Source organism: Bombina bombina, chromosome 6 (genome assembly GCF_027579735.1).
Source record: "Bombina bombina isolate aBomBom1 chromosome 6, aBomBom1.pri, whole genome shotgun sequence".
Taxonomy (NCBI): domain Eukaryota; kingdom Metazoa; phylum Chordata; class Amphibia; order Anura; family Bombinatoridae; genus Bombina; species Bombina bombina.
The window spans coordinates 183,457,816-183,529,904 of record NC_069504.1 but is presented as its reverse complement, the minus strand read 5'-3'; positions in this window follow the sequence as shown (position 1 = coordinate 183,529,904).

Genomic DNA, 72,089 nt, shown 5'->3' with positions numbered 1-72,089 from the left:
TCTCTCTTCCCCTCTCTATTGCTGTCTCCTCCCTCTTTTGCTCTCTCTCCCCCTCTCTTCTTTTGCTCTCTCTCTCTCCCCCTCTCTTCTTTTGCTCTCTCTCTCTCCCCCTCTCTTCTTTTGCTCTCTCTCTCCCCCCCTCTCTTCTTTTGCGCTCTCTCTCCCCCTCTCTCTCCCCCTCTCTTTTGCGCTCTCTCTCCCCCCTCTCTTTTGCTCTCTCTTCCCTCTATTTTCCTTTTCCCCCTCATTTTTGCTCTTTCCTCTCTATTTTGTCTCTTTCCCCTCTCTTTAGCTCTTTCCTATCTCTTTTTGTCTCCCCCCCTCTCTTTCTATTTCTCTCCCCTCTCTCTCACACCAACCGCGCCTGACCATGCCCCCGCCACACCCGACAACGCCCACTTTCACCCCACCGCCGCAAACAGCATGTCAGGTAAGGCCAGGTGTGTTTGTCCTCATGCTGTCTCTACTGCACATGGCATGTTTCGGACAAACACACTTGGCCTTATATATTATAGGATGAATATTGCACAAATATGCTTTTACATGTTTTCATCTACTTAACGGCAATGCACTTATGTATATGTCTATATATCTGTACATATTTATTTATTTGTTTATATGTGTATATCTGTCTATTGCTTTCTCCCCCTCTCTCTATTGCTCTCTCCCCCCTCTCTTTTGCTCTCTCTCCCCCCTCTCTTTTGCTCTCTCTCCCCCCTCTCTTTTGCGCTCTCTCCCCCTCTCTTTTGCGCTCTCTCCCCCCTCTCTCTTGCGCTCTCTCCCCCCCTCTCTCTTGCGCTCTCTCTCTCCCCCCTGTCTTTTGCTCTATCTCTCCCCTTTTATTTGCTCTCTCTCTCTATCCCTCTCTTTTGCTCTCTCTCTATCCCTCTCTTTTGCCCTCTTTCCCCCTCTCTATTGCGCCCTCTCTCCCCCTCTCTATTGCGCTCTCTCTCCCCTCTCTCTATTGCTCTCTCTCCCCTCTCTCTATTGCTCTCTCTCCCCTCTCTCTATTGCTCTCTCTCCCCTCTCTCTATTGCTCTCTCCCTCCCCCTCTCTATTGCTCTCTCTTCCCCCTCTCTCTATTGCTCTCTTCCCCCTCTCTCTATTGCTCTCTTCCCCCTCTCTCTATTGCTCTCTTCCCCCTCTCTCTATTGCTCTCTTCCCCCTCTCTCTATTGCTCTCTTCCCCCTCTCTCTATTGCTCTCTCCCCCTCTCTATTGCTCTCTCCCCCTCTCTATTGCTCTCTCCCCCTCTCTATTGCTCTCTCCCCCTCTCTATTGCTCTCTCCCCCCCTCTCTATTGCTCTCTCTCCCCCCTCTCTATTGCTCTCTTCCTCCCCCTCTCTATTGCTCTCTTCCTCCCCCTCTCTATTGCTCTCTTCCTACCCCCTCTCTATTGCTCTATCCCTCCCCCATCTCTATTGCTCTATCCCTCCCCCATCTCTATTGCTCTATCCCCCCTCTCTATTGCTCTTTCCCCCCTCTTTTTCTCTCTCTTCCCCTCTCTCTATTGCTCTCTCCCCCTCTCTATTGCTCTCTCCCCCTCTCTATTGCTCTCTCCCCTCTCTATTGCTCTCTCCCCTCTCTATTGCTCTCTTCCCCCTCTCTCTATTGCTCTCTTCCCCCTCTCTCTATTGCTCTCTTCCCCCTCTCTCTATTGCTCTCTCTCTCTCTCTCTATTGCTCTCTCCCCCTCTCTCTATTGCTCTCCCCCTCTCTCTATTGCTCTATCCCCCTCTCTATTACTCTATCCCCCTCTCTATTGCTCTCTCCCCTTCTCTATTACTCTATCCCCCTCTCTATTGCTCTCTCCCCTCTCTATTGCTCTCTCCCCCTTTATATTGCTCTCTCCCCTCTCTATTGCTCTCTCCCTCCCCCTCTCTTTTGCTCCCCCTCTCTATTGCTCTCCCTCCCCCTCTCTTTTTCCCTCTCTCCCCCTCTCTTTTTCTCTGTCTTCCCCCTCTCTATTGCTCTCTTCCCCCTCTCTCTATTGCTCTCTTCCCCCTCTCTCTATTGCTCTCTCCCCCCTCTCTATTGCTCTCTCCCCCTCTCTATTGCTCTCTCCCCCTCTCTATTGCTCTCTCCCCCTCTCTATTGCTCTCTCCCCCCCTCTCTATTGCTCTCTCTCCCACCTCTCTATTGCTCTCTCTCCCCCCTCTCTATTGCTCTATTCCTCCCCCTCTCTATTGCTCTCTTCCTCCCCCTCTCTATTGCTCTCTTCCTCCCCCCTCTCTATTGCTCTATCCCTCCCCCATCTCTATTGCTCTATCCCTCCCCCATCTCTATTGCTCTATCCCCCCTCTCTATTGCTCTTTCCCCCCTCTTTTTCTCTCTCTTCCCCCTCTCTATTGCTCTCTTCCCCCTCTCTCTATTGCTCTCTCCCCCTCTCTATTGCTCTCTCCCCTCTCTATTGCTCTCTCCCCTCTCTATTGCTCTCTTCCCCCTCTCTCTATTGCTCTCTTCCCCCTCTCTCTATTGCTCTCTTCCCCCTCTCTCTATTGCTCTCTCTCTCTCTCTATTGCTCTCTCCCCCTCTCTCTATTGCTCTCCCCCTCTCTCTATTGCTCTATCCCCCTCTCTATTGCTCTCTCCCCCTCTCTATTGCTCTATCCCCCTCTCTATTGCTCTATCCCCTCTCTATTGCTCTATCCCCCTTTATATTGCTCTCTCTCCCCTCTCTATTGCTCTCTCTCCCCTCTCTATTGCTCTCTCTCCCCTCTCTATTGCTCTCTCTCCCCTCTCTTTTGCTCTTTTCCCTCTCTTTTGCTCTCTCTCCCCCCTCTCTTTTGCGCTCTCTCCCCCTCTCTTTTGCACTCTCTCCTTCTCTCTTTTGCGCTCTCTCCCCCTCTCTTTTGTGCTCTCTCCCCCCTCTCTCTTGCGCTCTCTCCCCCTCTCTCCTGCGCTCTCTCTCTCCCCCCTCTCTTTTGCTCTCTCTCTCCATCCCTCTCTTTTGCCCTCTTTCCCCCTCTGTATTGCGCCCTCTCTCCCCCTCTCTATTTCTCTCTCTCCCCTCTCTCTATTGCTCTCTCTCCCCTCTCTATTGCTCTCTCTCCCCTCTCTATTGCTCTCTCTCCCCTCTCTATTTTGCTCTCTCTCCCCCCTTTCTTTTTCTCTCTCTCCCCCCTCTATTTTGCTCTCTCTCTCTCTTCCCTCTCTTTTTCTCTCTCTTCCATCTCTTTTACTCTCTCTTCCCTCTCTTTTGCTCTTTCCCCTCTCTTTTGCTCTTTCCCCTCTCTTTTGCTCTTTCCCCTCTCTTTTGCTCTTTCCCCTCTCTTTTGCTCTCTCCCCTCTCTTTTGCTCTCTACACCTCTCTTTTGCTCTTTTCCCTCTCTTTTGCTCTTTTCCCTCTCTTTTGCTCTCTCTCTTCCCCTCTCTATTGCTCTCTCTCCCCCTCTCTTCTTTTGCTCTCTCTCCCCCCTCTCTTCTTTTGCTCTCTTTCCCTCTCTTTTGCTTTTGCCCCTCTTTTTTGCTCTTTCCCCTCTATTTTGCTCTCTTTCCCCTCTCTTCAGCTCTTTCCTATCTTTTTGTCTCTCCCCCTCTCTTTCTATTTCTCTCCCCTCTCTCTCGCACCGACTGTGCCCGACCATGCCCCCCGCCACACCTGTCCATGCCCACTTTCACCCCACCGCCGCAAACAGCATGTCAGGTAAGGCCAGGTGTGTTTGTCCTCATGCTGTCTCTACTGCACATGACATGTTTTGGACAAACACACTTGGCCTTTTATATTATAGGATGAATATTGCACAAATATGCTTTTACATGTTTTCATCTACTTAACGGCAATGCACTTATGTAAATGTCTATATATCTGTACATATTTATTTATTTGTTTATATCTGTCTATTGCTTTCTCCCCCCTCTCTTTTGCTCTCCCCCCCCCTCTCTTTTGCGCTCTCTCCCCCTCTCTTTTTCTCTCTCTTCCCTCTCTTTTTCTCTCTCTTCCCTCTCTTTTTCTCTCTCTTCCATCTCTTTTGCTCTCTCCCCTCTCTTTTGCTCTCTCCCCTCTCTTTTGCTCTTTTCCCTCTCTTTTGCTCTCTCTCCCCCCTCTCTTTTGCGCTCTCTCCCCCTCTCTTTTGCACTCTCTCCTTCTCTCTTTTGCGCTCTCTCCCCCTCTCTTTTGTGCTCTCTCCCCCCTCTCTCTTGCGCTCTCTCCCCCTCTCTCCTGCGCTCTCTCTCCCCCCTCTCTTTTGCTCTCTCTCTCCATCCCTCTCTTTTGCCCTCTTTCCCCCTCTGTATTGCGCCCTCTCTCCCCCTCTCTATTTCTCTCTCTCCCCTCTCTCTATTGCTCTCTCTCCCCTCTCTCTATTGCTCTCTCCCTCCCCCTCTCTTTTGCTCTCCCTCCCCCTCTCTTTTGCTCTCCCTCCCCCTCTTTTGCTCTCCCTCCCCCTCTCTTTTGCTCTCCCTCCCCCTCTCTTTTGCTCTCTCTCCCCCTCTCTTTTTCTCTCTCTCCCCCTCACTTTTTCTCTCTCTCCCCCTCTCTATTGCTCTCTTCCCCCTCTCTCTATTGCTCTCTCTCCCCTCTCTATTGCTCTCTCCCCTCTCTATTGCTCTCTCTCCCCCTCTCTATTGCTCTCTCCCCCTTTCTATTGCTCTCTCCCCCCCCCCCTCTCTTTTGCTCTCTTCCTCCCCCCTCTCTATTGCTCTCTTCCTCCCCCCTCTCTATTGCTCTCTTCCTCCCCCCTCTCTATTGCTCTATCCCTCCCCCATCTCTATAGCTCTCTCCCCTCTCTCTATTGCTCTTTCCCCCCTCTCTTTTTCTCTCTCTTCCCCCTCTCTCTATTGCTCTCTCCCCTCTCTATTGCTCTCTCCCCTCTCTATTGCTCTCTTCCCCCTCTCTCTATTGCTCTCTCCCCCTCTCTATTGCTCTCTCCCCCTCTCTATTGCTCTCTCCCCCTCTCTATTGCTCTCTCCCCCTTTATATTGCTCTCTCCCCTCTCTATTGCTCTCTCTCCCCTCTCTATTTTGCTCTCTACCCTCTCTCTATTTTGCTCTCTCTCCCCCCTTTCTTTTTCACTATCTCCCCCCTCTATTTTGCTCTCTCTCTCTCCCCCTCTCTTTTTCTCTCTCTTCCCTCTCTTTTTCTCTCTCTTCCCTCTCTTTTTCTCTCTCTTCCCTCTCTTTTTCTCTCTCTTCCCTCTCTTTTTCTCTCTCTTCCCTCTCTTTTTCTCTCTCTTCCCTCTCTTTTGCTCTCTTCCCTCTCTTTTGCTCTCTCCCTTCCCCTCTCTATTGCTCTCTCTCCCCCTCTCTTCTTTTGCTCTCTCTCCCCCCTCTCTTCTTTTGCTCTCTTTCCCTCTTTTTTGCTCTTTCCCCTCTATTTTGCTCTCTTTCCCCTCTCTTCAGCTCTTTCCTATCTTTTTGTCTCTCCCCCTCTCTTTCTATTTCTCTCCCCTCTCTCTCGCACCGACCGTGCCCGACCATGCCCCCCGCCACACCTGTCCATGCTCACTTTTACCCCACCGCCGCAAACAGCATGTCAGGTAAGGCCAGGTGTGTTTGTCCTCGTGCTGCCTCTACTGTGCATGACAGCTTCGGACAAACACACTTGGCCTTTTATATTATGGGATAAATATTGCACAAATATGCTTTCATGTTTTCATCTACTTAACGGCAATGCACTTATGTATATGTCTATATATGTGTACATATTTATTTATTTATTTGTTTATATGTGTATATCTGTCTATTGCTCTCTCCCCCCCCCTCTTTTGCTCCCCCAGTTGTGCTTTCTCAGATCCAATGGATAAAAAGTTAGAGGGTTACCTTAAGAAAATGTTTATTCAACAAGGTTTTATTCTACAGCCCCTTGCATGCATTGCCCCAGTCACTGCTGCTTTCTGGTTTGAGTCTCTGGAAGAGGCTTTACAGGTAGAGACCCCATTGGATGACATACTTGAGAAAGCTTAGAGCACTTAAGCGAGCCAATTCTTTTGTTTCTGATGCAATTGTTCATTTGACTAAACTAACGGCTAAGAATTCTGGTTTTGCTATTCAGGCACGCAGGGCGCTATGGCTTAAATCATGGTCAGCTGACGTTACTTCAAAGTCTAAGCTGCTTAACATTCCCTTCAAGGGGCAAACCCTATTCGGGCCTGGTTTGAAGGAGATCATTTCTGATATCACTGGAGGAAAAGGTCATGCCCTTCCTCAGGATAGGTCCAAATCAAGGGCCAAACAGACTAATTTTCATGCCTTTCGAAACTTTAAGGCGAGTGCAGCATCAACGTCCTCTAATGCAAAACAAGAGGGAACTTTTGCCCAGTCCAAGTCAGTCTGGAGACCTAACCAGACCTGGAACAAAGGTAAGCAGGCCAAAAAGCCTGCTGCTGCCTCTAAGACAGCATGAAGGATCGGCCCCCTATCCGGTAACGGATCTAGTAGGGGGCAGACTTTCGCTCTTCACCCAGGCTTGGGCAAGAGATGTCCAGGATCCCTGGGCGTTGGAAATTGTATCCCAGGGATATCTTCTGGACTTCAGAGCTTCTCCTCCAAAAGGGAGATTTCACCTTTCACAATTATCTGCAAACCAGATAAAGAGAGAGGCATTCTTACACTGTGTTCAAGACCTCCTAGTTATGGGAGTGATCCATCCAGTTCCAAAGGAGGAACAGGGACAGGGATTTTACTCAAATCTGTTTGTGGTTCCCAAAAAAGAGGGAACCTTCAGACCAATTTTAGATCTCAAGATCCTAAACAAATTCCTCAGAGTCCCATCATTCAAGATGGAGACTATTCGTACCATCCTACCTATGATCCAGGAGGGTCAATACATGACTACTGTGGATTTAAAGGATGCTTATCTTCACATTCCGATACACAAAGATCATCATTGGTTTCTCAGGTTTGCCTTCCTAGACAGGCATTACCAGTTTGTAGCTCTTCCCTTTGGGTTAGCTACAGCCCCAAGAATCTTTACGAAGGTTCTGGGGTCACTTCTGGCGGTCCTAAGACCGCGGGGCATAGCAGTGGCCCCTTATTTAGATGACATCCTGATACAGGCGTCAAATTTCCAAATTGCCAAGTCTCATACGGACATAGTTCTGGCATTTCTGAGGTCGCATGGGTGGAAGGTGAACGAAGAAAAGAGTTCTCTATCCCCTCTCACAAGAGTCTCCTTTCTGGGAACTCTAATAGATTCTGTAGAAATGAGGATTTACCTGACAGAGTCCAGGTTATCAAAACTTCTAAATTCCTGCCGTGTTCTTTACTTCCATACACTGAGCCACCGAAGGGCGAGAAGTGGAATAATCGGCTTAATGGTAGCGGCAATGGACATAGTGCCGTTTGCACGTCTACATCTCAGACCGCTGCAACTCTGCATGCTCAGTCAGTGGAATGGGGATTACACAGATTTGTCCCCTCTACTAAATCTGGATCAAGAGACCAGGGATTCTCTTCTCTGGTGGCTATCTCGGGTCCATCTGTCCAAAGGTATGACCTTTCGCAGGCCAGATTGGACAATTGTAACGACAGATGCCAGCCTTCTGGGTTGGGGTGCAGTCTGGAACTCCCTGAAGGCTCAGGGATCGTGGACTCAGGAGGAGACACTCCTTCCAATAAACATTCTGGAACTAAGAGCGATATTCAATGCTCTTCAGGCTTGGCCTCAGCTAGCGACAATGAGGTTCATCAGATTTCAGTTGGACAACATCACGACTGTGGCTTACATCAACCATCAAGGGGGAACAAGGAGTTCCCTAGCGATGTTAGAAGTCTCAAAGATAATTCGCTGGGCAGAGATTCACTCTTGCCACCTATCCGCTATCCATATCACAGGTGTAGAGAACTGGGAGGCGGATTTTCTAAGTCGTCAGACTTTTCATCCGGGGGAGTGGGAACTCCATCCGGAGGTGTTTGCACAATTGATTCATTGTTGGGGCAAACCAGAACTGGATCTCATGGCGTCTCGCCAGAACGCTAAACTTCCTTGTTACGGATCTAGGTCCAGGGATCCCAAGGCAACGCTGATAGATGTTCTAGCAGCACCTTGGTCTTTCAACCTGGCTTTTGTGTTTCCACCGTTTCCTCTGCTCCTCCGTCTGATTGCCAAAATCAAGCAGGAGAGAGCATCAGTGATCTTGATAGCGCCTGTGTGGCCACGCAGGACTTGGTATGCAGATCTGGTGGACATGTCATCCTTTCCACCATGGACTCTGCCGCTGAGACAGGACCTTCTTCTTCAGGGTCCTTTCAACCATCCAAATTTAATTTCTCTGAGACTGACTGCCTGGAGATTTAACGCTTGATTTTATCAAATCGTGGCTTCTCTGAGTCAGTCATTGATACCTTAATTCAGGCACGAAAGGCTGTCACCAGGAAAATCTATCATAAGATATGGCGTAGATATCTTTATTGGTGTGAATCCAAGGGTTACTCATGGAGTAAAGTCAGGATTCCCAGGATATTATCTTTTCTCCAAGAAGGATTGGAAAAAGGATTGTCAGCTAGTTCCTTAAAGGGACAGATTTCTGCTCTGTCTATTCTTTTGCACAAGCGTCTGGCGGATGTTCCAGACGTCCAGGCATTTTGTCAGGCTTTAGTTAGAATCAAGCCTGTGTTTAAACCTGTTGCTCCGCCATGGAGTTTAAATTTGGTTCTTAAAGTTCTTCAAGGGGTTCCGTTTGAACCTCTTCATTCCATAGATATCAAACTTTTATCTTGGAATGTTCTATTTTTGGTAGCTATTTCCTCGGCTCGTAGAGTTTCCGAGTTATCTGCCTTACAATGTGATTCCCCTTATCTGATCTTCCATGCAGATAAGGTAGTTTTGCGTACCAAACCTGGGTTTTTACCTAAGGTGGTATCTAATAAGAATATTAATCAGGAGATTGTTGTTTGTTGTCTACTCTGGACAGAGGAAAGGCCAAAAGGCTTCGGCAACTTCTCTTTCGCTTTGGCTAAGAAGTATAATACGCTTAGCTTATGAGACTGCTGGCCAGCAGCCTCCTGAAAGGATTACAGCTCATTCTACTAGAGCTGTGGCTTCCACATGGGCCTTTCAAAATGAGGCTTCTGATTTGCAAAGCGGCGACTTGGTCTTCGCTTCATACTTTTTCAAAATTCTATAAATTTGATACTTTTGCTTCTTCGGAGGCTATTTTTGGGAGAAAGGTTTTACAGGCAGTGGTACCTTCCGTTTAAGTGCCTGCCTTGTCCCTCTCTTCATCAGTGTACTTTAGCTTTGGTATTGGTATCCCACAAATAATGGATGATCCGTGGACTGGATACACCTTACAAGAGAAAACATAATTTATGCTTACCTGATAAATTTATTTCTCTTGTGGTGTATCCAGTCCACGGCCCGCCCTGTCATTTTAAGGCAGGTATTTTTTAACTGTAAACTACAGTCACCACTGCACCCTATGGTTTCTCCTTCCTCTTGCTTGTCTTCGGTCGAATGACTGGATATGGCAGTTAGGGGAGGAACTATATAGCAGCTCTGCTGTGGGTGATCCTCTTGCAACTTCCTGTTGGGAAGGAGAATATCCCACAAGTAATGGATGATCTGTGGACTGGATACACCACAAGAGAAATAAATTTATCAGGTAAGCATAAATTATGTTTTTGCGCTCACTTCCCTCTCTTTTGCTCTCTTCCCTCTCTTTTGCTCTTTCCCCTTGTTTGCTCCCTCCCCCCTCTCTTTTGCTCTTTTCCCTCTCTATTGCTCTCTCTTCCCCTCTCTATTGCTCTCTCCCCCCTCTTTTGCTCTCTCTCCCCACTCTTTTGCTCTCTCTCCCCCCTCTCTTCTTTTGCGCTCTCTCCCCCCTCTCTCTCTCTCTCCCCTCTCGTCTTTTGCGCTCTCTCTCCCCTCTCTTCTTTTGCGCTCTCTCTCCCCCCTCTCTTTTGCTCTCTTTTCCTCTCTTTTGCTCTCTCCCCACTCTCTCTTTTGCTCTCTCTCTTCCCTCTATTTTCCCTTTTTCCCCTAATTTTTGCTCTTTCCCCTCTATTTTGTCTCTTTCCCCTCTCTTTAGCTGTTTCTTATCTCTTTTTGTTACTCCCCCTCTCTTTCTATTTCTCTCCCCTCTCTCTCTCGCACCAACCGCGCCCGACCATGCCCCGCCACACCCGACAACGCCCACTTTCACTCCACCGCTGCAAACAGCATGTCAGGTAAGGCCAGGTGTGTTTGTCCTCGTGCTGTCTCTACTGCACATGACAGCTTCGGACAAACACACTTGGCCTTTTATATTATAGGATGAATATTGCACAAATATGCTTTTACATGTTTTCATCTATTAACGGCAATGCACTTATGTATATGTCTATATATCTGTACATATTTATTTATTTGTTTATATGTGTATATCTGTCTATTGCTCTCTCCCCCCTCTCTTTTGCTCTCTCTACCCCCTCTCTTTTGTGCTCTCTCTCTTCCCTCTCTTTTGCTCTCTCTTCCCTCTCTTTTGCTCTTTCCCCTCTTTTGCTCTCTTCCCCCTCTCTATTGCTCTCTCTCCCTCATCTCTTTTGCTCTCTCTCCCCCCACTCCCCCCTCTTCTTTTGCTCTCTCTCTCCTCTCTCTTCTTTTGCTCTCTCCTCTCTCTTATTTTGCCCTCTCTCTCCCCTCTCTTCTTTTGAGCTCTCTCTCCTCCCCTCTCTTCTTTTGCGCTCTCCTCCCCTCTCTTCTTTTGCTTTCTCTCTCCCCCCCTCTTCTTTTGCGCTCTCTCTCCCCCCCCCTCTTCATTTGCGCTCTCTCTCCCCCCCCTCTTCTTTTGCGCTCTCTCTCCCCCCCTCTTCTTTTGCGCTCTCTCTCCCCCCCTCTTCTTTTGCGCTCTCTCTCCCCCCTCTTCTTTTGCGGTCTCTCTCCCACCTCTCTTCTTTTGCGCTCTCTCTCCCCCTCTCTTCTTTTGCGCTCTCTCTCCCCCCTCTCTTCTTTTGCGCTCTCCCTCCCCCTCTCTTCTTTTGCGCTTTCTCTCCCCCCTCTCTTCTTTTGCGCTTTCTCTCCCCCCTCTCTTCTTTTGCGCTTTCTCTCCCCCCTCTCTTCTTTTGCGCTTTCTCTCCCCCTCTCTTCTTTTGCGCTTTCTCTCCCCCTCTCTTCTTTTGCGCTCTCTCTCCCCCTCTCTTCTTTTGCGCGCTCTCTCCCCCCTCTCTTCTTTTGCGCTCTCTCTCTCCCCCCTCTCTTCTTTTGCGCTCTCTCTCTCCCCCCTCTCTTCTTTTGCGCTCTCTCTCCCCCCTCTCTTCTTTTGCGCTCTCTCTCTCCCCCCTCTCTTCTTTTGCGCTCTCTCTCTCCCCCTCTCTTCTTTTGCGCTCTCTCTCTCCCCCCTCTCTTCTTTTGCGCTCTCTCTCTCCCCCTCTCTTCTTTTGCGCTCTCTCTCTCCCCCCTCTCTTCTTTTGTGCTCTCTCTCTCCCCCCTCTCTTCTTTTGCGCTCTCTCTCTCTCCCCCCTCTCTTCTTTTGCGCTCTCTCTCTCCCCCCTCTCTCTTCTTTTGCGCTCTCTCTCTCCCCCCTCTCTTCTTTTGCGCTCTCTCTCTCCCCCCTCTCTTCTTTTGCGCTCTCTCTCTCCCCCCTCTCTTCTTTTGCGCTCTCTCTCTCCCCCCTCTCTCTTCTTTTGCGCTCTCTCTCTCCCCCCTCTCTTCTTTTGCGCTCTCTCTCTCCCCCCTCTCTTCTTTTGCGCTCTCTCTCTCCCCCCTCTCTTCTTTTGCGCTCTCTCTCTCCCCCCTCTCTTCTTTTGCGCTCTCTCTCTCCCCCCTCTCTTCTTTTGCGCTCTCTCTCTCCCCCCTCTCTTCTTTTGCGCTCTCTCTCTCCCCCCTCTCTTCTTTGACAGCTTTGTACAAACACACTTGGCATTTTATATTATAGGATGAATATTGCATAAATATGCTTTTACATGTTTTCATCTACTTAACGGCAATACACTTATGTATATGTCTATATATGTGTATATATATATATATATATATATATATATATACATACACATATACATCTTTAGACATGTATGTATTATTATTATTAATAACAGGTATTTGTAGAGCGCCAACAGATTCTGCAACACTATAAACATAACACATTATTGTATAGAGAAAAGAAAAAAAGAAGGTGCTTCAATGGCGTAATATCTTAGTGATAAGATCCCACAGGTATTCCCCTCAAGTAAGATACTCACAGATTAGTAGCACTTATCACAAATTGAACAATATCACAGTCTGGGGTATTTCAAGCTCCACAGTCAGCTCCAATCCAGTTGCTAATATTAATCCCTGATATCCCTCAGTGAACACCAGTCACCATCCAGGATCACAGGACAATAATAAAGTTTAAAATTCTTCACAAGCACACAAAGCTTGGAAGAGATTGATTGCACATATAAAATATGTATAAAAACAAGCTGTTATGCTTGCTTCCTCGACAGCCTATAAAGATAAAGAGCTGGACATATACATATATATATATATATATATACACACACACATATATAAATCATAATTTCCATAATTAAAATAAATACTCACATGTGATACAATCAAGAATGGATTGCCATACCTCCCATTCAATGTTTAACATTCTCCTCATAATAACATTCATTATACTCAAAGTACACTGATGTGTACAAGGCGCCAAACAAGCGTAATTTAAATGATCCTATCAGCTAAAGTGCAACTTGCAAAGTTACTATGGCAACTAGATCACATGGTAACAACATCGCCGCCGAAGGACGTGATCACGCCCAACTCCTTCGGGACTACATATCACGCAGGAACTAATGTGTATTTTATACAATCTAAGGTATAGTTGCTAATAGCGATCGGGTCACATGATCAAGCCAACCAAAGCCCGACCAGATCACAAGATATGCAAAATATTCATAGAGGAGAATGTTAACATGGACCAATTGTACAGTATAGATATTGCCATCCACAGTTAACATTAATCTGTATGAGAAGTACTAGAATACAAAAATGACATAACATCATTTTAAAACGAATATATTACCAACTATTGATAAAATACAACTCCTGGATCTAAATATATCCAAAAGATACAATGTAATTAGATTCTATGAGGAAGTAAGTAAAAATATAGATAAAGGGGAGTCAGTTGATGTGATATACCTAAATTTTGCAAAGGCGTTTGATACAGTGCCACATGAGAGATAAATGCATAAACTTAAGGGACTGTGAATAGCTGAAAATGTTAGTTTGTGGATAAATAACTGGATAAAAGATAGGGAGCAACGAGTAGTAGTAAATAGATCATACTCAGATTAGACAAAGGTAATCAGTGGAGTACCCCAGGGATCAGTGCTGGGCCCTATTCTTTTTAATATTTTTATAAATGACTTGGAGCTAGGATTAAATAGCGACATCTCTACTTTTGCAGATGATACTAAGTTAAGTAAGGTCATTAGGTCAGAGCAGGATGAACTTTCGTTACAAAGGGACCTGCAAAAATTAGAAGTATGGGCAGGTAAATGGAAAATGAGATTTAATACAGGAAAATGCAAGGTTCTACATTTTGGAAGTAAAAATAAGCAGGCAACATATTATTTAAATGGGACAAGACTTAGCCAAACACAGGAGGAAAGGGATTTGGGAGTAGTAATAGATAACAAGCTAAAGATGGGTGCACAATGCAGGGCAGCAGCTTCAAAGGCTAATAAGATACTAGCATGTATTAAAAGAGGCATTGACTCAAGGGAGGAAAGCATAATTCTGTCACTATATAAAGCCCTGGTAAGACCTAACCTTGAGTATGGAGGGCAGTTCTGAGGACCGATCGCAAAAAGAGATTTTGCAGAACTAGAAAAAGTTCAGAGAAGGGCCACAAAGCTAATAAGGGGATTGGAAAATGTAACCTATGAGGAGAGGCTAGCCAAACCTATGAGGAGAGGCTAGCCAAACTGGATCTGTTTTCTTTAGAAAAAAGGCGCTTAAGAGGTGACCTGATTACTTTATATAAATATATTCAAGGCCCATATACAGAGATGGCAGAAGCGCTGTTTATTCCAAGAAAATTGTTTGTGACCAGAGGTCACAATTTAAGGTTGGAGGAAAGGAGATTTAATCTCCTGCAACGGAAACGTTTTTTCACTAAGAGCAATACAATTTTGGAAATCATTACCAAAGGAGGTAGTGAATGCCAATACCCTAGATACATTTATAAAAAAGAAAATGTATCCAAATATTTTTTAAAACAAAATTCATGGATATGATTGCTAGTATTAAATGGGTCACCTTTTAGTGGGATTATTTAAGTTAAACTGGAGCTTTTTGTATATATTTTAGATTTGTATAGGTTGAACTCGATGGACTTCGGTCTTTTTTTCAACCTATGTTACTATGTATGTAAACACAAGATACAGAGTGTGTATAAATAATTCACTATGTAAAAAACGAATAAATACAATTGACAAGAATTTTTTTTAAAGATATATATATATATATATATAGATATATATAATATAAAAAATAGAAATCCCTATACTAAAATAACATAAAAGGAACCAACTGATGAAACAAATAAAAGCTGCCAAATCTATAATTTCATTTAAACATTCTGGATTTAGAGACCTCAATCTCTCTCCAAATTCAGAAGTTTTCCCTCTGCCTTAATCTAATAAAACAATTATATTGGATCAAAGGAGGAACTAATTCTATAGGTCTAATTTTCTAAATGCCCTTTTCTTTCCTAAGAAATGGTGAGTCCATGACGTCATCAATTACTAGTGGGAATATCACTCCTGGCCAGCAGGAGGAGGCAAAGAGCACCACAGAAAAGCTGTTAAGTATCACTACCCTACCCATAATCCCTAGTCATTCTCTTTGCCTCTGTCAATGGAAGAGATGAAGTTTGGTATCTGAAGAAATTAATTTCCTTTTTTGGATATTTTTCCCTGCAAGCAAGGATTTGGGGTTTAGCTGTGTCCATGTCAATCTCTGCAGTAGTAGTAGTGGTGGCTTTTAAGCAGTTAGAAAGTTGTAAGTTTGTGCTTTCTTTGTTTCCTAACATATTGCTGCCCTAGGTATAGAAAGCCAGAGTTGGTTACTCTGTTCTTTCTCTTTTCTACAGGCCTCTGTAAGGAGTATGTGTCCTTTCACGCCTTGTAAGCTGTCCTCCCGCCAGACGGCCAGACTGCAGGTATGTCCCTTTTAGTCTTCTGGGTGGGAGACTGGCACTGTAAGGGTTAATGGAAACTCTCTCTTTGCATTTATATAAAAATAATGGGACTAGAATCCTGGGTACAGGATTAATTGCAGGCAGTGAGCAGGCACATTTTGTATGTGAGCCAAGAGACTGGGGTTAATCTCCTTTATGGAGGAGTTAATTCTATTTTTGGGCTCATGATTTTATTCAAGTTCTCTGAGGATGTTAAACCATGAGACGGTTCTGTGAAGAGATACTAAATCTAGGTGTTTTAAGCACTGTTTAGGGTGTTGGGTCAAACATTTGCTATATCGTTAGACATGTTATTTTGGCTCTAATTATCTCTGTGGTCTTAAATAGTGCGTCGCTATTTTTTCTTTATTTCCGCTTTGGGCATAATTATTGAGAGACACAATTTTATCATGTAGTGCTTGTGACTGTATTTGTAATACGCTGGAAAAAGTTTTTTATTATTTTTTTGTCGGCAGGAGAGTTTGGGCACTCTTTTAGTTTGCTCTGCGCCATTTCTTTGGAAGGTCATGTGACCCTTCCCTCCGCTTGCTGTGTCTAAAGCAGAGCAGCGTCTTGTTATTGCTGTTTTCGCCTGAGATACAGGAGAGTTCTATGTCATTCTGCGGTGCAGAGTTCACTGAACTGGTTCTTTCTTGCAGACGCTCGCTGGGTTAAGGGAGCTGTGGAAGCAAACATGAACTGTATATACATTAAAAATTTACATTCCAAATAAAATTGTAAAATGCAAATGTATTTTCGCTATGAATTGTTTTTTCTTAAAGGGACAGTAGCGAATTTTAATAACATTTTAAAGTTTCAAAATTTTAATTTGGTTGCATCACATGGCTTAGGAAGTAAGCTATTGCCTTGTATATCTGGCCTTTAAGGTCAGAAGTTCAATCCCTGGCTGATAGTCCAATTTCTTTAAAGTGAAAATGTGGATGGGTATTTGGACAAGAATCAGTGTCTTGTCATATATGTTTCATATGCTTTGTAGCACAAATTGTTTTCAATGCAATTCTGTGCTTCATGTTTAACTGGGATTTTTGAATGCAGATTGATGTTGCCTCTGAGCCCAAAGTCTCTTAGGATGATGCTGTTCAGGCTGTGCCACAGTTTTCTCCTTAAATGTCCTAAGCCTCTATGGCATCACATACAGTGCACTGCAGTTCCTCTTGGCCTCCTGGAAGAGGTTTTTGCCTGTAGAACTTGCTGCTCAGGTATCTTCTTCAGCAGTATCTGTGGCATTATCTGCTAAAGGCATGAGGAATATTAGAGATTCAGATAGTAAGGTTTCTGTTCCACTTGCGGCTACACAGGTTGCTTTTCCTCAAAGGTCTGATGAGGAGGATATGTCTGTGGCTTTCAGATTCAGGCAGTATAATTCCTTCATCTGGTGCTGAAGTAGTATCCTTCAGATTTTAGCTTGAACACCTCCGTGTATTGTTGAGGGAGGTTTTGGCTACCTTGGACGACTCCGATATGCCTGTCGTTGTCAACCCTAAGAAATCTAGTAAACTTAATAGTTGCTTGATGTTCCTTTCTCTGTGGAAATGTTTCCTGTTCCAGACCATGCTAGCAGATTTTTAACAGTAATGAGAGCAGTCAGGGTTTTCCTTGTCTCCATCTCCTGTCTTTAAAAACGTTTCCTGTCGCTGTCTCCATTAAATATCATGGCGCACAGTGCCTAACGTAGAAGGGGCCATTTCTACTCTGACTAGAGAACTATGATCCCTATAGAGGATAGCTTTTTGAAGGATCAATGGCCTAAGCTAAAGGCTTATATGGAAATTTGTATTGCCACTGTGTCAAGTGCGGAATCTTGTCTGATTCCATTTTGGTAGAGTGGAGAAGATCCAGAACAGAATTAAGCCTCTTAAGCTAGCCAATTCTTTTATTTCTGAAGCTACCATGCAAGTCATTTAGCTGAGAGCCAAGATATCTGGCTTCGGTGGGCTAGCCCATGGGGCATTGTGACTATATTCTTGGTCAGAGTTTTTTTCCTCTGAGTCCAAGCTCCTAGCTCTTCCTTACAAGCGTTAGACCTTGTTTGGTCCTGATCTGACAGGAATATTTCTCATCTTGCGGGTGGAAAGGGTCTTTTCTACCACTAGAAAAGAAGAATAAATCTAAAGGACATCTGAGTAGAGACATCAGCATGAAGGGTTTACCCCAATCTGGGATCAGACCAAGTGGGGGGTTGGATGTCTCAGTTTTTTATTCAATCTTGGATACGAGATGTCCCAGTTAGGCTGCGAACATAGTATCTCAGGGTCCTATTCTAGTACTGAAGTGTCTCAACAAGTTTCCTCTGTGTTCCATCCTTCAAAATGGAAACCATTGGTTCTCTTCTTCCTTTGGTCCACGAGGGTTAGTTTATGATGACCATAGACCTGGAGTTCCTGAGATTTGCCTTTTCGGTCAAACACTTTAAGCTCTTCCCTTTGTCCTGGCCACAGCTCCCAGAATTTATTCTAAGGTTCTGGGGGCTATCTTGGCAGTGATCAGGTTTTGGAGAATTGATGTGGCGCCCTTCCTGGATGATGTAATGGTTCAGGCACCATCTTTTTTACAAGCAAACTCTCATACAGAGATTTTGTTGTCTTGTCTTCATTCCAGCAGATGGAAAGTGTATCCGAAAATGAGTTCCCTTGTTCCAGCTACAGGGGTAGTTTTCTTAGGGACCATAATAGTTTCCCTATCTCTGAAAATCTTTCTGTCAGAGGTCAAAAAATCAAAGCTTCTTACCTCTTGTCTTTTTCTGCAGTCTACTGTTCGATCTTCAGTGGCTCAATGTTTGAAGGTAATTGGTCTGATGGTCGCTTCATTGGACATCATCCCTTTGTTCGATTCCATTTGAGAGTTCTGCTGTTATGCATGCTCAGATAGTGGAACAGGGATCATGTGGATCTGTCTCGGTGGATTGATCTAGATCTGTCGACATGGGATTCTCTCCCCTGGTGGTTTTCTCAAGAGTATCTGTCTCAGGGTACATACTTCCAGAGACCTTCCTGGGTAATAGTGACCATGGACGCCAGCCGGTCGGGCTTGAGACTATGTCTCGGGAGGAGTCTGCTCTCCCCCATATCCACTTAGGAGTTGAGGGCGATATTCAATGCTCTGATGGTTTGGCCTCAGTTGTCTTTAGTCCGGTTGATCTCATTCTAGTTGGAAAATTTCACCTTAGTGGTTTACTTCAACCACCTTGAAGGAAGCTGGAGTTCCTTAGCTATAATGGAGGTGTCGTGTATTGTTCAGTGGGCATACACTCACAATTGCTGTCTATCTACTATCTATATTCCAGGAGTGGATACTGGGAGCGGACTTCTTGAGCAGTCGGACATTTCATCCGGTAAGCAGGCACTCCTTCCGGAGGTGTTCTCCAGGTTAACTCTCAAATGGGGGGTGCTGGATTTGGATCAGATGGCAGTGTGCCAAGATTCCAAGGTACGTTTAAGGGTCTAGACTGATTAGCAGCCTGCCCTGATAGATAGTCTCGCAGGATCTGGTATTCTAACCTAGTGGAAATGTCATTTCTTCCACCTTGGAGGTTGTTTCTGAGGAAGGACCTAATTCAGGGTCCATTCCTTCATTCCAATTTAATTTTCTCTGAAGCTCTCTGCTTGGAGATTGAACGTTTTGTTCTGTCTAAGCGTGGTTTTTCTGAATTGGTTATTGAGACCGTGATTCAGGCTCGCAAACTTTTTCCATATGATATGGCATTAATATCTTTATTGGTGTGAATCTTGAAAGTAGGGTCAGGGTTCCTAGGATTTTGTCCTTTCTCCAGGTAGGTCTAGAGAAGGGTTTGTCAGTCAGTTTTCTGAGGTGTCAGATTTCTGCATTATATTTTTTGTTACACTAGTGTCTGACGGATGTGCCAGATGTGTAATCTTTTTGTCAGGCCCTGGTCAGAATCAGGCCTGTGTTTCAGTCTGTTGCTCCTCTTTGGAGTCTTATCCTTGTGCTTTAAGTTTTACAACAGGCTCCATTTGAGCCATTGCTTCCATTGATATTAAGTTATTATCCTGGAAGGTTTTTGTTTCTTCTGCTTGGAGAGTTTTCGGAACTCTCGGTCTTGCAGTGTGATTTGCCTTACTTATCTTTCATGCTAATAAGGCGGTTCTTCAGTAGTAGGTTAGGTTTTCTTCCCAAAGTAGTTTCAGATAGAAATATTAATCAGGAAATTGTTGTTCCTTCCCTATGTCCTAATCCTTATTCTCATAAGGAACGTTTGTTGCACAACCTGGATGTTATGCATGCTCTAAAATTCTATCTACAGGCGACTAAGGACTTTCGCCAGTCTTCTGCCCTGTTTGTTTGTTTGTTTTCTCTGGATAGAGTAAGGGTCAGAAAGCGACTACTACTTCTCTTTCTCTCTGGTTGAGAAGTATAATTTGTTTTGCTTATGAGACTGTTGGTCAGCAGCCTTTTAAGAGAGTTGCAGCTCATTCCACGAGGGCTGTCTCCTCTTCTTGGGCTTTTAAAATGCAGCTTCTGTGGAACAGATTTGCAAGGCTGCAACTTGGTCCTCTCTGCACATTTTTTCCAAATTTTATAAATTTGATACTTTTGCCTCAGCTGAGGCCTCTTTTGGGAGAAAGGTTCTTCAAGCGATGGTGCCTTCTGTTTAGGTCTGTCTGTCTTGTTCTCCCTCCCTAGTCATCTGTGTCCTCTAGCTTGAATATTGGTTCCCACTAGTAATTGATGATGTTGTGGACTCACCATATCTTAGGGGAAAAAAAAATATGCTTACCTGATAAATTTATTTATTTCTGGATATGGTGAGTAAATGACCCCACACTTTTTTTGTAAGACATTTATTTTTGACTAAACCTCAGACACATCTACACCTTTGTGTTATTCCATTTTCCATTTCCCTTTGGTTAAATGACTGGGGATTATGGGCAGGGGAGTGATACTTAACAGCTTTGCTGTGGTGCTCTTTGCCGCCTCCTGCTGGCCAGGAGTGATATTCCCACTAGTAATTGATGATGTTGTGGACTCACCATATCCGGAAAGAAAGAAATTTATCAGGTAAGCATACATTTTGTTTTTGCCTTGATGCTTACAAATACTATGGCAGGACACAGTATGTTTCAGAAAATTAAGTTTAATGTTTCTGAGGTGTTCTCCCCACTGAGTTCTCAGAGATCTACTAGTACAACCACAATATTGGAGGCCACAAATGCAGTCCACTAGATAGATCACATAACAGCTATCACAACTCATGCGTGATTTGATTGGAAACGTCTCTTTAGTAATGTTGGATTTAAATACAGTACATTTATTGTCTAAGAACTTACAAGTCCCAAACCTAGACTTGCCGCATTTATAGACAACATTCAAGGCTCCTACAAAATTATTACCATTATTATTTCTGCACTTATTAACTTGACTTGTGCATGGCCGAAAAATTAGTTTTGGTTCGGTTCGGATCGATTCGGATGTTTTCAAATTTCGGTTCGAATCGATTCGCATTCAGAAAAATTCTAATGCATTTGTTTCGGATTTGAATAAATTCGGCTGCATTCGGTTCGATTCGGAATTTCGGTATGTGTTAGGTGGGATGTGCTGTGTATTAGACTAGTATTATGTACTGTATATTAGGTGTAACCCATAGCAGAGTGATATAACCTAATATACTGTACAATACTAGTGTAATCCATGGCCATCCGAATGTAACGAATAAATCCGAACTAATTCGGATTTATTCGGTAGATTCGGTACTACCGTAATTCGGAAATTCGAATCGATCCGAATCTCCGAATTTAACAAATTTGTCCAAATTTTGATTCGGAACGAATCGAAACGCACATGTCTTTTCTTAACCTTGGAGGACACCATCTTACTAGGTGCTAGTGCATTTTTAAGTGTGGGAGCCCTTTTAAATACACAAATAGGTCTCTCTCCAATCAAATCTTTTAATATCGGATCCAGAGATAAAATAGACCAATGCTTATTCAAAATCTCTATAATAATCTTATAATTGCTTTTGAATTTGCTAATAAATTTTGATTTGTTATAACGGCTATTTCAATTTTTGATTTTCTCTCAAAAAATGACTCCCTATTTCAATGCTAGGGCTGTCTTTTTACTATCATTGATAGAAATAGGGTTACATTTTTTATCCCAAATTTTTTTTCCCAGTATCATAGATTCATCTAAAAAAACTGCTACACTGGAGCAGTTGCGTCTAATCCTCTGGAATTGCTTATAGTGGGGACTGAATACATGACCATTATATATATATGTATCTCAATGTTAAAGCCCTTTACCTGCCTTTCTTCTTTTTTTTTTAACCTGAGACCTCCTATCTTTATAACGTTTGTGTGCAATATTATTATTGAATATTTTTTTTATTAGATGGTGTTATTATGAGTGTAACTATACTTTGTAATGTATTTTTTATGTGTTTTGTGCAACTTTTATTTTTCGTGAATTTACTAGAGCTCTGAAGTCGCACTAACTAACGCTTCTAGCACAAATTCCGATTGTGCTCACTTGATCACGTTTACTTTTAACTCGTAATATTAGCGGTAAGCCCAATGAGTGCAAACCTTCACGATATACCCCTTATTGCTCGAGTGCATGTTAGTGTTTGGTATTTTTTGTAACTTAGAGGGTGTTCACTTAGAGGTGGGGGTTAGGTAGAAGTAGTGTAGGAGTATTTTGTTTATGGGGCTTGTGGCAGATTAGGGGTTAATAGGTTAGGGGGCTTATTGCTTTGGAGAGGTTGTGGTGGTGTAGGGGCTAATAGGTTGTGGGGGGGGGGGTTAGATCTTTAGGCTATGGCAGATTAGTGATTTATAGTATAGGTTGCTCTGGGGGTGAGGGCATCTAAGGGGTTAATAGTTTATTTTGGTATTGAATTTGTATCTAATGTTAAAATGATATGCATTATCATGTATAATGTATATTAAGTGTTGTATCTAATATAAAATGTAGTTATTTTTTATTATTATTTCTATTATTTTAAAGGAATACTAAACCCAAATTTTTTGTTTCATAATTCAGATAGAGCAGCAATTTTATGCAACTTTTTAATTTACTCCTATTATAATTATTGATTTGTTCTCTTGCTATCTTTATTCGAAAATGTAGGAATGTAAGTTAAGGAGTCGGCCCGTTTTTGGTTCAACAACAGAGTAGAGCTTGCTGATTGGTTTGCTACATTTAACCACCAATCAGGAAGCGCTACCCAGGTGATGAACCAAAAATGGGCCGGCTCTTAAGGTTACATTCCTGCTAATTCAAATAAAGATAGCATGAAAACTAAGAAAAATTGATAATAGGAATAAATTAGAAAGCTCCTTAAAATTGCTCCTCTATCTAAATCATGAAAGAAAACATTTGGTTTTAGTATCCCTTTAAGAATAAATAGATCATTTAAGTGATACATTTATGTTTAAAATAATAAAATTAACAATAAAAAATAACTACATTTTAAATTATATACAATACTTAAAATAATATGCAGTTTACATGACAATGCATATCATTTTAACATTGTATATAAATGTAGCGACATAGCTCCTATAGTAGGGAGTTGTTTTTTTTACATATGTTATAAGTCAGGTAGATTACAGACTTTACGCAGGTGTAAGCGTTCTGTGGGAGTTAGCAGGACATTCCAGGGGGAGTATAGGGAAGACATGACATAGATGTAGGCGGGATTAGGAAGTTAGCTGGGCATTCCAGGGGAGTGTAGCTAAAGTAGGATGTAGGTGTAGGCATTCTGTGGGAGTTAGTCGGTTATTCCAGGGGGAGTAACCTGCACTTTGTTTGGGATACATCGCCAGCAGTGTGATATATTCCAATCTCTGCAGTACAGGTTATGAGTAGATTGTCACCAATGTTTGTCTCGCCACCTCAGACTTTCCAGTGTGAGGCAGTTCGAGTAGGTTTAGGGAAAGTAAGGTCACACAGGCATTATTTGAAGTGTTCCTACACAGAAACCGTGTTTCATTGAGCACACAGTCTGTGCTGTGTGGAAACACTTTAAATATGGCCCTCCCCCATCCGCAAAAAGTGCTGATGTCGTTGATGTTTTGCTGACGTAGAGCTCCCCATTATATTCCATGGGAGACACATCACCGGCACTTTGCGGGTTTGTCCCTTTTAGTCGAATACATCGACAGACCGACGGACTGCAAAGCTAACAAGGCCTGAAAGGCAGTTTCTCGCTAGTCTTCACTGTCCTCTCCTCTTTCTGTCTTTGTACACTATCTTTTCATTCTCTCCTTTTTTCACTCTCTCTACTCTCTCTATTATCTGTATATCCTCTCTTTTTAAAGGGACAGTCTACACCAGAATGTTTATTGTTTTAAAAGATAGATAATCCCTTTATTACCCGTTTTGCATAACCAACACAGTTATAATAATATACTTTTAACCTCTGTGATTATCTTGTATCTAAGCCTCTGCAAACTGACCCTTTTTTCAGTTCTTTTGACAGACTTGAAGTCTAGCCAATCAGTGCCTGCTCCCAGATTACTTCACGTGCACGAGCACAGTGTTATCTATATGAAATATGTGAACTAACACCCTCTAGTGGTGAAAAACTGTTAAAATGCAATCTGAAAGAGGTGGGCTTCAAGGTCTAAGAAATTAGCATATGAACATCCTAGGTAAAGCTTTCAACTAAGAATACCAAAAGAACAAAGCAAAATTGGTGATAAAAGTAAATTGGAAAATTGTTTAAAATTACATGCTCTATCTGAATCATGAAAGTTTTCCTTTAATTCCCCTTTCATTTACTCTCCACTCTCCCATTTTCACTTTCATATTTCCTTTACCTCTTCTCTCTTTCTCTTTACACTCTTCTTTCTCTCTCTCCTCTATTAACTTTTGCCTCTATTTTCTTTCTCTTCTTTCTATCTATTCTTTCTCTCCCTTCTTTTATCTCTATATCACTATTCTATTTCCTCATTTTTTATTCTCCTTTCTCCAATCTACCTCACCACTTGCTTCCTCTTTACTTTACCCTCTCTATTCTCTCTTTCTATCTTTTCGCTCTACTCTCTTAGCGAAATCCAGAGTAAATCAGCTTTATTTGGTTCATTTTTGCATTTTTTGTCAAGGGTCCTCATTTTTTAGCCTTGCCTAAGGCTTTTGTAAAAACATATTCAAGCATGTAACTTCAATTAGATCTATGCCAGGGGCAGCATTATATATTACATATAAAAAAACAAATTTAACAATAAATTAAAATCAAAAACAAATGGCTGATCTAACTTTAAACAAATTTGTTTAAATTCTTTTTTTTAGGTGACTAAGTCACTTTACTTGGCACAAAAAACACCAGACTCCTAACACTGCAACTAACTACTGTGTCTTTCCCTCTCTAGCCAATCACAATTATGGACTGCAGGCGGTAAATGTAACTTCCATCGATGTTAGGGTTACTATAGTATCAATCTTATTTTTGTGCAATTATCAAGAAATTTGATATCGGATGGAAGCGTTAACACAACATACACATACGTGTAAAGACTGACTGTACGCACTGCGCAAAACATTTTAATGTAAACCAGGTACTAAAATGGAGCTGTACTTTTATCTATCGGCAACTTGGGTAGCTTACAGCTCTATTTATAATGCACAGTTGATTGGGATCCGAACATAGCCACTGAGCAAATCATATAATATGTGTGTAGCCTCCAGCCGTGCTCAGCTCTGGATTTAAATTGTTTTGCCAGACCTGAGTTTAAATGGACATGAAACCTTATTTTTTTCTGTCATTATTCATATAGAACATACAATTTTTTAAAAAAAGTTTAACTTTAACTTCTGTTATCAGATTTTCTTTATTCTTAAGGTATTCATATAATACGTAGGTAGGAAGCGTGCACACGACTGGAGCACCACACAGCAGCAGTTTGTGCAAACACTGCCTGCCTCTCTCTTTCTTAGCAAAGTATATAGAGAGAATGAAGTAATTTTTGAGATTAGAATTAAATTCGATTTTTTTTTAAAATGTACACACTGACTCATGAAAGAACAATTTTGGGTTTAATGTTCTTTAACTGTGGACCCCATTTATTACGTTCCAGGCAGACAATGTTCCCAATCAGGGATCCTGTCCTCCCCAAGCTTGATGTTATCATATGAGAGAAGGGGCTGTCAATCACCATGGACTGATCGGTTCAGGGTGATTTTGATCTGTACCTCTGAGGTCTGAGGACAAGTTAGGGACGAGCTGCAGTATGACCATTGCTTCTTAAAGGGATAGGAAAGTCAAAATTAATCTTGCATGATTCAGATAGTGCATGTAATTTTAAGACACTTTTAAATTCACTTATATTTTTAAATATTCTTTGTTCTTTTGGTATCTCTTTTTGAAAAAGAATATGCACATATACTATTCTAGTGGGTGCTAGTTGCTGATTGGTGCTGCACACATTTGTCTCTTGTGATTGGCTAACTAGATGTGTTCAGCTAGCTACCAGTAGTGCGATGCTGTTCCTTCAGGAAAGGATAACAAGACAATTATGCATATTTGGTAAATAGAAGTATATTGGAAAGTTATTTAACATTGTATGTTCTGTCCAAATCATGAAAGACAATTTGGGGGTTTCCTATCCCTTTAACTTATAAGCAAGCCTGCACTGTATTGGCTCTGAAGTGGCCTTGGCAGCTTCATAAATGAACTCCAATATATTTAACCCCCTTTACAGATACTGTTCAAACAATAGTGTAATAATACAATCATATAGCACATTAGATCATTATATCATTGTCCCTTTATAACCCTTCAATGTATGCACTAAAAATGGCAAATAAAAAAATGCCATTACTTTAGAACCAGAATATAGTGGGATATACACAGCAGTCTCTCCAACGCCTATAATTCTATGTAAACTTTCACAAAAGATCTCTTCTTTCTTAATTGAAGGGGATCTATATAATACAATCAGAACTTTATTATGCAGGTAAGAATGGAGAGGCTGCAGAAGCTTGGAGTGAATTTACCCCGTAACTGAATAGAATCATTTGATAAAATTACTTGCTTGTAAACAGATTGGGTTTTTACATTTATTGAATACTCATTAAGAATTGTTTTTCTTTCATGTAATTAGCAAGAGTCCATGAGCTAGTGACGTATGGGATATACATTCCTACCAGGAGGGGCAAAGTTTCCCAAACCTTAAAATGCCTATAAATACACCCCTCCCCACACCCACAAATCAGTTTTACAAACTTTGCCTCCTATGGAGGTGGTGAAGTAAGTTTGTGCTAGATTCTACGTTGATATGCGCTCCGCAGCAGGTTGGAGCCCGGTTTTCCTCTCAGCGTGCAGTGAATGTCAGAGGGATGTGAGGAGAGTATTGCCTATTTGAATGCAATGATCTCCTTCTACGGGGTCTATTTCATAGGTTCTCTGTTATCGGTCGTAGAGATTCATCTCTTACCTCCCTTCTCAGATCGACGATATACTCTTATATATACCCTTACCTCTGCTGATTCTCGTTTCAGTACTGGTTTGGCTTTCTACAAACATGTAGATGAGTGTCCTGGGGTAAGTAAGTCTTATTTTCTGTGACACTCTAAGCTATGGTTGGGCACTTTTTTATAAAGTTCTAAATATATGTATTCAAACATTTATTTGCCTTGACTCAGGATGTTCAACATTCCTTATTTTCAGACAGTCAGTTTCATATTTGGGATAATGCATTTGAATCAATCATTTTTTCGTACCTTAAAAAATGTGACTTTTTCCCTGTTGGCTGTTAGGCTCGCGGGGGCTGAAAATGCTTCATTTTATTGCGTCATTCTTGGCGCGGACTTTTTTGGCGCAAACATTTTTTCTGTTTCCGGCGTCATACGTGTCGCCGGAAGTTGTGTCATTTTTTGACGTTCTTTTGCGTCAAAAGTGTCGGCGTTCCGGATGTGGCGTCATTTTTGGCGCCAAAAGCATTTAGGCGCCAAATAATGTGGGCGTCTTATTTGGCGCTAAAAAAATATGGGCGTCACTTTTGTCTCCACATTATTTAAGTCTCATTATTTATTGCTTCTGGTTGCTAGAAGCTTGTTCACTGGCATTTTTTTCCCATTCCTGAAACTGTCATTTAAGGAATTTGATCAATTTTGCTTTATATGTTGTTTTTTCTATTACATATCGCAAGATGTTCCACGTTGCAACTGAGTCAGAAGATACTTCAGGAAAATCGCTGCCCGGTGCTGGAGCTACCAAAGCTAAGTGTATCACTTTTGGTATCTGTTCCTTCAGCTGTTGTTTGTATTAAATGTTATGACAAACTTGTTAATGCAGATAAAATTTCCTTTAGTACTGTTACATTACCTGTTGCTGTTCCGTCAACATCTAATACTAAGAGTATTCCTGATAACATAAGAGATTTTGTTTCTAAATCCATTAAGAAGGCTATGTCTGTTATTTCTCCTTCTAGTATACATAAAAGTCTTTTAAAACTTCTCTTTTTTCAGATGAATTTTTAAATGAACATCATCATTCTGATACTGATAATGGTTCTTCTGGTTCAGAGGTTTCTGTCTCAGAGGTTGATGCTGATAAATCTTTGTATTTGTTCAAGATGGAATTTATTCGTTCTTTATTTAAAGAAGTATTAATTTGCATTAGAAATAGAGGATTCTGGTCCTCTTGATACTAAAACTAAACTTTTAAATAAGGTTTTTAAATCTCCTGTAGTTATTCCAGAAGTGTTTCCTGTCCCTGATGCTATTTCTGAAGTAATTTCCAGGGAATGGAATAATTTGGGTAATTCATTTACTCCTTTTAAAACGTTTTAAGCAATTATATCCTGTGCCATCTGACAGATTAGAGTTTGGGACAAAATCCCTAAGGTTAATGGGGCTGTCTCTACTCCTGCTATATTTTTAGCGGATGTTGCTGCAGCTTCAACTTTTTGGTTAGAAGCTTTAGCGCAACAAGTAACAGATCATAATTCTCATAGCATTATTATTCTATAACATGCTAATTATTTTATTTATGATGCCATCTTTGATATCATTAGAATTGATGTCAGGTATATGTCTCTAACTATTTTAGCTAGAAGAGCTTTATGGCTTAAAACTTGGAATGCTGATATGTCTTCTAAGTCAACTTTGCTATCCCTTTCTTTCCAGGGTAATAAATTATTCGGTTCTCAGTTGGATTCTTTTATCTCAACTGTTACTGGAAGGAAGGGAACTTTTTTACCACAGGATAAAAAATCTGAGGTAAATTTAGGTCTAATAATTGTTTTCGTTCCTTTCATCACAACAAGGAACAAAAGCCTGATCCTTCATCCTCAGGAGCGGTATCAGTTTGGAAACCTTCTTCACTTTGGAATATATCCAAGCCTTATAGAAACCCAAAGCCAGCTCCTAAGTCCCCATGAAGGTGCGGCCCTCATTCCAGCTCAGCTGGTATGGGGCAGTTTACGTTCTTTTCAAAGAAATTTGGATCAATTCCGTTCACAATCTCTGGTTTCAGAACATTGTTTCAGAAAGGTACAGAATTGGCTTCAAGTTAAGGCCTCCTGTAAAGAGATTTTTTTTTCTTCCCTGTGTCCCAGTAAACCCAGCAAAGGCTCAAGCATTTCTGAAATGTGTTTCAGATCTAGAGTTGGCTGGAGTAATTATGCCAGTTCCAGTTCTGGAACAGGGGCTGGGGTTTTATTCTATCTCTTCATTGTACCAAAGAAGGTCAATTCCTTCAGACCAGTTCCGGATCTATCAATATTGAATCGTTATGTAAGGATACCAACATTCAAGATGGTAGCTGTAAGGACTATCCTGCCTTTTGTTCAGCAAGGGCATTATATGTCTACAATAGATTTACAGGATGCATATCTGCATATTCCGATTCATCCAGATCACTTTTAGTTTCTAAGATTCTCTTTTTTAGACAAGCATTACCAGTTTTGTGGCTCTACCGTTTGGCTTAGCATCAGCTCCAAGAATTTTTACAAAGGTTCTCGGTGCCCTTCTGTCTATATTCAGAGAACAGGGTATTGGTATTTCCTTATTTGGACGATATCTTGGTACTTGCTCAGTCTTCACATTTAACAGAATCTCATACGACTTGTGTTGTTTCTTCAAGATCATGGTTGGAGGATCAATTTACCAAAAAGTTCATTGATTCCTCAGACAAGGGTAACCTTTTTAGGTTTCCAGGTAGATTCAGTGTCTATGACTCTGTCTTTGTCAGACAAGAGAAGTCTAACATTGATATCAGCTTGTCAAAACCTTCAGTCACAATCATTCCCTTTGGTAGCCTTATGCATGGAAATTTTAGGTCTTAGGACTGCTGCATCGGACGCGATCTCCTTTGCTCATTTTCACATGCGACCTCTTCAGCTCTGTATGCTGAACCAATGGTGCAGGGATTACACAAAGATATCTCAATTAATATCTTTAAAACCGATTGTACGACACTCTCTGACGTGGTGGACAGATCACCATTGTTTAGTTCAGGGGGCTTCTTTTGTTCTTCCGACCTGGACTGTAATTTCAACAGATGCAAGTCTTACAGGTTGGGGAGCTGTGTGGGGGTTTCTGACGGCACAAGGGGTTTGGGAATCTCAGGAGGTGAGATTACCGATCAATATTTTTGAACTCCGTGCAATTTTCAGAGCTCTTCAGTCTTGGCCTCTTCTGAAGAGAGAGTCGTTCATTTGTTTTCAGACAGACAATGTCACAACTGTGGCATACATCAATCATCAAGGAGGGACTCACAGTCCTCTGGCTATGAAAGAAGTATCTCGAATTCTGGTTTGGGCGGAATCCAGCTCCTGTCTAATCTCTGCGGTTCATTTCCCAGGTATAGACAATTAGGAAGCGGATTATCTCAGTCGTCAAACGTTGTATCCGGGTGAATGGTCTCTTCACCCAGAGGTATTTCTTCAGATTGTTCAAATGTGGAAACTTCCAGAAATAGATCTGATGGTTTCTCATCTAAACAAGAAACTTCCCAGGGATCCTCAGGCGGAGGCAGTGAATGCATTATCACTTCCTTGGAAGTATCGTCCTGCCTATATCTCTCCGCCTCTAGTTCTTCTTCCAAGAGTAATCTCCAAGATTCTGAAGGAATGCTCGTTTGTTCTGCTGGTAGCTCCAGCATGGACGGATTCTTTTTCGGATGGCCTCTTGCCAACCGTGGGCTCTTCCGTTAAGACCAGACCTTCTGTCACAAGGTCCTTTTTTCCATCAGGATCTCAAATCTTTAAATTTAAGGGTATGGAGATTGAATGCTTGATTCTTGGTCAAAGAGGTTTCTCTGACTCTGTGATTAATACTATGTTACAGGCTCGTAAATCTGTATCTAGAGAGATATATTATAGAGTCTGGAAGACTTATATTTTTTAGTGTCTTCTCATCATTTTTCCTGGCATTCTTTTAGAATTCCGAGAATTTTTTTTACAGTTTCTTCAGGATGGTTTAGATAAAGGTTTGTCCGCAAGTTCCTTGACAGGACAAATCTCTGCCCTTTCTGTTCTTTTTCACAGAAAGATTGCTAATCTTCCTGATATTCATTGTTTTGTACAAGACTTGGTTCGTATAAAACCTATCATTCAGTCAATTTCTCCTCCTTGGAGTTTGAATTTGGTTCTGGGGGCTCTTCTAGCTCCTCCTTTTGAACCCATGCATTCATTTGGACATTAAACTTCTTTCTTGGAAAGTTTTGTTTCTTTTGGCCATCTCTTCTGCCAGAAGAGTCTCTGAATTATCTGCTCTTTCTTGTGAGTCTCCTTTTCTGATTTTTCATCAGGATAAGGCGGTGTTGCAAACTTCTTTTGAATTTTTTCCTAAGGTTGTGTATTCTAATAACATTAGTAGAGAAATTGTGGTTCCTTCATTATGTCCGAATCCTAAGAATTCTAAGGAGAAATCATTGCATTCTTTGGATGTTGTTAGAGCTTTGTAATATTATGTTGAAGCTACTAAGTCTTTCTGAAAGACTTCTAGTCTATTTTTCATCTTTTCTGGTTCTAGAAAAAGCCAGAAAGCTTCTGCCATTTCTTTGGCATCTTGGTTGAAATCTTTAATTCATCATGCCTATGTCGAGTCGGGTAAAACTCCGCCTCAAAGGATTACAGCTCATTCTACTAGGTCAGTTTCTACTTCCTGGGCGTTTAGGAATGAAGCTTCGGTTGATCAGATTTGCAAAGCAGCAACTTGGTCCTCTTTGCATACTTTTACTAAATTCTACCATTTTGATGTGTTTTCTTCTTCTGAAGCAGTTTTTGGTAGAAAAGTACTTCAGGCAGCGGTTTCAGTTTGAATCTTCTGCTTATGTTTTCATTAAACTTTATTTTGGGTGTGGATTATTTTCAGCAGGAATTGGCTGTCTTTATTTTATCCCTCCCTCTCTAGTGACTCTTGCGTGGAAAGATCCACATCTTGGGTAGTCATTATCCCATACGTCACTAGCTCATGGACTCTTGCTAATTACATGAAAGAAAACATAATTTATGTAAGAACTTACCTGATAAATTCATTTCTTTCATATTAGCAAGAGTCCATGAGGCCCACCCTTTTTGTGGTGGTTATGATTTTTTTGTATAAAGCACAATTATTCCAATTCCTTATTTTATATGCTTATGCACTTTTTTCTTATCACCCCACTTCTTGGCTATTCGTTAAACTGATTTGTGGGTGTGGTGAGGGGTGTATTTATAGGCATTTTAAGGTTTGGGAAACTTTGCCCCTCCTGGTAGGAATGTATATCCCATACGTCACTAGCTCATGGACTCTTGCTAATATGAAAGAAATGAATTTATCAGGTAAGTTCTTACATAAATTATGTTTTTTTAGAAAATTCTATTGTATTCCTTGTGATATGTATTACATTTATTTTATTATAATATGGATTGTCTCATTCCAATATTCAGGCAAACTATTTGAACATAATGAGAAACATTTCAAGTATGACTTCTGGAAAAGGTTTAGGTATTTTATTTTACAATCAAGACGGTGGAAAATTTCTTCTCCTTCCAAGTCTGCTAGAAACTGTAAACCTGCAAAAAAACGTGTGGAATATCATAAAGTTGTTTATTTAAACAGTTCTAACATCATAGAAAAGGCACGGAAAATCAAAGCTACAAAGTTTAAACAACATAAAATCATATCTCAAAGAAAAAAAACAACATAGGGCCAGATTACAAGTGGAGTGGTATTTAGCGCTTTCGCTTGTGTGTAAACACTGCTCAAAGAAATTGGCCGCTAGCAGGGGGTGTCAATCAACCCGAAAGTATAGGATCGGGCGGATTGATGTCCGCAGTCTCAGAGGCAGCGGACCAATTAAGGAGCAGCTGTCTTAAGACCGCTGCTTCATAACTGCTGTTTCCGGCTAACCTGAAGGCTCGCACGGAAATAGAGGCATCAGGGGCCATTCGGCCCTTGATAAATTGGCCCCACAGTCTGAACTTCAAATGAGTAGTAGATTTTTTTTCTGACAAATTTAACAAAGTTATGTCTATTTCCACTCGCCCTGTATCATGTGACAGCCATCAGCCAATCACAAATGCATACATGTATATTCTGTGAATTCTTGCACATGCTCAGTAGGAGCTGCTGACTGAAAAAGTGTAAATATAAAAAGACTGTGCACATTTTGTTAATGGAAGTAAATTAGTAAGTTGTTTGCTCTATCTGAATCATGAATTTTAACTTGTGTCCCTTTAACTTCTTCTCCCTCCTAAACTGCCACTGCATTAAGTGCGCTCAACCCAAAGTGAGATATGCATAATTAGTATATATTTCTGTATATCTGATAATGTTATATATATATATATATATATATATATATATATATACTAAGCGATAAGCCTGTCCAGAGGTCAGTCTATGTTTAAAAAATACAAACCCCTAAGCTAAAGTTACAAAAAATAAAAAAAGTAAAATTACAGAAAAAAATAAACAAAGCTATTCGAAATAAAAAATGTAAACCTTAACTAATACCCCTAGAAAAATAAAAAATCCCCTCCAAAATAAAAACACCCCCTAATCTAATACTAAACTACCAATAGTCCTTAAAAGGGCCTTTTGTAGGGCCTTGCCTTAAGTTAAAGGAACAGTAAACACCAGAATTATTGTTGTTTAAAAAGGTAGATAATGCCTTTATTACCCATTCCTCAATTTTGCATAACCAACACAGTTATAATAATATACTTTTTATCTCTGTGATTACCTTGTATCTAAGCCCCTGCAAACTGCCCCCTAATTTCAGTTCTTCTGACAGACTTGCATTTTTAGCCAATCATTGCTGACTCTTAGGAACTTCATGTGCCTGAGTTCAATGTTATCTATATGAAACACATGAACTAACGCCCTCTAGTGGTGAAAAACTGTCAAAATGCTTTCAGATTAGAGGCAGTCTTCAAGGTCTAATAAATTAGTACATGAACCTCCTAGATTTAGCTTTCAACTTAGAATACCAAGAGAACAAAGCAAAATTTGTTAATAAAAGTAAATTGGAAAGTTGTTTAAAATTACATGACCTATTTAAATCATGAAAGATTTTTTTTTACTTTACTGTCCCTTTAACCCCTTAACGACCAACGACGTATGGGGTACGTCCTGCAAAAAACTGCAGTTAATGACCAAGGACGTACCCCGTGCGTTGTTGGTCTTTGAAAGCAGTGGAAGCGATCCTGATCACTTCCAGCAGCTTTCATGTTATTGCAGTGATGCCTCGATATTGAGGCATCCTGCAATAACTGTTTTTAGCCATCCGATACAGAGAGATGGTCTTTGAAAGCAGTGGAAGCGATCCTGATCACTTCCAGCAGCTTTCATGTTATTGCAGTGATGCCTCGATATTGAGGCATCCTGCAATAACTTTTTTTAGCCATCCGATACAGAGAGAGCCACTCTGTGGCCCTCTTGGCATCGGCCTCGATGGCTGTTATTGTTGGTGGGTGGGAGCTCATCCAGGGAGGCGGATGGGTGATCATCTGTAGAGGAGGGGGGAGGGATCACGTGCGTGCGCGCGCGCACACGATAGAACTACAAACAGCATAAATATGCTGTAGATGTGAGGATGGGAGAGAGGATTGGGGAGGGTGGGATTTTAAAATTAAGGGATCTGGGAGAGGGTGGGGGGTTGGATGTTGAGGGGGGGGCAGCTACACTACAGAAATAAAGCAATACTTTAATTTTAATAAAATAAAATAAAAATACCTATTATTTCAAACTGGGTACTTGCAGACAGCTGCCAGTACCCAATATGGTGCACAATATGGCGGGGGGGGGGGGGTTAAAGAGCTGTTTGGGGGGGGGATCAGGGATGTTGGGGGCTAAGGGGGGTCCAACACAGCAGAATAATTTAAAAACAAAAACAAAAAACCCAACCCCCCCCCCCCAAAAAAAAAACAACCTTTTATTTTAATACTGGCAGACTTTCTGCCAGTACTTAAGATGGCGGGACAATTGTGGGGTGGGGGAGGGAAGAGAGCTGTTTGGGAGGTATCAGGGGGGGATGGGTCAGGTGGGAGGCTGATCTCTAAACTAAAGCTAAAATTAACCCTGGAAGTTCCCTACAAGCTACCTAATTAACCCCTTCACTGCTAGACATAATATACGTGTGATGCGCAGTGGCATTTAGCGGCCTTCTAATTACCAAAAAGCAACGCCAAAGCCATATATGTCTGCTATTTCTGAACAAATGGGATCCCAGAGAAGCATTTACAACCATTTGTGCCATAATTGCACAAGCTGTTTGTAAATAATTTTAGTGAGAAACCTAAAGTTTGTGAAAAAATTTGTGAAAAAGTGAACGATTTTTTTTATTTGATCGTATTTGGCGGTGAAATGGTGGCATGAAATATACCAAAATGGGCCTAGATCAATACTTTGGGATGTCTTCTAAAAAAAAAATATATACATGTCAAGGATATTTAGGGATTCCTAAAAGATATCAGTGACCCTATGTAACTAGCGCTAATTTTGAAAAAAAGTGGTTCGGAAATAGCAAAGTGCTACTTGTATTTATTGCCCTATAACTTGCAAAAAAAGCAAAGAACATGTAAACATTGGGTATTTTTAAACTCAGGATAACATTTAGAAACTATTTAGCATGGGTGTTTTTTGGTGGTTGTATATGTGTAACAGATTTTGGGGGTCAAAGTTTGAAAAAAAAATTTTTTTTTTATTTTTCCCCTCATATTTTTTTTATTTTTTTTATAGTAAATTATAAGTTATGATGAAAATAATGGTATCTTTAGAAATTCCATTTAATGGCGAGAAAAACGGTATATAATATGTGTGGGTACAGTAAATGAGTAAGAGGAAAATTACAGCTAAACACAAACACCGCAAAAATGTAAAAATAGCCTTGGTCCCAAACGGTCAACAAATGGAAAAGTGCTCTGGTCACTAAGGGGTTAATGACCACAACACTTTTCCATTTTCTGACCGTTTGGGACCAAGGCTATTTTTACATTTTTGCGGTGTTTGTGTTTAGCTGTAATTTTCCTCTTACTCATTTACTGTACACACACATATTATATACCGTTTTTCTCGCCATTAAATGGACTTTCTAAAGATAACATTATTTTTATCATATCTTATAATTTACTATAAAAAAATTATATAATATGAGGAAAAATGGAAAAACACACTTTTTCTAACTTTGACCCCCAACATCTGTTACACATCTACAACCACCAAAAAACACCCATGCTAAATAGTTTCTAAATTTTGTCCAGAGTTTAGAAATACCCAATGTTTACATGTTCTTTGCTTTTTTTGCAAGTTATAGGGCCATAAATACAAGTAGCACTTTGCTATTTCCACACCACTTTTTAAAAAAAATTAGCGCTAGTTACATTGGAACACTGATATCTTTCAGGAATCCCTGAATATCCCTTGACATGTGTATATATATATATATATATATATATATATATATATATATATATATATATATATATATATATTTTAGAAGACATCCCAAAGTATTGATCTAGGCCCATTTTGGTATATTTCATGCCACCATTTCACCACCAAATGCGATCAAATAAAAAAATCGTTCACTTTTTCACAAATATTTTTACAAACTTTAGGTTTCTCACTGAAATTATTTACAAATAGCTTGTGCAATTATGGCATAAATGGTTGTAAATTTTTCTCTGGGATCCCCTTTGTTCAGAAATAGCAGACTTTGGCGTTGCTTTTTAGTAATTAGAAGGCCGCTAAATGCCACTGCGCACCACACGTGTAATATGCCCAGCAGTGAAGGGGTTAATTAGGTAGCATGTAGGGAGCTTTTTGGGGTAATTTTAGCTTTAGTGTAGTGTAGTAGACAACCCAAAATATTGATCTAGGCCCATTTTGGTATATTTCATACCACCATTTCACCACCAAATGCGATCAAATAAAAAAAACGTTACATTTTTCCAAATTTTAGGTTTCTCACTGAAATCATTTACAAACAGCTTGTGTAATTATGGCACAAATGGTTGTAAATGCTTCTCTGGGATCCCCTTTGTTCAGAAATAGCAGACATATATTGCTTTTTGGTATTTAGAAGGCCGCTAAATGCGGCTGTGCATTACACATGTGTATTATGGCTAGCAGTGAAGGGGTTAATTAGGTAGCCTGTAGGGTTAATTTTAGCTTTAGTGTAGAGATCAGCCTTCCACCTTACACATCACCCCCCCTGATCCCTCCCAAACAGCTCTCTTACCTCCCCCACCACACAATTGTCCCTGCCATCTTAAGTACTGGCAGAAAGTCTGCCAGTACTAAAATAAAAGGCATCCTATTTTTCTTTCTTATTTCTTCTTTGCATATTTGCATATGCTGCTGTGTAGGTTCCCCCTTAGCCCCCAACCTCCCTGCCCACCCAAACGGCTCTCTAACCTCCCCCTCTACCTTCTTGGCAGCCATCTTGGGTACTGGCAGCTGTCTGCCAGTACCCAGTTTACAATATAATTTATCTTTTTTTTTATTTTTTTCTGTAGTGTAGCTTCCCCCACCCAAGACCAACCCCCTCCCCGATCGCTTAGATTACTTTTTGGGGCATTCCCTCCCCCCCTTTCTCCCACTTATACTACTTTTTGTTTTCTGTAGTGTAGCGGTTCCCACCCGCTCAATCCCCATGCACACGCGCGTCCGTGCGCGCCCCCGATCCCGCCCCCCTCTCAGGCTCAGAACCCATCGATGGCCGCCCACCCGCCTCCCACTGCAGCTCCCACCCACCAACGAATGCGGCCATCGATGTCCGGTGCAGAGAGGGCCACAGAGTGGCTCTCTCTGCACCGGAGGGGTAAAAATTGTTATTGCAGGATGCCTCGAGCTTTCCAAACCGACGACGTACGCCATACGTCCTCAGGCGTTAACTTATTTTTTCTGAGGACGTATGGCATACGTCGTCGGTCATTAAGGGGTTAAACAACTTTTTTACTTACAAAAATTACCAATTACCCCCTAACCGTAAAACCCACCACCCACCAAACCCCCCAAAATAAAAAAAAATGTAACACTAAAAAAAAACCTATGCTACCCATTGCCCCTAAAGGGACATTTGTATGGGCATCGCCCTTAAAAGGACATACAGCTCTTTTACTGACCTTTGCCCTTAAAAGGGCAATTGGCTCTTTTCCAGCCTAAAAAACCCTAATCTAAAAAAAAAAAAAGCCTAAGACTAAGCCCCAAATAGATATTTACCGTTCCTGAAGTCTGGCAGAGCAGGTCTTCTTCCAGGTGACTCCATCTTCTATCTTCATCCGGAATGAAGGCGGCTCGAAGCGGAGGTGCTGACCTGTCTTCCCCGATGCGTAGATCCTCAGCGGCGGTCCTCAACGGTGGCGGTGGCATTCTTCGGCGACGTGGAGGCTCCTCTCCATCCGATGTCCGTCTCACACTGAAGATTGAATGCAAGGTACCGTATTCAATTTGGGGTACCTTGGATTCCTATTGGCTAAAATTTAGAAATCAGCCAATAGGATTAAAGCTACTAAAATCCTATTGGCTGTTCAAATCAGCCAATAAGATTTCAGTATCTCTCATCCTATTGGCTGATTTCAAAATTTCAGCTAATAGGAATGCAAGGTACCCCAATATATATGGGGTACCTTGCATTCACTCTTCAGTGTGTGACGGACGATCGTATGAAGCGGAGCCTCCACGCCGCTGAGGACCACCACCGCTGAGGATCTGTGCATCTGGGGAGCCAGCTCCGCTTCTACACTCCGCGCCCCCTTCGCTCCGGATGAAGATAGAAGATGATGGAGCCGTCTGGAAGAAGACCTTAGTTTTAGGATTTTTTTTTTTTAAGATTACGGATTTATTGGTCTGAAAAGAGCTGAATTCCATTTTAAGGGCAATGCCCCTTTAGGGGCAATGGATAGTTTAGGTTTTTTAGTGGTAGGTTTTTTTATTGTGGGGGGTTTTTACTGTTATGGGGGACTTAGTATTTTTTAAATGTAAAAGAGATGTTTTACTTAGGGCAATGCCCAACAAAACGTCCTTTTAAGGGATATTGGTAGTTTATTTTAAATTAGAGGGTGTTTTTATTTTGGGGGTGGCTTTTTTTATTTTCATAGGGATTAGGTTTAATTTTTTCTATTTTTGATAATTTAATTTATTTTTTCTGCAATTTTAGAGTTTTTTATTTTTTGTAATTTTAGATTATTTTTTTTGTAATTTAATGTTAGGTTTTATTTAAGTGTAACTTAGTATTGGGGTTAATTTAGGGGGTGTTAGGTTAGGGGGCTTAGTAATTAAATTAGGTTTATTGTGATGTGGGGGTTTGTTGATTTAGGGGTTAATTAGGTTTATGCGATGTGGGGGGTTGGCGGTTTTGGGGTTAATATTTTAATTTTTATTTGCGGATTAGGGGTTAATTACTTTATTATTTTGTGATGTAGGGGTTGCGGTTTAGGTATTTGTTAATACTTTGTGCGGGAGGTTAGGTTTTTTTGTGTTCTACTTCGTGCGGGCGTTTACGTGTTTTTTATTTATTTCTTGTGGGTGGTTGCATGTTTTTGGGTTTTTTTTTAAGGCTTTGTTTGCCTACGCTGCATCCAGGTGGATTCTTTCACCAAAAAACAACTTAGAGGTATAACCTCTACAAAAAGTACATATGTTTAGCACTCAAATTCCCTTTAAAGGTAATATCGACAGAGTATAGAGTGGCGGATGAACTAGGCTATTAAAATATAACTTTTATTGGGACTTACTAAAAAATGGAAAGACAAAACAATTAAAATTACAGAAACTTGGATCCATCAAATTGAGGACAGCAATGTGAATACCACTGGATACGAACTTGTATGTTATCAGAGATATAATATATCCAGTTGGTACCTCTAGGTGCCCCAACTACTTGATGAAATTATATAAATCTGTCCATTAGTGGTAATGCGTACCCAGTTATAACTGAACTAAATATACTTGGTGTGTGTTAAATCTTTATGCACCTTATTGATGTTCACTGCATGAGGTGGTTATGGTATATTGTGGTATACCATGTACATAAATTTCATATAATATGTAAGGTATAGAGAGCGTTGTTAATAATACGTCACTGGTATTTATACCCAAATGATTATATCTTTGTTCAACAAGGGTGTATATTGCGAACTTATAAATTGGTCAAGAATTACACTGACTCTGGTTGATAATTATCAAAATTATGTTCCACTCGAAGTCTAATGTATATCTTCTGGGTAATAAAAATATTGGTAGCAACTTGGATTAAAGCATAAATATACCTCTGTATATTGTACCAGTTATATTATGTGAAAAAGTGTCTCTTCTGAGCCCAATTATGGTTATTCGCTCATGTATAGAATTTAGTTTAATAATTGGCTACTTATTGTTTGGTCACCAACTGGTTAAAGGTAATTGTATGCAATATATCTCATTGCGTGCTGTCAAACTCACTTCCAATCACGTAATTACAAAATATAATAGTATAGTATATATGTTACACCATCATTAATGTATGTTATGATGTAATTATTACTCTATATCGATTGCGCTCACTCACTTATAACTATTTAGTAGCATATAATAGCTTTTAGGGTAAATACCACAAACGTTTTTTGCAGTACCACTAAGTGTTGCTAGATTTCCATCAAATTCCGTAATGACACATATAATAGTATTACTGTATATATTAGACCACTGCTGATATATGCAATGGTGTAACCGGTTGTAGTGTTAACCGATACTATATATTGTGTGCACTTATAAACTTTTATCTAGTTGATAGCACTTAGGACTCAACCTTAGCTGTTATTATTACAGCATCACTGATATCGATATGTGAGCTGACTAAGCTTTCTACATAACAAGAGAAGTTAATTATAGATATTGGTATAGAGAGCCGTATGCCCCATATTCACCACGGATAGACAATGTTTATTCAAAAATAACACCGGATTTAAACGGTATCTGTAATACTTATATCTTTTAACTCTATCCCTTTGGTTATAACCAACTCTGTAAATCTTTGCTTGTAGCCATACCCAAGTGGTATAGTTTGAATTGCTTAATGATATAAAATGCTTAAATTCAGTCTGGCTGACCCCAGTAAGTTAGATTAAGAAGTTACGTCTAGGCTTTAACAATAGATATAGCTGTATTATTTTGTTAGGCTGCTAATAAGCTTTGACAAAATAAGTAATATAATTAAAGATAGATTTTAGTTTCTGCTAAATTAAAACAACATTAACACGGAGCCCATCAACTCCCAACCTCCCCTGACATGTTTCGCCGATACACTCGGCTTTTTCAAAGGGTTTACCGAGGTTACGGTCTGGCGGGTATTTGTGCCCGGTAACTCCGCCTATTTTAAAAGATTGACCTATCAGCTTATCTGGGTGTGAATGTTTTACTGGTGACGTTCCAGTAACACTCCTCCAGTACTGGCCAATGGATGTCATTGTTATGCTGGTAATGATCCAGCTGGTTTTCTCAATCTGACAGGTATGCCTCACTGCATATCCCGTCTGAATTCCGTGCTTATTTATTTTGTTCATATTGTGCATCCTGTGAATATATTTTTGCTTCCATCGTTCTTTTATACAATTTCACAATGATATTGTTATTTGATCATAAAAATATACGTGTGATAGACACACAAGAGGGCGCTATGACAACTAAGTAATACAAAACAAAAAATAGTTAATAATGTAGACAATGACAAGCAATGTATACGAATGGTTATGAACGGATCATGGACTCTCACCATACAGACGATGCAACAATTAATATTCTGTCCCAAAAGAATGTGTAATGTCCATATATATAATGTCCAAATGATATAAGCAACACCAGTTGCTGCCGATGGTGCTGTACTGTCCTCCTGTGAATGCCCTCTTAGTTCCTAAGTGACCGGAGGCAGATCTATAGGGTTTGGAGGGGAAACAGAAGCGACAAATGTGTGTATCCAGTGTGATATAAACCCCCCTGTACAAGTATACTATGCCCAGGGTACTCACACTTTGACTTAGCACACCAATGTGCTGGTAGGCGCAGACTGGCTATCAGAGCAAGCCAGCTAGCTCTCTCCGGTGCACTCTCTCGCTGTGGTAATCGTCAAAGTCTGAGCCGCTGTGTCTGTGTTACACAGCGGCTCAGACTTTGACGATTACCACAGCGAGAGAGTGCACCGGAGAGAGCTAGCTGGCTTGCTCTGATAGCCAGTCTGCGCCTACCAGCACATTGGTGTGCTAAGTCAAAGTGTGAGTACCCTGGGCATAGTATACTTGTACAGGGGGGTTTATATCACACTGGATACACACATTTGTCGCTTCTGTTTCCCCTCCAAACCCTATAGATCTGCCTCCGGTCACTTAGGAACTAAGAGGGCATTCACAGGAGGACAGTACAGCACCATCGGCAGCAACTGGTGTTGCTTATATCATTTGGACATTATATATATGGACATTACACATTCTTTTGGGACAGAATATTAATTGTTGCATCGTCTGTATGGTGAGAGTCCATGATCCGTTCATAACCATTCGTATACATTGCTTGTCATTGTCTACATTATTAACTATTTTTTGTTTTGTATTACTTAGTTGTCATAGCGCCCTCTTGTGTGTCTATCACACGTATATTTTTATTCTTTTTATCCATTTTATTGGTATTGAGAGGTGCAGCTGGTCTTTCATCCATTTATTTATGTTAGATTCATGTTAGATTCACTGTTATTGATCATAACTTACTTACTTACTTTCTATCATATATATCTTAAGGTGTTATCATTGCAGGTAACAATACTATTTGTTTCGATCTGACATGCTGTAATGTTATTCTAATCGTATGTTATGTGAGGTCTGGATTGATCACACAGAACACTGGTTCCCTGCCGCTTAACCAGCTATTGCACTGATTACTTAAGTATAATATTAGATCTGGGGAGCTATTTTTCTTGATCGTTATATTTATTATAAAACATTATATCAACTTGGTGTCTTTGTGGATATTAGATAGCACTTTTGGTAAATCAAAATGGTTTTCGACTCATCCTGCTTTTTGGGCAATATTGTCTTACCTAGCTATGGAATGTACTCAATCACCCATTCTACAGGCACCTTACATATCAAAGTTAATAATTAAGTTTTAGAATAAATAAAAATAAATCAAGTATCAAGAAAGTTGATGTCTACATCTATTGTATAGATATCTTCTTTGTCCTAAGGTTGTTCGTTTCTTTAGATGTGACATCCGAACAATACTGATACTCTCATATTGATCTTATGAACCTTTGTTTCTATAGATCATACCTTTCGGTAATATAATTTGTAATCTTACTAACTCTTCAGACTCGCCAGAAACAGCAGTTATGAAGCAGCGGTCACAAAGACCGCTGCTCCATAACCTGTCCGCCTGCTCGGAAATCAACCCGATCGAGTACGATCGGGTTGATTGACACCCCCCTGTTTGCGGCCCATTGGTAGTGAGTCAGCAGGGGGCGGCGTTGCAATGTTAAATGCGGAGAGCGTATTGCTCTCCGCATTTAGCGAGGTCTTGTGGACCTGATCCGCACTGTCGGATCTGGTCCGCAAGACCTTCAATAAATAGGGGCCTTACTCTTTATGCGTTTGTGCTTCATCAAACTTGTTGTTTTTTTAACTTGTAATGCTCGCAAGTTAACAATATCGCTCCCGCGCTAACAATACCATGCCACATGCAATTTAGCCCATAGAAGATATGATCTGTTAATTTAATATCAGCAGTAAAGATTCCTAACATATTTTAGTTTTAAAGTGTATTTGTGCTTATTTCTTATAAATATAAATAAACCTGGTGCATTTCTTATTTGAGATCTTCGAACTATAACTTTTATGTTATTTCACTGAAATGTTAAGTGAAATTAAAACAAAATGAATAACAATTCCTGTAGCCAATCTTAAAAAATTCTGTACTTGGCAGGGTTTGCTGGTTTTTCTTCTTCTAAATCAGGGGTCAGCAACCTTGGGCCCCCAGATGTTTTGGAACTAAATTTCCCATGATGCCCAGATAGCCTAAAGAATGCCTCAGCATCACGGGAAATGTAGTTTCAAAACATCTGGGGGCCCAAGGTTGCTGACCCCTGCTCTAAATAGAGCCACAAGCCAAGATCGATTCATGAGCAAAAATAATCAGAGGAAGCACCAAGATTTAAAAAATGCAGTAAGGGGTTTATCAATCTGAATTTGAAATTAAAGTAATCCCCTCTCACTATCTGTGCCTGGAATGCCATATGCTAAAAGAACGCTGCAACATCCATACTACATATTGTCCCGCGACGGCATTCCTGTTATGTTATTATTTGTTACTGAAGTCTGATGTAAAGCATTTATGGAAAATATGACCGGTCTGAAGCAGCTTTATAGACTTTATTGGAGAACAATATACACATATACTGGTGATGGCAGATAACAGGCTAGGTCCTATGAATAAAGGTCAGATGTTACAATAACAAAGTAGCAGGCCATTAAGTCAGAGAGAATGAAAACACAGGAGCTGAAGGCTTATCTGAATGATGGGCATATTTCATCTCTGCCTTTGGCCTAGATGCAGTACACTTTAAGGGCACCGCTTTACCTTATATCACTAAATGTAGTTGTAAGAAAGAAATCACAATTGTCTTGTATTTTGCAGGATTTTCCCTTGCCCTATTTATCTTCCAGTTTCTGAAAGGTACCATGAAGAAGAACAAAGCTTGCCCAAGAACCCGCAAACCTCACCCCAGACCCATGCAGCTATGCCAGGACAGCCAAGACTTCATGCTGAGACACCTTAGCACCATCTCTATATTGCCAAACCCTACTACTGACCACACAAGCCCTACCTACAGATATACCAGATTCCTCTCAGTGCTTCCTGGTTCCAACATCTTTGGAGCTCAACATTGGGAGGTATGCCAGAATTATTTGCAGAAAAATTGAAACATGTGTATGGTAGGATGTCAAATGTTAGTAATAAGTTGATTAAAAGCCTGTCAAAAATTATAATTGCTGCAAGACCACTAAAGAAACATTTATTTCAACCATTTGTCTATACATAGTTTATATCTTAAATTGCAATAGATATTCTTAAAAAATCAAATATTTCTTAATACAATGTGCAAGATTTTATATATATGAATATGTTTGTTTATCTTGTCATCGTTGATAGTGGCCAATTAGGGTAGTAAATTAGTTTCTGCACTGCTCAAATCAATGTATAATAGAGATATAAAAACAATAATAAGCGGTGGGTTATGTTTAATAGAATTCATTGCACTATGTATTATTCAGCAATTTAAAAGGATTTTACATCTTATTTCTTTTATTTTTTACTTCATTTTTGCAGGGTCTATTGCTTCTTGTCACAGCCCCACAAGGTGCTGTGGTCTGTACAGGAAGGCAAAGGAGTAGCTTTCTCTTTGAATTAGCTGCTATGAGACGCCATAAAATAGTTCCAGTCAGTTAATTGTCCGTGCTCAGTAGCGGACTTTTGCTGCAAAAATCACATGACAGTAGATCATAAGTTTTATAATAGTAGCTCCCTCATGTCACTAAAGGCAGAGGCTAAATAAGAGAATTTGCAAGTTATCATTTTGTAAGAAATCAAGTAATTTGTTTGCTGTTTTTTTTACACAATCTGTTTCTTTCTTTTTCTTTTTTTTTTTTTTAACTAAAGGAGCACTGTTTCGTATACCTTTTAAGCACAGAATTTTATTTCCTGTCTACCTATGGAAGCACAATATTTAGAAGTATTTTAAACAGCAACATACAAATTTGAGAAGATTTTAATAGTGGTTTATTTTATTTAATCAATTAATTAATTAGTAATTTAAAGGAAATTTATTTTTTTAAGTGGAATGCCCCTTTAACTGAGTAAATAACTTAGATATATTACTGTTCTGTTAACATAAAAACGCAATCAAAGATTCTGTGACTATAAAATGAAGTACAAAGTTTGCAAATACTTATATGTCACAAAATGAATGTGATCTCTGACATTTCTCTAATAATCGTGTGAAACTGAAAGACAGTACTTCTTTATTAATTTTAATTTAAATTATTTATGTATGTTTCAGTAAATGCATCTATTGTTAATTAAATATTACAGTGTTTTTTTAAAAGCTTGGAATTAAGTGCAAGCTGGGGCAGGCTCCAAGGATCTTGTTGCCAAACAATAAAAAAACGATTAGATCTGAAAATACTGTATGATGAAGAAAATGTATTGACTTTCATAACAAAAAGTCTCAAAAACAAAACGTATAAATGTCTAACCAGGCCCTTCCTGTATCCATGTTTAATCATAAACTATAAATCATACGGGGTTTAATTTTAAGAAACTTTATTTAAGAAACTTTATTTAAGAATAAAACAAATATCTGCTGGCAACTGGTTTGTTTGGGTTGGTATTTGACATTTCAGTGGAAAACATTGATATTTAATAGGAAGTCTTTTGTACTTTGTCCTGATCCTTTTATGAAGAATATATTTATTTTTGATCTACTCTACTGTAACAACACACACAAAGATCCTCATACTGACGATCCACAAAGCTCAAAAGTGAATAAAATCCAACACTTTAATACAAAATCATTTCAAAGATTCAGCCCCTCTGCCGAAGTGTGGAGTCTCACTTCAAGTCAATCCTCACAAGTGATTTTTCTTTGATTCCAACTATGGCCTTATTGAACAACCTCCCGAAATTTCCCTGTAAACTCAGGCTGAACCTATTGCAGATAGGGCTTAAAGAAACATGAAACCTATTTTTTTTTCTTTCAGGATTTAGATAGAACATGTCATTTTAAACAACTTTCTAATTTACCTCTATTATCTATCTCATTTGCTTCATTCTCTTGATACCCTTTGCTGAAAAGTTTATCTAGATAGGCTCAGTAGCTGCTAATTGGTGGCTGCACATATACGCCTCGTGTGATTGGCTCGCCCATGTGCATTACTATTTCTTAAACAAAGGATATATAAAGAATGAAGCAAATTAGATAATTGAAGCAAATTGGAATATAATGTCCCTTTAATGCAGCTAAATCTCAACACTGAAAAAATACATTAATTCCCTTTGGAGCAATGTGGATAGAAAGGGGTAGATTTATCAAATGCCGGGCAGACATGATTCACTGCAGCGAATCATGTCTGCCCGGCATCGCTAAATGCTTGTGCAATGCTGCCCCCTGCACATTCGCGGCCAATCGGCCGCTAGCAGGGAGTGTCAATCATGCCAATCGGATTGGATTGGGATAATTGCAGTCTTACAACCGCTGCTTCTTAACTTGTTTCCAGCAAGCCGGAAACTTTGGGGTAGATTGCATCATCCGCTGCTTGTTAAATCTACCCCACTGAGTCACCGAACTGTTAACCATAGAAGAATATGGTTATTTAAAGGGATATTCCAGCCAAAACTGGAAATCACATGGGTGCATTTAGGTATTGAACAGAAGCAATTTTGTAATATACATGCATTAGCAAAAATGCTTCTAATAAAAGCTATAGCTGTTTCAAAAGTGTATTTAAGTATGCACCGTGCACCAGCATTTTAAACACAGCACTTGCTTAGAGAGCCTAAGGTGCTTGAACCATCTGGTAATGACTCTGTTAATTGCTGACACAATACAAGCCCCAGCGATGATCTAAGCAGCTGCATTATTTAAAATGTGGGTGCAGTGACAATATCTAGCTATGCTTCACATGCACGTGCAGAGAAAAATGTTAACACTAAAACAGTAATAACTTTTACTAGAAGCAGTTTTGCTAAAACATTTATATTGCAAATATGTTTCTATTTAAAGATGTAATTAATCTATGTGCATTTACATTTTGACTGAAATGTCCCTTTAAGGCATGATAGATCCACCTCTCACTTGTAAATAACATTTTTAGGGGAAGAGTAACTGCGTTCTCACAGACAACTTAGTATAAATACACCTTCCCATTAAACACAGGTCTGTATCATTGTTTTCACTCTACAGAGACTAATAACAGTGGCCTCTCTCCTCTCTCCAGTTTCCATATTCACCTCATCTTCTATTTCTATTCTTTCTAATTACCTGCTTCTAAGTTCCTAAATTTACTATCCATTTCTCATCCCCCTCTAAATTTCTTTGGCACCTCTATTATGTTATTCACAGCGATGTAAATTATCTTTTATTTTTTCTTATGAAATAGATGTCAGTGGAGATAAGATGATTTGAAGAATCTATGTAACTTTTTCTGATCAGTTAAACTACTAACTGAGTATTGTTACCTTAACTTTTTATAAATATGTATAAAACTCAAAGACAAATAAATAATAAAAAAATCATGTAAAAGAATGCTAAAAACATAACGGCCATAGTGGGAGCTTGACCACTGTCTCAATGCAAACGCATTTTGTGCGCAGGCGCACTTGGGCACTGCATAGTAAGGTCAAGGTCAGGTAAAAATATATACAACTAATTTAAAGGTACATTGTATCAATGTTTACAATGTAACAAAGAAAACACAATATTGTTTCAACCTAAATAAATGTGATCATGCATCAGTACAGAGGGAACTATGCTAGGTATATAAATCTAAACAAAAAGATTTATATCTGTCACCGTATTTAAACATCTAGGGAGGGTAGTTTGTATGTGAAAAATCCAGTATACTTCACGTTGACTTAATTTAACAAGTTTATTTTCACCCCTCTTGAAAATGGGCACATAATCTATTCCCAGGATTTTCAATAAAGTAGTATCAGCATTATGAAAATCCTGAAAATGGCGAGATATAAGGGTTTTAGAGTCTGGATCCTCCATGGCTCTGATGTGCTCTAATGCACAATCTTGTGAGTAAGATAAGTAAATACGCGTGTAGTATTACAATTCATAAAAAAAATACTTTATACGGTTTACTGTGACCGTTGACAAAAATGTCAATCCTTCTTGTACAAAGTCACGCCTTACATCTGGTTTCCCTGCATTTAAAGAAACCATCACAACAAGTAAGCCATTGTATACGTTCAATCTTTGTTAACATTGAGGGTGATACTGTGTTACCTATGGTTCTCCCTCTTTTAGAAACAAATTTAGATCCTCCTTCAACTATAGTTTTGAGAGTGGGATCAATAAATATAATGGGCAACACCTCTTTTATGATGTTATAGACTTTTTGAAATTCAAGGCTGTAGGTTGTAACAAAAACAGGTTTATTCACCTGATTATCTACCATCTGTCTGTTGCTATTACATTGCACAAATTCTGATCTGGGGATTGGATCAACTGTTTCTTATCTGAAGTAAAAAATTTCTTCATAATCTCTCTCTTTTAATCGTTATGTTATATATTTGGCACACTGTAAATATGTCATATTATCAGAGCAAATTGTCTTAGCTCTTACATATTGGCCTTTGGGGATACCCTTTATAGTATGTCTTGGATAATAGTATCTAAAATCCAAGCTAGTGTTGCTAAAAACTACGAAGTCTTGAATAATTAATTTATGCTGATCCTATTTAGGATTCGGAACTCTCTTTAAGCATTGATATTCTGTGGGGGGTTTTTGTTTTGTTTTTTTAAATTGACGAATTCTGGAAGAAGGATATTAAATTGAATTTAGACATCAAAATTATTTTGATCTACAAACATAATAGAAGAATTCATAGGGCCTTGCATTTAAGCAAATTTCAATCCTACTAATTTGGATATTATTTATTTTATTGCTAAGTGCAACTCCATATTCAGTATGCTTTGCCCTTGCATTGTCTCAGACCTGTTTGTGAGAGCTCCTGTGTATTACCTGGCTGTCTGATGTCCCTCCTGGTTCCTGATCTCTGGCTTGTTCCAGACTCTGCTGTTCTCCTTGTTCCTGATTCCGGCTCGTCTGACTACTCGCTTTGGCTCCTGACTTGGCTCGTCTGACTACCAGCTCTGGTTTTGATTCCTGGCTTGTTATTTGACTTGTGGACTCTTTATTATTTTTTGCTATTAATAAAGGTATGATTATTTTTGCACTTCTCGTCTCAGTCTGATTCCTGGCACCCTGACATTACGCAAGGGCCATGAATCCTGATGGTGCTAATAATCCACCTTTACCTGCCATAATTTCCAGGATGGATGAACAGGATCACCGCTTGGATCAATTTGCACTAGCCCTGCAAACCCTGCTGACTCGCACTGCACATTTGGACCAAAGTGTCCTGCAAGTTATGGCTGCTCCTGTTTCCGCTGCTGCACCTAGTCCTACCAGGAGCATGTCCGGTTCTGCACCTCTACCTCAGCGATATGAAGGAGATCCTAATCAGTGCAGAGGGTTTTTGAACCTGGTGGGCATTTCCTTTGAGATGTTACCTCAGGCATTTTCCTCTGACAGAGCTAAGGTGGGATTTCTCATCTCGTTACTCTTTGACACAGCTCTTGCCTGGGCAAATCCCTGTGGGAGACTAATAAACCTGTGATTTCAAATTACCCTGAATTTGTGGCCTCCTTTCAAAGGTTATTTGATGTTCTGGCTCGCTCCTCCTCTGCTGCTAAACGACTCATGTCCATTCAGCAAGGTACAAGATCTGTTGCTCAGTAGGCCATTGAGTTCTGTACACTTGCTGCAGAGGAAGGTTAGAACAATGAAGCCCTTGTTGCCTCCTTCTTTCATGGGCTCTCTGATGCGATTAAAGACAATGTTGCTGCCAGAGATTTACCAGAAGATCTCGAGGCATTGGTGTCTTTTTTTTATCCTAATTGACATCAGACTAAGTGAGAGTCCCTCTTTCAAGGAGCGCTTGCGGAAGCCTCCTGTTTCATTGTCTCCTACGTGTTCGTTCTCACCCATGCCTCCCTCTCCTCCCATGCCTCCTGGTCCAGAGTCACCAGGTACTGCTGAGCCGATGCAGTTGGGATTCACGTGTCTCTCTGTGGCAGAGAGGACTTTTAGGAGGAGGTAGGGGCTCTGCCTCTATTGTGGGTTACAGGGCCACCTTTTGAAGTCTTGTCCTACATGGCCGGGAAACGCTCATACCTAAGGTCCTGTCGGGGGCAGACCTTGGGTGGTTTATTCTCGTCCCCGGAACTGCTAAAGGAGAAACCTTTGGTAATGGTTGGCCTTTCCTGGGTGGACTCCTCCATAGTCACCCAGGCTCTTGTTGACTCTGGTGCTGCGGGCTATTTCATTGGCAGTGCTTTTGTATCAAAGCACTCCATTCCTGTTTTGCCTCAGTCCATTCCGCTTGCTGTTGAGGCCATTGATGGCAGGCCCCTTCAGCCCGCACTCGTTACTCATGAAACTGCTCCGTTATCCATGGCTGTCGGGGATCTCCATTTTGAAACCCTCCAGTTCTAAGTGATAAACTCTCCGCATTTTCCGGCTATTCTGGGTTATCCCTGGCTCCAAAAGCACAATCCTAGTCTCAACTGGCGCAGTTCTGAAATTTTGTTGTGGTCTCCGCAATGTATTTTCACTTGTCTTTGGAAACCAGTTAAAGTCTTGTGCACGTCTTCGGTATCTCAATTGCCAGAGGAGTACCGAGAGTTCCTAGATGTTTTTGACAAGGTGTGTGCCAGTACGTTGCCTCCTCACCAGTCTTACGATTGTGCCATAGACCTGCAACCCGGAGCCATTCCTCCTCAGGGCCGGGTTTACCCTCTTTCTGTTGCGGAGAATTGTGCTATGGAGGAGTATGTTGCTGATGCTCTGTTGTGGGGGATCATCCTCAAATCCTGCTCTCCTGCAGGGGCTGGCTTCTTCTTTGTGAAGAAAAAGGGTGGCGAGTTAAGACGATGCATCGATTATAGGGGTCTTAATCGTCTTACCATTAAGAATGCTTACCCTATTCCGCTCATTACAGAACTCTTTGACCGCCTCAAGGGAGCTACGGTCTTTTCTAAACTTGATTTGAGAGGAGCGTACAATCTCGTTAGGATCAAGGAGGGCCATGAATGGAAAACAGCATTTAACAACTGGAGCGGGCATTATGAGTATCTTGTAATGCCCTTTGGCCTATGTAATGCTCCTGCTGTTTTCCAGGAATTTATTAATGATGTTCTATGAGATATGTTGCAACAGTGTGTTGTGGTGTACTTAGACGACATCCTCATACACTCACCCACACTTGAGGCTCATCGTTCTGATGTTACATGGGTTCTTCAGAGACTACATGAGAATGGCCTGTTTTGTAAACTCGAGAAATGTGAGTTCCATCAGACTCAAGTAACCTTCCTAGGTTATGTTATCTCTGTTGAAGGGTTCTCCATGGATCCTGACAAGTTATCTGCAGTTCTGCAGTGGCCTCGCCCAGTTGGTCTTCGGTCTATTCAACATTTTTTGGGGTTTGCCAATTACTATAGAAAGTTTATTAAAAACTTTTCTTCCTTGGTCAAACCTATCACAGACATGACCCGTAAAGAGAATGATCCACTCCATTGGTCACCTACTGCCATTAAGGCCTTTGATAGTCTTAAGACTGCCTTTGCTGCCACTCCAGTTCTGGCTCATCCTAACCCTGTCCTACCTTTCGTTCTTGAGGTCAATGCGTCTGAGACTGGAGAAGGTGCCCTCTTTTCTCAACGTCCTACGTCTGGCGGTTCCTTGCATCCGTGTGGTTTCCTTACTAAGAAATTGTCTCCAGTGGAGTGCAATTATGAAATTGACGACAGGGAATTACTGGCCATAATTTTGGCACTCGAAGAATGGAGGCATCTTCTCAAGGGTACTAGCATGCCAGTGCTCATTCTTACTGACCACAAGAATTTAACTTATCTATCTGAAGCAAAACGTTTGTCGCCCCGACAGGCCAGATTGGCGCTATTTTTGTCTCGGTTTAATTATGTGGTCTCCTACCTGTCTGGTAGTAAGAATGTTATGGCTGATGTCCTCTCTCGACAATTTTCGCCTCTGTCCAAGGAGGAGACTGTACCTACTCCAGTTAGGCAGGAGGCAACATACGCAGCAACATCAGAACAAAGAGCTGGCCACCAGAATTGTCCTGAGAAACCTAGTGGTAAGTGTTTTGTTCCTGAGAATCTTCGAACTAAACTTTTGCACACTTACCACTATCCTAAAGCCGCAGGTCACCCAGGCAAGAACCAAATGATTTGGTCTGTCACTCGACAATTCTGGTGGCCAGCTCTTCGTTCTGATGTTGCTGCGTATGTTGCCTCCTGCTCAGTTTGTGCACAGAATAAGACTCCTCAACGTCTTCCTGTGAGTCTTCTTCAACCTATTGCTAATGGTGAGCATCCTTGGACACATCTTTCCATGGACTTCATTGTCGAGCTCCCTGTTTCCAATGGCAATACTGTTATCCTTATGGTGGTTGACCGTTTTTCTAAAATGTCACATTGCATTCCCTTGAAGAAGGTGCCTACCGCTCAGGAGCTTGCTTCAATTTTTGCCCGGGAGGTCTTCCGTTTACATTGGTTACCCAAGGAGATAGTGTCAGACCGAGGTAGCCAGTTTTTCTCCAGATTTTGGCGTTCCTTTTGTGCTCAAATGGGGATCCAGCTTTCCTTCTCCTCGGCATATCACCTTCAATCCAATGGGGCTGCGGAACGGTCTAATCAAGCTCTGGAACAGTTCCTCCATTGCTATGTCTCAGATCACCACAATAATTGGTCTGAACTGTTACCTTGGGCAGAGTTTGCTCGTAATAGTGCTATTAATGCTTCCTCCAAGTTATCCCCGTTCATGGCGAATTATGGGTTTCAACCATCTTTGTAGCCTGATTCATTTATGTCTCAGAGTATTCCGGCTTTGGAGGAGCAACTCCAGCAACTCTGTTCTACGTGGGTGCAGATTCAGGATTGTCTTCATCGTTCTATGCAGCGCCAAAAGTTCCAGGCTGATCGTAGGCATCTGCCCGCGTCTTCCTACCAGGTTGGTGAGAGAATTTGGCTGTCCTCCTGCAACTTGAACCTTTGTGTGCCTTCCAATAGACTGGCTCCCTGTTATGTTGGTCCTTTTCGAATACTCCGACGGGTCAATCCTGTGGCCTACGCTCTTGACCTCCCTCCTGCAATGCGCTTCTCCAATGTTTTTCATGTCTCCCTCTTGAAACCATTGGTTTGTAATTGGTTTACCACGTCCTATCTTTGTTGACAACCATGAGGAGTATGAGGTCAGCAGCATTATTGACTCTCGTGTGTCCAGGGGCCGCGTACAGTATTTGGTTCACTGGAAGGGCTACGTTCTGGAGGAGCGTTCATGGGTTCCCTCCTCTGATGTTCATGCACCTGCCCTCCTGTGTGCCTTCCATGCCCATTTCCCCAATAAGCCTTTTGTCCTCCCATGGGGGAGCGGTCATTGAGGGGAGGGTACTGTCAGGGTTTTTCCCTGCTGTGTTTGCCATGTGCTGCTGGCAGCCATTTTACTCACCTTTCTTCCTGACTCATTTCCTGCACTTCCTTTTATGGCCAGACTGGTGTACATCATCCGTGTGAGATAGGATGCAGTCAAAGAATTGTGATGTCATCACTTATTATTTAAAGGGCCTCTATTCAGTATGCTTTGCCCTTGCGTTGTCTCAGACCTGTTTGTGAGAGTTCCTGTGTATTACCTGGCTGTCTGACGTCCCTCCTGGTTCCTGATCTCTGGCTTGTTCCTGACTCTACTGTTCTCCTTGTTCCTGTTTCCGGCTCGTCTGACTACTCGCTTTGGGTCCTGACTTGGCTTGTCTGACTACCAGCTCTGGTTTTGATTCCTGGCTTGTTTTTTGACTTGTGGACTTTTTATTATTTTTTGCTATTAATAAAGGTGTGATTATTTTTGCACTTCTTGTCTCAGTCTGATTCCTGGCACCCTGACAGTTCAGAGAAGAATACATTGGTATTTCAGGGCTTGACTGACTTTTTAGTCGGATCAGACTGATAAGCTTTAGGAAAGTTCTCCTCTGTCGAAAAGCACAATTGGGCTATTATCAGGATGTTTTCATCATCTGGCCATAGTCATAAGATTTTTCTTCCACAAAAAGGTGCAAGAAAAACACCAAAACTGTTCTGAATTAAAATTTAAAATGTTGTTTAAGCCTGGAGGTTATATGTGTTTCTGCCAAACTAATTGATAACCGGTGCATAAAATTCAGTACATAGCCATGAAATCTCCATAGACAAACACTGGCCGTACAATAGAATGCACTGATTCTTAGCAGAATCAAAGGTTCCTATTTGATAATGGCAAGAAAATGTTACGATAGTTGTTTTTGGTGATATAGTTAATGTGCAGTATTTTAAGTCAGTAAATCAGTATACTTATGACTAATACTTTTTATTTGGCGATTTAAATAAAAATTTCCAATTTACTTTTATCATCAAAATAGCTTTGTTCGTTTGGTATCCTTTGGTGAAAGCTAAACCTAGGTAGGCTCATATGCTAATTTCTAAGCCCTTGTAGGTTCCTATTATCTCAGTGCATTCTGACAGTTTTTGACAGCTAGACAGCGCTAGGTCATGTAAATAAAATTATGCTTACTCCCGTGGAGTTATTTATGAGTCAGCTCTGATTGGCTAAAATGCAAGTTAGTCGAAAGAACGTAGTTAGGGCATCAGTTTACCTAGACTTAGATACAAGGTAATCACAGAGTTAAAAAGTTTATAAATAAAACGTTGTTGGTCATGCAAAACTGGGGAATGGGTAATAAAGGAATTATCTATCTTTTTAAACAATAAACATTTTTGTTTTACAGGTGAATGTCAGGGCAGCAGTCTATGACCCCGAAGTTGGCTGTTGCAACAAGCTAATGACCCAATGCACACATGTAAATCATCTAAAGAATGGCTTCATGTTTTGGAATGACCATATTAGATTTCTAACCTTAACCCAATTAAAATGATGTGGTATGACCTGATGAACTGAACTGAACAGAGTGGAATGGTCCAACATTCATACTGTGTTTTGCAAGTCTTTTAAGCAGCTACAGAAAACGTTTGGTAGACGTTTCTGCTAAAGGAGGATCTACAAGTTACTAAATTCAAGGGTTCACTTACCTTTTCCAGCCTGCACTGTGAGTGATTGCTCAATGTCTTCAACAAACATTCAAAAAGTACAATAGTTTATGTGTTATCAGTTTAGTCTGATTAAGTTTGTCTATAATTATTACTTAGATGAACATCAGATCACAGATTATAAATGTTTAATGCAAAAATCCAGGTAATCTAAAGGGTTCACAAACTTTATTTTGCAACTATATTTGTTGCTCGAAGTGACAGCCTACTTGAAAATTATTATTATTTAAAAAGAAAGATAATACCTTTATTACCCCTTCCACAATATTGCATAACCAACACTGTTATTATTATTTTTTTTAATATTTTTTATTGAGGTATGTCAAAACAGAAAGGAAAACAAAATAACACTCACATTTGGCTTTTACAAAATGTTTAACTATTGCATCTTGGTCTATGTCCACATTGTAGAGTTGAGAAATCCATCTTGACATATTTTTTATAGAACTCAACCTAAAGTGTTACTCCTGTGGTAAAATAAGAATAAAACCTCAAACCAATTATCATGTAGGGTTTACTGGAATGACAATCTCGCATATAAGCTTCATAACTAATCATGGGTGTACCTAGAAAGGGAAAGGGGGTGATATTTAGAAGAAGAAGCATATTATAAGTTCTGTGTAAGAGTACCAGGTGGTGCAAAGGAATATAGAGGACTCAATGAGGCCTAGCTATCAAGCTCCGAACGGAGCTTGAACTGCTGTGTTTCTGGCGAGTCTTCAGACTCGCCAGAAACAACAGTTATGAAGCAGCGGTCTAAAGACCGCTGCTCCATAACCATGTCCGCCTGCTCTGATGAGGCGGACAGGAATCGCCGGAATTCAACCCGATCGAATACGATTGGGTTGATTGACACCCCCTGCTAGAGACCGATTGGCCACGAGTCTGCAGGGGGCAGCGTTGCACCAGCAGCTCACAATTGCTGCTGGTGCAATGCTGAATACGGAGAGTGTATTGCTCTCCGCATTCAGCGAGGTCTTGCAGACCTGATCCGCACTGTAGGATCAGGTCCACAAGACCTTTAATAAATTGTCCTCATAATCTCTAAATAGTAACTTAGAGTAAACAGATTAAAATGCAGATCATATAAACTCATACCACCTATGAAAATTAATATACTGTAAATAATTGCTTCTTAAGAGTAATTAGTTTGAAATTATCAGGGGAGAGTTTCTTAGAATCTGTGCTCCTTTGTTTAACCATTAAACCAACCCTTGGGGAGGGCAGAGCATAAATTAAGGACGTTATATTCTCAGGGAGGTAATAATATTGAGCTGTCAGGCTTTAGCTTAAACTGTGAGGGGTGGGGGTCCATAACTAGTGAGAATAACATAAATATTAGTTGCAGGATTCTAAGCAGTCTATGCTCGTCTTAATGCTTTACAAAAATGTAGAAATACTTTCACTTAGACCCCCACCAGCATTATAATTATATATGGCATGCCTATGCATTTGGAATACAGAATGCGATATATAGAACACATAGTATAAACAATGTAAACAGTAAATCATATTTTGTCATGAGCTATACACAGAAACATGATGTCAAAAGCCTAACAGATTATATACAAAACTCTATCCCAGAAATCTAGATCAGTAAGAACCATTGAGTTTCCCTCACATTGAAAATATTCCATACCGGGTTAAAACTTTCCAGAAGATCTAGGCCAAAGATCACATCCCCCTGGCCGCTGGCGGCGCAACCCCATGCCCATGAAACTATAAGGGTTTATCATTCCTGCATAGCAAACAAAATGGGTTCTATTGGTAAATATATGCATGAATTATCAAAAATAATAGATGTTTCTATGTAGTTAGAAATATAATATTGCTCACATCGACAAACTAGCTTGAAGTAGCAAAGAGACTAGTGGGATGTGGGCTAAATTAATAAGCAAAAGTACGCCAAATAAAACTACTATAAAAGGGAACAGGGGCTGCTGGGACTTATAGGCAGTACGTACATTTTAATAGCTTGCAATATAATTAGTTTAGAATAACTTCTCCTAAATTGGAACCTAAACAAGGTAGTAACAAGATCCCAGGGAGAGGAAAACTATTTAACCATTTTCAATAACACTATGTAGTAACACATAACAATAAACACTCGTTGATAGTAAGACTCGCCTATCTACTAATCACACAAGGTAGCTAAATAATGCTCATGATAATGATAGGGAAGCATAACACATATAAACCATATGTCCCCCAATTAACTTCAAGAAGGGCAAGAACAGTTATGTGGATGTCCGTGAAGAGCATATGCCGGTAGATCAAAGTAGGCCTTCTCAAGTATACTAGTCAAGTTAACAGACCACACCAGCTTTCAGAGAGGTGTATGATCCTAGTTCGTCAATATGAGGAAAAGGCATCCTCCAGTTTCCCAGGCGACTCCAGCACACATGAGACTCCACACACCCCTTCCAACTAGCAACATATATCAGTGGGCATAGCACCTTTATTTTACAAAACGCTGTGGTATCGATGCCCCCCTGTCCTGAAGTAGCTCACTGTAGGGTACTATAGAAGGGATCCTTTGCCATGTCCTACTATACTGTCCCATAGCAGGTACCACCATCAGTAATTGAGACTGTCTCTCAGCCATATACTGCCCAGCATTCAGGTTGTCCTTCGGGACAATAAGGGATGCATGATCCATTGCTCCGCGGACCTCGGGTTGTGCAGTGGGATACTCATTTTCAGACTCCTTAATTAACCATCTTGTCTATCAGGCTGGGTTGCTATTGACATGTAGATAAGGTCTGCAGCACCGAGTAGTTCAGATTGGGTGGGCGGTGGACGCCGGGTCCCCAAAACTTCCCAACCCACACAGCCGGTCATGATATCAAGCACCGCAGATGCCACTCCATCTGGTTGGTGCATCCGCAGGAGTTCATATTCAAATGCAGTCTTGCAAGCGTTTAGAAGGGCATTAATCTCTTCAATGCTGTGAGTATCCGATTCCATGTGGAAGCTGTAAATTAGTTATATCTGGCAGAGACAACATACCAGAAGTTAGCCAAACTTTTCCTCGTTCTGATCACCACATGTGATGGAAGATGGCTGCTCTCAAGGCCTTCAAATTGTAATATAGACACCAGAAGTGTGAGGCTACATCCACAGATCAATCCACTCCCTGGATTTTGGTGCCTAGTTCACTGAAGCCTTCTGTTCACAACGATGCTAGATTTAAAAAGTCTGAACGGTAGCTAAATGAGGTTTTTATATAGACTATAGCAGGAGCTGCCATGATGTGCGACCGTTCAGCTTCAGAGTTGGCTCCGCCCCCCCAACACTGTTATTTTATTATTTTTCCCTCTATGATTACTTTGTATCTAAGCCTCTGCACACTGCCCCCTTATCTCAGTGCTTTCTACAAACTTGCATTTTTTTCATACAGGTATTGAGTCCACAATCTATTACTCATGGGCATAACACTTCCTAACCACTAGGAGGAGGCAAATATTCCTCCAACTCCAAGATCCCTATAAAACCCCTCCCACCTTTATGATAACTAGTTTAGTTTTTGCCTCCGCTGGAGGTAGGTGAATAATGAAGGGGCTTCTAGATATTTTACTAAGAGAGGGGTTCTGAGGCCCATTTTCCCCTCAGAGTGCTGCTGATTAACAGAGGGATGTATTGGGAGTATTGTGTAGTGGCACAGTTACACCTTATGGGAGATAGTCACAAGCCTGCTACAGGTGTCACAGGGACATGTCCTTTGCTTTCTCCTCTTGGGACGTTGGTATTTCCTCTGCTGATGTTTAAGCACTGGTTTGACTTTCTACTGGATTCCATTATATTCCAGTAGTTGGATGCCTATAGCTAAGTACTTTTTTGATTATTATTCTGGCACTCATATAAGCCTGTATAGGCTGCTAAGCATGTATATTATTATAATATGTAGGCTAAGGAAATTATTACTTACATATTTATTTGTGCTCACTTATTCTATCTTCGAGTTAGCACGCATTGGTTTAGAGTTTGCGAGCATCAAATCTTTTGGTTTGATAAGGAAATAGAAAGGAGCGCCTAAGGAAAATAAACTATCCAGCTGTTACTCAGTTTATCCCCTCTGGAGAAACTAAAATGAAATGTAAAACAAACGGATGAGGCAGCGCTAGAGAGAACGGATATAAAGCAGGAGAGATATGTGATAAAATAGAAAGTTACTTTAATACTATATTAAGAAACATACATACTATTATGCAGCAGATCAAAATAAAATCAGAGGCAGAACTAATCTATAAATTTGATACATTACATCCATTAGGGCTTATCTCTTTTCCTCATTCCTCTAATAACAGCTATAATGTGTGTGTGTGTGTGTGTGTGTGTGTATATATATATATATATATATATATATATATATATATATATACACATATATATATTTCCAAGGCCTATCAAGATGTGTCTTTTTAACCAGTTTGTTTTTGTTTTTGTCAGATTCTCTTAATAGAGTATCTTCATGTAATTGGCAAGAGTCCATGAGCTAGTGACGTATGGGATATACATTCCTACCAGGAGGGGCAAGGCTTCCCAAACCTCAAAATGCCTATAAATACACCCCCCACCACACCCACGATTCAGTTTTACAAACTTTGCCTCCTATGGAGGTGGTGAAGTAAGTTTGTGCTAGATTTCTATGTTGATATGCGCTTCTCAGCATGCTGAAGCCCGGTTCCTCTCAGACTGCAGTGAATGACAGAGGGATGTGAAGGGAGTATTGCCTATTGAATGCAATGGTTATCCTAACGGGGATCTATTTCATAGGTTCTCTGTTATCGGTCGTAGAGATTCATCTCCTACCTCCCTTTTCAGATCGACAATATACTCTTATATACCATTACCTCTACTGATTCTTGTTTCAGTACTGGTTTGGCTGTCTACTTTATGTAGATGAGTGTCGTTTGGTAAGTATGTTTTCATTTACTTATGACACTCTCAGCTATGGTTTGGCACTTTATATGTAAAGTTCTAAATATATGTTTTATACTTATATTTGCCATGACTCAGGTTAATCAGTATATTTCCTTCTTACAGACTGTCAGTTTCATTTTGGGAAATGCATATGAAAAAATTATTTCTTACCTTAAAATTTTTCAAATTGACTTTCTTTTCTAAATTGCGGGCTGTTAGGCTTGCGGGAGCGCAAAATGCTATAATTTATTGCGTCATTTGTGGTGCGAGAATTACATTTGTTGACATAATGACGTCATTTCTGGCGTCTTAGTTGGCGCCAAAAGTTTTCACGTAGTTGCGTCATCTATGACGCTCGTGTTTGTTGCAGACGTTTATGGCACCAAAAAATATTTTGTCAGTTGGGCGTCATACTTGGTGCCAGATTTTTGACATTACTTAAGTCATTATTTCTTTTTGCTTCTGGTTTCCAGAGGCTTATTCTGTTTGCATTTTTTCCCATTCCTGAAACTGTCATAAGGAAATTGATAATTTTGCTTTATATGTTGTTTTTTCTATTACATATTGCAAGATGTCTCAAGCTGACCCTGTTTCAGAATCTACTACTGGAATCCTGCTGCCTGATGTCGGTTCTACCAAAGCTAAGTGCATTTGTTGTAAACTTGTGGTAACTGTTCCTCCGGCTGTAGTTTATGTTAGTTGTCATGATGAACTTTCAAAAGCAGACAATATTTCCATTAGTAGTAATCCATTACCTGTTGTTGTTCCTTCAACATCTAATGTTCAGGATATTCCTGTTAATGTGAGAGAATTTGTTTCTAATTCTATTCAGAAGGCCCTGTCTGTTATACCACCTTCTAATAAACGTAAAAGGTCTTTTAAAACTTCTCATAAATTCGATGAATTTTTAAATGACCGACAGCATTCTGATTTATCTATCTCTGATGAGGATCTCTCTGGTTCAGAAGATTCTGCCTCAGATATTGACACTGACAAAACTTCATATTTATTTAAAATGGAGTATATTCGTTCTTTATTAAAAGAGGTGTTAATTGCATTAGATATGGAGGAGACTAGTCCTCTTGATATTAAAACCAGTAAACGTTTAAATTCGATTTTTAAACCTCATGTAGTTATTCCAGAAGTTTGTCCAGTTCCTGATGCTATTTCAGATGTAATTTCTAGGGAATGGAATAGTCTGGGTACTTCATTTACTCCTTCTTCAAGGTTTAAGAAACTGTACCATTTGCCGACTGATAGATTGGAGTTTTGGGAAAAGATCCCCAAAGTTGATGGGGCTATCTCTACTCTTGCAAAACGTACTACTATTTCTACGGCAGATAGTACTTCTTTTAAAGATCCTTTAGATAGGAAGCTTGAATCTTACCTAAGGAAGGCTTATTTATGTTCATGTCATCTTCTTAGGCCTGCTATTTCTTTGGCTGATGTTGCTGCGGCTTCAACTTTTTGGTTGGAAACTTTAGCGCAACAAGTACCAGATCCTAATGTGTATAGCATTGTTAAGCTAATTTAACATGCTAATAATTTAATTTGTGATGCCATTTTTGATATCATTAGAACTGATGTCAGGTATATGTCTTTAGCTATTTTAGCTAGAAGAGCTTTATGGCTTAAATCTTGGAATGCGGATATGACTTCTAAGTCAACGTTGCTATCTCTTTCTTTCCAAGGTAATAAATTATTTGTTTCTCAGTTGGATTCTATTATTTCAACTGTCACTGGGGGGAAGGGAGCCTTCTTGCCTCAGGATAAAAAATCTAAGGGTAAATTTAGGGCTGCTAATCGTTTTTGTTCCTTTCGTCAAAATAAGGAAACAGAAACCTGACCCTTCCCCTAAAGGAACGGTTTCCAATTGGAAGCCTTCTCCAGTCTGGAATAAATCCAAGCCTTTAAGAAAATCAAAATCAGCCCCCAAGTCCACATAAAGGTGCGGCCCTCATTCCAGCGCAGCTGGTAGGGGGCAGACTAAGATTTTTCAAAGATGTGTGGATCAATTCAATCAAAAATCATTGGATCGAGAACATTGTTTCTCAAGGGTACAGAATAGGTTTCAAGGTAAGACCCCCTGTGAGAAGTTTCTTTCTCTCACGCATTCCAGTGAACCCAGTAATGGCGCAGGCTTTCCTGAAGTGTGTTTCAGACCTCGAGTTATCCGGATTAATTGTGCCAGTTCCCTTTCTGGAACGGGGTCTGCGGTTTTATTCAAATCTGTTCATTGTTCCAAAGAAAGAGAATTCTTTCAGACCAGTTCTGGATTTAAAAATTTTGAATCGTTATGTAAGAATACCAACATTCAAAATAGTGACTATAAGGACTATTCTGCCTTTTGTTAAGCAAGGGCATCATATGTCCACAATAGACTTACAGGATGCATATCTTCATATTCCGATTCATCCCGATCACTATTAGTTCCTGAGATTCTCTTTTCTAGACCAGCTTTACCAATTTGTTGCTTCCTTTTGGCCTAGCAACAGCTCCAAGGATCTTTTCAAAGGTTCTCGGTGCCCTACTCTCTGTAATCAGAGAGCGGGGTATTGCGGTGTTTCCTTATTTGGACGATATCTTGGTACTTGCTCAGTCTTTACATTCTGCAGAATCTCACACGAATCAACTAGTGTTGTTTCTTCAAAGACATGGTTGGAGGATCAATTTACCAAAAAGTTCCTTGATTCCTCAGACAAGGGCAACCTTTTTAGGATTCCAGATAGATTCAGTATCCATGACTTTGTCTCTAACAGACAAAAGATGTCTGAAATTGGTTTCAGCTTGTCGGAACCTTCAGTCTCAGTCATTCCCTTCAGTAGCTATGTGCATGGAGGTTTTAGGTCTCATGACTGCAGAATCAGATGCGATCCCCTTTGCTCGTTTTCACATGAGACCTCTTCAGCTTTATATGCTGAGCCAATGGTGCAGGGATTATACAAAGATATCACAATTAATATCCTTAAATCCCAATGTTCGACTATCTCTGACTTGGTGGTTAGATCACCATTGTTTAGTTCAGGGGGCCTCTTTTGTTCGTCCAACCTGGACTGTGATTACAACAGATGCAAGTCTTTCAGGTTGGGGAGCTGTCTGGGGATCTCTGACAGCGCAGGGGGTTTGGAAATCTCAAGAGGCGAGATTACCAATCAATATTTTGGAACTCCGTGCGATTTTCAGGGCTCTTCAGTTTTGGCCTCTCCTAAAGAGAGAACTGTTTATTTGTTTTCAGACAGACAATGTCACAACCGTGGCCTATGTCAATAATCAAGGTGGGACTCACAGTCCTCAAGCTATGAAAGAAGTATCTTGGATACTTGCATGGGCGGAATCCAGCTCCTGTCTAATCTCTGCGGTCCATATCCCAGGTATAGACAATTGGGAAGCGGATTATCTCAGTCGCCAGACTTTACATCCGGGAGAATGGTCTCTTCACCCAGATGTGTTTCTTTGGATTGTTCAGATGTGGGGGCTTTCAGAAATAGATCTGATGGCATCTCATCTAAACAGGAATCTTCCCAGGTATCTGTCCAGGTCCAGGGATCCTCAGACGGAAGCACTGGATGCGTTGTCACTTCCTTAGAATTATCAACCTGCTTATGTCTTTCCGCCTCTAGTTCTTCTTCCAAGAGTGATTTCCAAAATCATAATGGAGCGTTCATTTGTACTGCTGGTGGCTCCAGCATGGCCACACAGGTTTTGGTATGCGGATCTTGTTCGGATGTCCAGTTGCCAACCTTGGCCACTTCCATTAAGGCCAGACCTTCTATCTCAAGGTCCATTTTTCCATCAGGATCTCAAATAATTAAATTTGAAGGTATGGAGATTGAACGCCTAGTGCTTAGTCATAGAGGTTTCTCTGACTCAGTGATTAATACTATGTTGCAAGCTCGCAAATCTGTGTCTAGAAAGATTTATTACCGAGTTTGGAAGACTTACATTTCATGGTGTTCTTCTCATAAATTCTCTTGGCATTCTTTTAGAATTCCTAGAATTTTACAATTTCTTCAGGGTGGTTTAGATAAGGGTTTGTCTGCAAGTTCCTTGAAAGGACAAATCTTTGCTCTTTCTGTTCTGTTTCACAGAAAAATTGCTAATCTTCCTGATATTCATTGTTTTGTATAGGCTTAGGTTCATATCAAGCCTGTCATTAAGCCAATTTATCCTCCTTGGAGTCTTAATTTGGTTTTGAGGATTTTACAGGCTCCTTCGTTTGTGCCTATGCATTCTTTGGACATTAAATTTCTTTCTTGGAAAGTATTGTTCCTTTTGGCCATCTCTTCCGCTAGAAGAGTTTCTGAATTATCTGCTCTTTCTTGTGAGTCTCCTTTTCTGATTTTTCATCAGGAAAAGGCGGTTTTGCGGACTTCATTTACATTTTTACCTAAAGTTGTGAATTCCCACAACATTAGTAGAGAAATTGTTGTCCCTTCGTTGTGTCCTAATCCTAAGAATTCTTTGGAAAGATCTTTACATTTTTTGGATGTGGTAAGAGCTTTGAAATATTATGTTGAAGCTACTAAAGATTTCAGAAAGACTTCTAGTCTATTATCTTTTTTTCTGTTATCTTTTCTGGTTCTAGGAAAGGTCATAAGGCTTCTGCCATTTCTTTGGTGTCTTGGTTAAAGCTTTTGATTCATCATGCTTATTTGGAGTCGGGTAAGTCCCCGTCTCAGAGGATTACGGCTCATTCTACTAGGTCAGTTTCTACTTCCTGGGCTTTTAAGAATGAAGCTTCTATTGATCAGATTTGCAAAGCAGCAACTTGGTCTTCTTTGCATCCTTTTACTAAATTCTACCATTTTGATGTTTTCTCTTCTTCAGAAGCAGTTTTTGGTAGAAAAGTACTTCAGGCAGCTGTTTCAGTTTGATTCTTCTGCTTATAAATTCAGTTTTTTTCATTATAAAGATTAAAACTTTTAATTTGGGTTGTGGATTCTTTTTCAGTGGAATTGCCTGCCTTTATTTTTATCCCGCCCTTTCTAGTGACTCTTGCGTGGAGTTCCACATCTTGGGTATTTGCTATCCCATACGTCACTAGTTTATGGACTCTTGCCAATTACATGAAAGAAAACATAATTTATGTAAGAATTTACCTGATTAATTAATTTCTTTCATATTGGCAAGAGTCCATGAGGCCCACCCTTTTTGTGGTGGTTATGATTTTTTTGTATAAAGCACAATTATTCCAATTCCTTGTTGATGCTTTCGCTCCTTTCTTATCACCCCACTTCTTGGCTATTCGTTAAACTGAATTGTGGGTGTCATGGGGGTGTATTTATAGGCATTTTGAAGTTTGGGAAACTTTGTCCCTCCTGGTAGGAATGTATATCCCATACGTCACTAGCTCATGGACTCTTGCCAATATGAAAGAAATGAATTTATCAGGTAAATTCTTACATAAACTATTTTTTTACGATGCTAATACATTTTCAACCTAGCTGAACATCTCCTCCCTTTCTTTCTCACTTTTCTGTATTTCCTCTACCACTGAGCATGCCAACATTTAATAGAAGGTCTTCTATCAGTTTGGCTAGTTTTATATATAGTTTTAGTCAGTGTGAATGATAGGAATGTGTCTGAATAAGAACCAATTTGCCTGATTAAAATATGAAATTATATTCAAATAATAAGATCTGTACCACAAGCATTATACATTAATGTAACTTGAAATAATAGCTCAAGTCCACCTTAAGTCAAACTATGGAATGAGTCACCTAATCAGAGACAAGGGAGGCCTTTTTAAACCATGAAGTGAACAGTACATGTATGTCTTGATAAAGCCCAAGGACGGGCGAAACGCAGTGACCAGGACTTGCTGTCACTTTGCTAACATTTGGTTTTATTGCTTGAATGACCAGGATTAGAGGTCAGTTGTATACATTCGATTCTATCACCTTAATTATACACCCACCCTGAGGAGTTCATATTTTGGAGGGAGGGAAGTGTTCAGCGACACTGTGTGTTGAAGCTTTGCTCCGCCCCCCCAACACTGTTATTTTATTATTTTTCCCTCTATGATTACTTTGTATCTAAGCCTCTGCACACTGCCCCCTTATCTCAGTGCTTTCTACAAACTTGCATTTTTTTCATACAGGTATTGAGTCCACAATCTATTACTCATGGGCATAACACTTCCTAACCACTAGGAGGAGGCAAATATTCCTCCAACTCCAAGATCCCTATAAAACCCCTCCCACCTTTATGATAACTAGTTTAGTTTTTGCCTCCGCTGGAGGTAGGTGAATAATGAAGGGGCTTCTAGATATTTTACTAAGAGAGGGGTTCTGAGGCCCATTTTCCCCTCAGAGTGCTGCTGATTAACAGAGGGATGTATTGGGAGTATTGTGTAGTGGCACAGTTACACCTTATGGGAGATATGTCACAAGCCTGCTACAGGTGTCACAGGGACATGTCCTTTGCTTTCTCCTCTTGGGACGTTGGTATACTCCTATTCCATTTCCTCTGCTGATGTTTAAGCACTGGTTTGACTTTCTACTGGATTCCATTATATTCCAGTAGTTGGATGCCTATAGCTAAGTACTTTTTTGATTATTATTCTGGCACTCATATAAGCCTGTATAGGCTGCTAAGTATGTATATTATTATAATATGTAGGCTAAGGAAATTATTACTTACATATTTATTTGTGCTCACTTATTCTATCTTCGAGTTAGCACGCATTGGTTTAGAGTTTGCGAGCATCAAATCTTTTGGTTTGATAAGGAAATAGAAAGGAGCGCCTAAGGAAAATAAACTATCCAGCTGTTACTCAGTTTATCCCCTCTGGAGAAACTAAAATGAAATGTAAAACAAATGGATGAGGCAGCGCTAGAGAGAACGGATATAAAGCAGGAGAGATATGTGATAAAATAGAAAGTTACTTTAATACTATATTAAGAAACATACATACTATTATGCAGCAGATCAAAATAAAATCAGAGGCAGAACTAATCTATAAATTTGATACATTACATCCATTAGGGCTTATCTCTTTTCCTCATTCCTCTAATAACAGCTATAATGTGTGTGTGTGTGTATATATATATATATATATATATATATATATATATATATACACATATATATATTTCCAAGGCCTATCAAGATGTGTCTTTTTAACCAGTTTGATTTTGTTTTTGTCAGATTCTCTTAATAGAGTATCTTCATGTAATTGGCAAGAGTCCATGAGCTAGTGACGTATGGGATATACATTCCTACCAGGAGGGGCAAGGTTTCCCAAACCTCAAAATGCCTATAAATACACCCCCCACCACACCCACAATTCAGTTTTACAAACTTTGCCTCCTATGGAGGTGGTGAAGTAAGTTTGTGCTAGATTTCTACGTTGATATGCGCTTCTCAGCATGCTGAAGCCCGGTTCCTCTCAGACTGTAGTGAATGACAGAGGGATGTGAAGGGAGTATTACCTATTGAATGCAATGGTCATCCTATTGGGGATCTATTTCATAGGTTCTCTGTTATTGGTCGTAGAGATTCATCTCCTACCTCCCTTTTAAGATCGACAATATACTCTTATATACCATTACCTCTACTGATTCTTGTTTCAGTACTGGTTTTTTTTTTTTTTTTTAATAATAATTTTATTGAGGTTTTTTTGTCAAAACAAACACTCAGTACTTGCCAATACACATCATGAGAAACAAAGATTAACACAGGGTGAACTGTTAACATAAGTCAAATGAATAAACATAAGCATTGACTGACGAATTACTTTCACATAGGATACGAGAAATGTCAAATTAACTGATCACCTACTTCCTAATGTAAGCGACCGCTGTTGGGCCACCTAGAATTATCATAATCAGAATATAAAGTAGGTAGTCATGAATTGAAGAGGACCACTTATGGGTCCCTGTTGAAAAACCTCTATTTTTTCTTTTTATATGCACAATATCAGTATCAAGGTACAATAGTATACTATAATATGTTCTAAACTCCTTTAGTAGAAAATAGGATCCACAGTAAAGCCTTCCAACCAGTACATCAAGGCATTTGCTACTTATGATCTGGACTCACAAAGGACTCTCAAATATATTGTAGGGAGAAAAAATTAAGAAGATCTATTTAAGGAGGCCTACTGGTCTGAGTAAAATAAGTTGGAACCGTATTGTGATGTTATGTGAAGAGAGTGAGAATACTAATGGAGTGAAAGATGGTGCGGTATAGGTAAGAGAAACCGCTAAGTTAGTTCTCCTAGGACTAGGAGATGCATTACATAGAGGGGGGGGGGGGGGGGGGGGGGAGGTGGTAAAATAAATGCGATGAATGGAGTATATGCCAAAAAAAACTTTTAAAATACGTGGTATCAATTATTATATTGCCCTGTTAGGGAAAAGAACTAGTGAGGCTGTAGAAAAATAAAGTAAAATTATAGACTCATCTGGCTAATAATGAGGGTCAGTCCTGCTGACCTAACTAGATGATAGGTATACCTGGGATGATTGAAGCTTATGAGATGACAGTAGGTTAGGTGAGGGGAATGTTGTTATGAGAAACATACATGCCTACAGTGAGATCCTAACAGCCATAGAATAACTAATGAGGAGGGCAAGAAATGAGATAGTAAGCTAGTAAACTTTTGGGTCGCCTGGTGAGGTCAATATTTAGGGAAGAGGAAAAGGGTGTAGAATGGTCATGATGAATTGTAGGGATTAGAAATAGCATGGACCAATCTTGCCGCTAATGTAGAGTTAGACTTACTTAAGAGTGAACTTATCAGGGTAGCGTACACTGGAAGGGGAAAAAGTTTATTGTGCTATATCTGTGTGCAGACTAATGGAGTCATAATAGGTAGAGTCTCGAGAGATACTGTAGGGCTGGAGTTTCCTGAAAACGGGAGATGTTACCTCAGTGGGAAAAAACTTTGGTGTTTATCTCCACAACATCCAGCGCTTACTTTCTATTTTGGGACAAGAGGTGCTGGTGGATTAGTTATGCCATCTCTGTGTATAGATTAATAAAATCAACACATGTGTAATTTCAAGATGTAACATAGGGCTAGAGTTCCCTCTTAACGAGGTAGTGTAATCTCAATATGGGTTTATTGGACCTGCTGGTAGGGTACGGGCCCTATACCCCACAACAGGAGCCTATTCTAAACAGTAAGAGAGAATTATTTTGAGGGGTAGCCCTCAAAACATTTAGGCAAACAACAGTTCTCTAAGCACACTATGACTCCTAAAGTTGCGTTTAGCAGGAGTTCTGCATGAAGTTAGTACTCCAAAGCCCCTTCATAAAACCGTGAAAGTGCATGAGACAGCGGGAAGCATTAACATAATAAAGCTATGTGTAGATTAGGCTAGCTAGAGCTGACAGTATAGGTGGTGCAAAAGGATGTTCAGAAGTCACTGTTTACAGATTTACAGTTATATGTTTTACTTCAGCTAAGGTGTGCTAAGTGCTAGCAGGGGTTGTGGGAGGATATGGGGGTTCCCAGCTATTAATATCAGTAAAATACACAGGGGATGTGGATAAAACTGTAGCTGTGGAAGTCCCTAAAAGGTGAACAATAAGGTGTATTCATACTAAACCTCCCTTATACCCAAATAGCTGTGTTACAAAATAAAGACTAAGGTAAAATAATAAATATATATAACAGGCAGGGACATGCAGTGAAGTATGGAGTGGGTAATTGAATAACATGATAGATAACACTGCTGTCCCATATAATACATATAGACATAGCCAGATATTACATATCAAAGGGTAGATGAACCACATTTTGTATTTTAGAGTAATTGAAGACAGTGTAAAGTATCTGACAAAAAACAGTCAAACTGAACCATGTTAATAGAATAAGCAGAAAAGATAAAACTGCTAACCATACACACGTATATATCAGGTTAATAACTAGCATAATGTGATGCTGAAATCTCAACTTAGTAAACCAACTTGCGTACATGGAACAGTAAGATGAGGCAATTGTCCGTGTCAAGCAAATTGTCAAGTATCATAGGGAGCGAAATTAACTGTTAGCATGTTTAACCCACTTCATAATAAGTCAGGCTCAATACGTATTTCATGACTGTTCCATCACAAGGAAACATTCTTCACGAGTGCAAAGGACCATGTTTGGGCCCTGGTGTCTCTTTAAGGTTGACAATGTCCGCTGATTCGTAGGGTGTCACATATGCTATCCGTGCAGGGGTCTCCAACTGGCCAGATTTCTGTGAGAAAACATGCTGTATGCCTGCAAACTTGCCAGTTGATGAAGCGCTCTGTGGCAGTGGTCCCCGCAGATTTAGCAACCCATCTCCATTTTGAGCCACTATCGGATCACATAGAGGAGGACCCATCACATCCACTATCTCCTCCGGACCGGAACACAGGGATTCCAAATATAGACCACCTGGGGTATTTTCTTGAAAGCTCTGAGATGCGCATACAGATGTGGAACCGGCATCCTCGTACCGCGGACAATGCAAAGTTTCTGAATCCTGCGTTGATCGTCGCATCAGAGCTAACACAAATGCGGTAAGGTCAGTCTCCAGAGACTGAAAGTACTCAGCTATGAGGCGACGTGTAGCCTGCTCCCAGGCCTCCATATTGGGGCTGCACCACGGACCAATTGCTTGCCAGAACCCCTAGGGTTGCAAAGTGTGAAAGGCTAATTAGGATCGGGTGTCTGGGACCTGGTAGTTTATAGTCCACAGATTCCCCAATCTACATTAGGCTCTAGAGGAAATGGGCCCGGTAGTTAAGATGGCGCTGCACTTCGTGGGGTGAAATTGAAGGGCTCAAACTTAGTGCGTAGCCATTATGCAGAGTACCAATCTGTCTTGTGTTCCCATGTGGGTGCCAAGAAACTCTTGAGTGGCATAGTAGGAAAATTGAGGATTATAAAAGTACGTGTTTATCCATATTATAGCCCAAAAGACAGGAGCTCTGTTGAAACACGTCCAGCTTCACCGGCAGTTGGCTCCGCCCCTATTTCAGTACTGGTTTGGCTGTCTACTTTATGTAGATGAGTGTCGTTTGGTAAGTATGTTTTCATTTACTTATGACACTCTCAGCTATGGTTTGGCACTTTATATGTAAAGTTCTAAATATATGTTTTATACTTATATTTGCCATGACTCAGGTTAATCAGTATATTTCCTTCTTACAGACTGTCAGTTTCATTTTGGGAAATGCATATGAAAAAATTATTTCTTACCTGAAAATTTTTCAAATTGACTTTCTTTTCTAAATTGCGGGCTGTTAGGCTTGCGGGAGCGCAAAATGCTATAATTTATTGCGTCATTTGTGGTGCGAGAATTACATTTTTCACGTAGTTGCGTCATCTATGACGCTCGTGTTTGTTGCAGACGTTTATGGCACCAAAAAATATTTTGTCAGTTGGGCGTCATACTTGGTGCCAGATTTTTGACATTACTTAAGTCATTATTTCTTTTTGCTTCTGGTTTCCAGAGGCTTATTTCCCATTCCTGAAACTGTCATAAGGAAATTGATAATTTTGCTTTATATGTTGTTTTTTCTATTACATATTGCAAGATGTCTCAAGCTGACCCTGTTTCAGAATCTACTACTGGAATCAGGGCCGGCGTTTGTGTATAGGTAGTATAGGCACCCGCCTTAGAGCGCCCCCAGCAGGGGGGCGCCGGATCTGCCTGGCTGCCGGCATTAACTCAGTTGCTACTTGCTTGAGTATTGAAATATTTTAATGTCCCTGTCCAGTA